General features: G+C 40.1%; 1 protein-coding gene across 2 annotated transcripts; it reads right to left on the reverse strand.

The window, feature by feature from the left end:
• Window positions 1-30,245: 30,245 nt before the first annotated feature.
• Window positions 30,246-54,370, reverse strand: SLC39A8 (solute carrier family 39 member 8). Of its 2 annotated transcripts, XR_010027753.1 has the most exons (9): window positions 54,157-54,370; window positions 47,211-47,379; window positions 43,030-43,199; window positions 42,487-42,609; window positions 41,278-41,445; window positions 34,734-34,941; window positions 34,042-34,226; window positions 32,572-32,716; window positions 31,221-31,350 (listed from the first exon to the last, which is right to left on the reverse strand). XR_010027753.1 is itself a non-coding variant. In XM_063156414.1 (8 exons), exons 1-8 carry the CDS (start codon window positions 54,340-54,342, stop codon window positions 31,204-31,206), a joined length of 1,356 nt encoding a protein of 451 aa, XP_063012484.1. In that variant the 5' UTR covers window positions 54,343-54,370; the 3' UTR covers window positions 30,246-31,203. The 2 variants fall into 2 exon arrangements, 1 of the variants encoding a protein (XP_063012484.1); XM_063156414.1 differs by lacking the exon at window positions 32,572-32,716 and having other exon boundaries at window positions 30,246-31,350.
• Window positions 54,371-62,536: the final 8,166 nt, after the last annotated feature.

Genomic DNA, 62,536 nt, shown 5'->3' on the forward strand with positions numbered 1-62,536 from the left:
CCCTGCTCTAGGCATCCCAAGTAGGGCAGCACCAGCATTACAGTTCTGGGCAGCCCTGTTTTACAAAAAGCAAGAGTATTTTCAGCTCTATACAGAGTGCAGTGCAGTCTCACAAGGATGCAAGACAGCAACAGGGAAGACTTGCAGTTGTCACTTTAATGAAGAACTACTTCTGCTACACCACACATTTGCTTGGTTCATCACTCTGTCTCCTCTGACTCCTGATATTATAATGTAGAACATCAAAAACCCAAACCAAACAAAATACACCCCACGAAAACGCAGATCAACTCTTGCCAGTCTACAAAATCTTCCTGAAAAACTGTGTGTCATCCATAAAAATGCAATTTCTATGGTATTAAATTCTACAATGGCTAAGCAACAAGTTGAAAACAGGGCTTTTGTTCATTTGGGTTTTGTTTATACACACAGAATTCCCACCCACCCATACTTTGAGGCAGCCAGCCAAGACCCAGAGGAGGAATGAAGGGATGGATTCCTTTTTTTTCCTTCCCAAAGGGAATTTCTTCATCTCAGCGTAGTTAATGATGTTCAAGCTACAAAATCATTATACTTCTGCAAAAAGAACAGCATCTGTTCCTCACCCCTCTCCTATTCAGTATTCACAGTCTGTTTGCTGCTGCAGGATTTCCATATCTTTCCTCAGGGTGTGCCACTGAGCTTCACACTCGTTTCTAAACAGACATTCCAACACAAAGGAAGTCCTGAAGTTTTCTAACCCATGTGCTTCACTAACAGGGAACATCAGCAACTGCCTGTTAATCAAGTAAACCACAGGAGCCTGAGAGCCTAAGTGGGGCAAGATCCCCGTGGTGGGTGCTCTAAAATATTAGCTAAAACAGCTAAAATATTAGTTTCATTTATAAAATATTAATTTCATTTCATTAGTAAGCTAGGGCCAAGCTTCAGTAAGCCAACCCATCAGCAATAACTCCACTCCACACTTCCAGCTGGCAACATGTATCCTATTAAACTTGAACCAATAACTCAGTGAAAAATAAATACTTTTAACACAGTGACATCCAAGAGAAAGGAAAACAATGCAGAGAGATCCACAGTGACTGCAGTTATCAGCAAGTCTGATCTGCCAGGAGCCCATTAGAGGAGAGGTTTCAGTGAGGCAGCAGTGCTCAGGGATTGCCCACTTTTGCTGGGGTAACTCACCATCTGGATGTGGCCTGTCATCCATCAAGGGGAGGCATGGCCTTGCTGGATGTTCACCCTATAAAAAAAAAAACCCATAGCATTTCAACACCAGTGTAACATGCAGCAGACTGAGAACAAATATCAAGTCCTACCTTCATTTTACTAAAGAAGCTGCAGTCCGAGCAGGAATGTAAATGGTGCTGAAGATTGAAATCTATCTTCACAGGAAACATCTACTGTGAGAAGGGCAAGAGCAAAATGACAAGAGTTGTCCTGACAGTGCTCCAGGGGGTGTGAATAACAAAGAGGAGGCAGAGCCATGCAGACAGACTGACTGCTCATCCCCTTCATTTACTGTAACCAGCTTTCTTCCTGACAAACTTCAGAGTCACAATTCAGTAATGCTGGAGTGAGTCATTGCAGAAATAGGCCCCAAGACAAGCCATCAACAAGCGAGGTGGAGGGGCATACTCAGCCACACTCTAGGCACACTGGGATGCAGGAGCTGAAATTAAGAATTGCATCAAGAGAGCAGGAGGGAGTTTAATGGAGGCAGAAAGTGGTCCCAGGGAAGCAGCAGTCAGTTTGTGCCAGCTCCTAGTACAAGAAATCAGAATACCTATACCAGCAGCACTGTCAATTCTCAACAGTAATTTCAAAGGCTTGGATCAGCCTCTTCTTACAGGAAAAAAATAAAAACAAACCAGGAATAAAGCATTCAGGTCTCAAGTCACTTCTGCAAGGACCTTCCATACACACAAAGAGCAGGGGTCCCCCAGAGGTGAAGAATCCATTGGGACTGCCCAACACTTCAAAAAATACACATAAGTTGCAATTGTTTGCAGATGCAAGTGACATACCATAATAATATGTTCACCAGAAAAAGCTTACTGTTACCATCTATACACCTCGAGAATGCACGAGGTGCATTCGAATTACACGAGAATGCACCTCGTCTGGTTTAAAACAAAAATACAAAAAGCAGCATTTCTGATCAGTCAGCATTAAAGTTCATCAGTTGTAAAGCTAAAATACCTCATTATGAATCAGTGTTTTCAGTCTTGGCAGAGGACAGGCCAAAAGATTTCACCCCAGGGCACTAACCTGTGAGGCTTGGTTGGGTTACAGCAACTCTTCAGAAAGTAACTCTGGATCCAGTGTGCTTCAAGGCAAGACACACAGGTCTAACAATTATCTGAAGGACTTTTTCCTAGCATGGATTTGGTTAATTCAGTCACCTTCTCTGGAGCTTGCAATAGATTCCTTTGCTAGATTAAGTGCTGTTATCAGAAGTCTTTTCGTACAAAGATATTTATAGATAAAGAAAAAAACCCCAAACTTAAATGGAGATCACAAAGCAGACTTGTTAAACTTTGCTGTAGTTTTTGAGGTTATCATAAGCAGCTCTACCTGCAAGGTATGGGCTGGCACAGGCCTTTGCTGTTTATTACACCACAGGAACACCCACGTGGCCTCAGGCTGGAGAAGAGAATCCCACAGACATAATATAAATTATATACAGCTTAGGTTTCAGTCACACTCAGAAAATGAGTCAGGCACCACAAGGTAGCAGTAACTAACTGAACATACAGCTTATGGCAAATGACCTCAAACTTCTCATTTTTCCATATTAGTAGGTTCATCTGTGCTTTTCCACCCAAATCTGATTCTGACTAGGCATCAAAATCTAGACAAAAACCTAGACATCAAATCCTAGACAAGCAAATGGCAGCAGCTGCCAGCCACCAAACAGAGCCCCCATCAGCTGCCATTCTCCCAAGTCATAGTTCTGGCTCACAGCACACAAGCGTGGAGAGACACAAAGGAGATGGAGAGTGGGAAAGGATTAGGCAAGGGGTAAATTGCACCATTACCACAAGAGGGAAGCTTTCATTTAAGTTAAAAACTCCATCATAGACAATACACTCAAGTACTTACATTAGTTTTCTATTTTAGGGTGGGTTCAGTGAATCTGTGACCACAGGAAGCAACAAACAAACTTCCTGATGCTGTCTCTACTGATCAATTACCTTTGGTGCCAAGCAAGCTTCCTCTCTAAAAAAAAAAAAAAAGAGTATAAAATATTCTAAAAATCACTTTTTCCAGCCCTAACACTAAAAACCTTGGGATTGATGTTACTACACAATGGCACACAGGTACCAAAAATTGCAGTGCATATTTTATCTTGCACAATTGCCACTGCCTTCCTGTACAGGAGTTTCAGTCTCACTTAATGGATCAGGCCCAACAGAATACAAGTGCTCTGGTAAGGAAGAGTGACCAAAAAGTGATGAGACCAAAACAAGTGAGAAAATTCTACTCAGCTCTACAGAGGATTCTTCTCCCATTAATCCATTTAATGAGTTTTAAGTTGCCTTTATGCCATACCTGACTCCCCTTAGTTTGTTGAGAAGAGGCTAAAATCTGCCAAACTCCTGTTGGAAAACCCTGAAGTATTTTTATCTTTCAGTATCAGACACCTGTGGTCATTCCAGAAACAAGAGAAAGAATGATAATTTCATTGCCTTTTGAGCATTGTCACATCATTTCTTATTTTCTCCTGCCCACCTAAAACAGAGCTTTACAAGATGTGAGCACACTGTAAAAGGAGTCTCAGGAAAAGACACATTACAACAGGATTATTTATTTTATTATTATTTATTATATAGGATTATTTATTTTCTGGATACTTATTGACAATATTTCCTGCTACGTGAGCTTGAGCACTGAACTCAATTGCCATCATTCAGTTATGTGTTTCCTCAATTTTTATGGGTTTGTTTGTTTGTTTTGCTCAAGTGTCATTAACTAGATCTTGCATTCTATTTCTGACTGGTGATCTGAACACAGTTCTTATTTATTTCACTAGCTTTATATATTAGATGTCAGATTTGTGCCTAATTGTATGCCTTGCAAAATAAACAGAATTGCACACTGGAGGCATTTCAGAATAAAAACGCTAACTGCTTTCAAAATTAAGCTGAGATCAGGATACTAACAAAATCAGCTCCCCAGAGCATGGCTCAGCTTCCCAAAAGAGTCTTTGAGAAAGTTACACTTCTGCTGGTGCTTGAAACAGAATTACTTCCTACAGTCCAGTGCTGTAAAACACAATTTTGCCTTGGAAAACTCATAATTTAGATTTTTTTATTATTATTATGCTGCTGAATAAAAGCAGAAAATTAACCTGCACAGCCTCTCTGATCACTGTTCAACTGAAGCCAAAGCAAAGTTCTAACAAATTCTACATTATTACAGCAAGTTCCACTTCTCCAAGCTAATTTCAACAGCCCCTTTATGTTACAGCAAAATACTGGAAAAAAATGGTAGTGGAGTTGCTGAGGAAGCACATGGCTTGAATTGTGAGAATGTGGGCATATTCTGGGACACCAACAACAGGGTGAAAATAAACTGTTTTGCCTCGGGGCAGACTGGTTTAGTTCATTTACAGAGTAACCCCAATGAAGAGCTCAAGACACCTGTATTAAAAGGCAGCTGACAGAAGGTATTTGAAATATCACTCCATTTTCCACAGAATACCAAATTAACCTAAACCAAAATCAAAGTGAACGAGATTAGATAGGGCTGGAACAAGTTATGCACTACAGGAAGGCATCTAAGTCCCCTAGTTCAAAGGAAGTCACACAACAATAATGTTTGTTTCTCTCCTGCCCAACCTTGCTGGAGCACTCACTGTGTCTGTGGGAGCAGCTGAGCCCCTTCCTCCATCCCCTCCTCCCTCCGTCCCCTCCCATCTCAGCCTGCTACAAGTCCTGAGGGAGAAAAGCGGAGATATCCACCCACACTCTTCTTACGTCTCCCTTCTGCTTGGTTTCCTTCCCAGGAGGCCAAAAAGGACATGCTTTTTCCCCATGGCATGCCAGCCAACCCTTCTGCAACCACACAGAAATTTCCTTTTTTGTTCTTCCTTAAACTTCTGCAAGCCAGCTACGGCCAAACAACAACATAGCCCAGAGAGAAACCTGCTCAATGGTGGGAAACACACTTTTTTTTCCCTCCCCATGAATAAGTCACAGATAGCACCAAACTGAAGAGACTAATGAAACATCCTCATGTCTGTTTTGCTTCACTGACCTAATCTATTTGCTAAACACTTTGAGTTTTAGGATATCAGAAAATCCCATAGTCAGTTGCTTGCCCAGTCTCACACAGCCAAGCTCTCCTTATCTAACAGCTTTCCATGGAGCATTAAGTTAAGCAAGACTCCCTGCACTCACCACAGAAGCTGCAGTTTATTTATTCAGAAAATTTAAGTACATTTTTAAGAACACTGGCACCCAGGGCATTTTTCCAATTCCTAAAGGGAGCATAGAAGCAAAAATTTGTCCAAGACAAAACCACATTGTAATCCAACAGCTGGGGGAGTAAAGACCCCTCCATTCTCTTTTCACTTGTATACCTCATTGTAAAGAACACATTAAAGTGGTGGGTGAGCTGATTCCAAGCCTTCTCTTTCCACCCACAGCTTTTATTGCATTTGCCTCTGCTCAATCATTCATTCATGCTCCCTCAGCCACTTGCCCACATCTATTCCTTGCTGACAGCCCAGCTGCACACACACATTCCCAATTACAGGAATGGCTTCTGTGTTCCAGTGCTGACAGAACAAGAGGAGCAGTGGGGAGAGAAGGCTCTGAAAGGCCTCAGGATGGACCGTGCCAGGTCTGCAGCACACACAGAAGCAATGTGCCAGTGCTCAAGCTCACTCTTGCACAGCCACTGAAGCAGCCCCCAGGGGACTTTTGCAAGATCAAATTGTTGCTGATTTTAGATGCAGAGGCAGCACTATTAACCATCAATCATGGAAAGGGGAAAAGGAAAGTTTTCAAAGGAACTGAAGGCAGGCGAGATTGAAGAGCTTGAACTTGAAGAGCTCATCCTTAACAGCCACAGAAAAGGCAGAAAATCTCCCTGTTACAGTCCCTTCACTCAGCCTTTCCTCATAAGAGATGCTCCAGTCATGTGATGCTTCAAATTCTTATCAGTCATGTGAGGCCTCACCTCCTAACAAAGAGTCATTACTGAAGAAATTCAATACAACAAAAATTTAGGAGAGAAAGCATTCATTTTCTACAGACACCATTAGAACTATGACACCCAGGCACATCAGGCCCACTCTTTTCTGTCTCATTTTTTTTAGCAACCTTTTTCCCCTTTTCCTTCAGGGTTCAAGACAAGCCTCAAGACAGTACAGCTGTGCCTCACACAGCAAAGAATCCAGCCCACCCAGCAGAGAGCCACACAAACAGGCCTGCTAGGAGTATTTCAGGTTCTCAGAGACCCTCCTGGTGAACCTGAGCATTACCAGCACAACATGATGGATGCAACAGCAAAGGAAAGACACGATGGGGCACAGACAAGGAGCATAATAGCAGGAATGGCATAATTCCCATACTTTATCTTCATTATTTGACAGTTCACAACCTCTTCAGGATGAAACCCACAATCTTATCAGCTGATGTGCTCAGCTGATTGCAGTGACACACACTACATTAAATTCTCCAGCAACCAGAGTGTAATAGCCTTCACTTCTGCGACAGATTGAAAGTGCCATTTTAAATCTATTTGATTTTCTCAGTAGATATGGGTTTCTGATTAATCATCATGGCTCAGTGTAGCAGAGGGGATGGGTTCCAACCCAGCTAGATAACCAGCAGTGAAAACAAAAGATTGTGTAGCAATATGATGTGCAAAGCATGGAAGAAAAATGATCAAATGAAGGCTTTCAACCCTGAATGAATGAAATCAAGTTCTAAATTGTACAGAGCATTAAATAAGTATGCCAATTTCAAATGTGGTGACTACCTGCTAGGACTATATAGCAACACTTACTCTCACTTTTAAAGAAATGAGGAGGAAATTGAAGGATGCTACTGCAGCTGTTCAAGCCCCAGCTGAGATTTGGGCAGCAAGGTGTGCTATCTGAGCACAGCAGCTACTGCATGGAGCTTAAGTCTATTCTGGGATTGCAAGATGCCACCTGGATGTTTTTCAGGGGGGCCACAGCCAGTATGTGGTGGCTGTCACCACCCTGCCACAGGTGCTTTGTCCCTGGGAGTGGCCCTCTCACAAGGACTGGGGCTCAGAGACTCACCCCAAATCCCAGCACTGCACATGGAGCCACCTCTACCCTCCAACTTGAGTGCTTTGGCATCACAGCAGCAATTCCAGCCCTCTGAGGCATTGAACTCCAGCTGTATTGCTGGGAGGAAGGACTAAACACCCACTTGTATGGAATTAGGGTTGCAACACCCACAAGCTCACATCTCAGAAGCTGACCATCATCAGGCCTACAGTCATTTGGAAATTTGGCCCTCCCAGGTCTCTTCAGTAAGCAGCTGTTTCAAACTTCTAAAAAGCATAAAGCTGCTCAGATAGAGAGCCTGTATCTGCAAGGTTACAGCATATGCTAGATGTCTTGCCAAGGACAGAGAACACCAGGAAGCTTGAAACAAAAGTTAAAAGCTTCATTTTAGGATTATTCTACCTTTAATTGTTTACTAGTTGCTGAAATGTGTGGCACCTTTTCAGCTCAACAGCTGGCTGTGTTGCAAGGATCACAGAATAAGCTGACTTGGAAGGGACCCACAAGGATCAAGTCCAGCTCCTGGCCCAGCACAGCACCATCCCCAAGAATCACACCCTGTGCCTGAGAGCATTGTCCAAACACTTCTTGAACTCTGTCAGGTTGGTGTTGTGACCATTTCCTTGGGGAGCTGTTCCAGTGCCCAAACACCATCTGGGTGAAGAACCTTTTCCTGATACCCAACCTAAACCTCCCCTGACAGAACTCTCATGTGTCCTGTCACTGAGGACCACAGAGAACAGATCAGTGTCTGCCTCTCCATTTCCCCTCATGAGGATGTTGAAGACCACAAGCAAGTCTCCCCTCAGTCTTCTGCAGGCTGAGGAGACCAAATGACCTCAGCCACTCCTCATATGGCTTCCCCTCCAGAAGCTGCACCGTGCCCACGGCCCTTCTTTGGATGCTCTCTAATAGTTTAATATCTTTTTTATATTGTGACACCCAAAACTGCCCTCAATATTTGAACTGAGGCTGCTCCAGTGCAGAGCAGGGTGGGACAATCCCATCTCTCACCCGGCTGGTGATGCTGTGCCTGATCCCACCCAGGACAATGGTGGTCTCCTGGCTGGATGGCTGAATGAATTCATACTACCCACATCCACTGCAAGCCTCCTGGAGTTTAATTTCTCACTGTGAAAGGCATCTAGCAAATATAAGGTATTTCTGAGAAGCAGCAGGGGAAGCTAGTCATGGGGAGAGCACTCTTCAGATGGTTTAAGATATTTAAATAAATGAGGCTTAAAAGCTATTCATTTTGAAACTACCCTTGCCAGTGATTAACATGTTGTAACAACTCAGCCTGGTGTTAATCTCTATGGGCAGACAAAAAAACATTGGCTTAGACTGTTTGTTCATCATTTTTAAACTGAAATTTCATAAGATACTTTGGGATGCAGTAACCTCTAGAGGACCCCTGTAAATTAATTTTTTTCCAAATATCCACAACCTAAGGAGAGAGGGCTTTAAATTAGTACCTTGCATTAGATGAAACAGCTTCTCATTGTGTTCACTGCAAAATGTGAATTAACAGAGAAACATCAGCAGCTGTGCTGGGAAATTATTTTATAAAAAAATAATTTTGTTAGAGGCACCCTTTGCTTTCTCTTTCCTACATTCACACAACTGGATTTTAGTAAAACCAGCAGAGCCTTGCCCCACCTGAGGAGCCTGAGCTTTTGAAGGCCATGCTGTATCAGGATAACTCAGACATATGCAAGATTCAGGAAGGAGCTTGGGAGAGGAGGGAGGAAGGAGTTTGAAAGTTTGGGGGTTTTAAAGCACCAACTTTTCCAAGCATGAGGAAGTGGAGCACTTCAGCAGTGGGAGCAAGCAATGGATGACTCAAGAAGTTCTCCCTGTCTTAAGGGCAGTAAACTAAATCTCCAAAAATACTTAAATTATAGAGAAATGGAGAGGGCTTAACTCAGCAGATATAACTGCACTTGTCAGTCCCAACACTAGATGTGAAAGCATAATTTATGATTAACATTTCAGCTGATACATTCCTTGTTAGTCCCAGTATTCATCCAGATAATATATCTGCTCAACATTCTTTAGTAATTTTGGCAAATTGGTTCTGATCAATGGCATTCTTGCTGACAGCCCACTTCTTAATTGACATTGCAGCATAGCTTCAGCTTCCTGTCAGGCTGGGGATGGAGAGCCCCCTCAGCTGCAGCTCCTGTGCAGAGTGCTCACAAAGGCTGCCTCCAATGCTAAATGAAGAATCACCTGCTTGTCCAGGTCCCACCTGCAGAGTGTGGCTGACACACATTGAACTCACCACCCCATAAACAGGGGCAGAGCTTCTAGGCTGTGTGGGGCAGCCTGGGAGTGCTGATTCCAGAGACCCAACAAGTTCATCTAACTCCTGACCAGCACTGGGCTGTGGTGTGTTGCTAAACCAAGTCACACAGATCCTGACAAGCCCCAGGGCTGAAGTGACAAGGCAACAAAATGCCAGGCTGAATTCACATTCTGAAATCAGGTGCATTTTTGTTTCTATTATGAGTGAACCATACATTCTCCAGGAGCTAGGATGAGTAACCTGAAGAAATACTTTGCAATCACGTTAAGTAGATCAATTAAGAGACAGTCTGCTGAATCTGCAATTCTTGCCAAAACACCAACAAAAACCTTACACTGAAGTAAGAAAATGATGGAGGATAAAGATAAAAACACATTGTTATTAATAGGAAAAAAACTTTGCTTCCTCTTTGGACAACATGGTTGAAAATCCACATACAGAGTCTTAAAAATCTGTTGTTCTTTTCCATGTCTTTCATGTGCAAGTGACTTCCATGATGGGCAGTTGGGAAAGACTGGGAAGGGTTTGCTACTCTTAAAATCAGAAAGTCAAGTAAGAAAGAATAACACCAGAATAAATCTAAAGATACAGAAAGTATTAACTTGACATGCCTATCACCTATAACTTCAAAATACAGAAGAGTGAACCCAAAAGGCAGGCTTGATGGAAAGCAAATACATATAAATTAGTCACTGCAAGTGTTGCTAAAAATACAGCTGATTCCAGGAATCCATCAATTTGAAAGCATATTTGACATGCAAACATAGTAGGAATTACACATTCATAAACATACCTCAGGACATGCCTCAGCCACTGGACTTGGGGAAAAAGAAATTCATCTCTAATGAATGTTTATACCTATCTGCATCACAGTTCTTATGTTCCTGTCTGTCCTTCAGAGTGAGCATGGGATCAGCCTATGGTTATTCACCCCACCTCACAGAATGCTCATCCCCAGCTATCAGAAGGAAAAAGAGGAAAAAGCCACTTATCTCAGTAACGGGGGCTGCTCTGCTCTGCTCTCATTTTAGTCTGGACGCAGATGTACACAAAAACAACCATAAGGAAGGAATTCCAAATCTTGTTTAAATTCAACCACAGGATTATTTATGATGTACATGATTTTTCAGCCTGATTTCTCGAAGAGAGGGGAAACAGCATTTGTAGACTAAAATAAAATTAGAAAGAAAGGAAGAAAGAATGAAAGAAGAAAGGAACAAATGAATGCTAAAGCCCTGGTACCAAATGCAAACATCCAGGTGCTGTTTTGAAACTCACTGGAAGGTCAGGAGTAGCAAGTGGCTTTGTTACCAGGTGTCAGTGCTGGGAGAGGCACCTTGAAAAGAGCAGGAGCTTGAGCTCTGCTCCTGCCCCTGCTGAATCAGCCAAAGGAAACCAGCACGGCCTGGCAGTGATTCACAGAGGGAGCCAGGATGCCCTGCTCCACCCTTGGGAAAGAATGGATCAGCTACTCATGTCCCAACAATAATCAAAGCAGCTCCAGGGAAGGCAAAGGAAAGGCTTAGCACAACAGCACCAGCAGATCCCATTGAAATTAAGTGCAGATTTGCAATGCTACCTCCCATTGCACTGGATGCTTTATTGGTCAGAATATGCCTACGTTGGAATTCCTTTGCCATTTAATTTTATGGGTCATGGCCCAGAAGAAAACAGAATCAGAAAATTATTGCAGTGAAGTAAATTAATTAATTACAAGTTACAAGGAGTACCAGTTAAGCATTAAGGCTTTTGTTTCTTCTGACTTCATGCATTTGTTGAGCAATGCACTCACACTCAGCCCTTCCTACCTGTTCCTCAGCATTATAGGACCTCATGAGGCTGTACTCATGCCACCTCTCCCTTAGAGCTACACAAGTTTGGAAAAGGAATATTTACTGTAGGGTAAAAAACCCGTAGCTGTGGTTGACAGATGTTCTTTTTGTTTTGATGTACTTCATCTAAATCCCTCTTCCTCCACTGAAAAAAAATGAAACATTGTATTGTTTTCACCTCAAGAATAAAAGACAGCTCCAAATATTTGTCCTTTATGAAAAAAAACCCTGTCATTTTCCTCCCTTACCACTGCTATTAGAGTTTTACTATCATTTGGGGTATTTCATGATCATGCTTAAAGATAACATACCCAAGAAGTTGACTCACCTTCCAAATAATCCATTTTGCATTTGGTTTGTGTAATTTGTTGCAATAGGGAGGCATTGAAGAAATCCACTGCCTTTGTCTACATCTCTAAATCGTGCCTGCTTTGCCAAGAGGCCAACAAAATCCCCAGTAGGACTTTGGACAGATTAGTAAAACTTACCCTCTTTACAACAGAGAATCTGGGTGCCTGTGCACAAAAATGCTGCACAGCTTGTGTAAAAGTGCTTTCAGTAAGAGTTGATGTGATTCATACCCATATTAGCACCCTTTGACAAAAGGGGTTTTTTTTAATTATGCAATATGTATTTGCACAAAAGTACCTTTTTTCATGTACAAATATTGAACTATCTCATCCCAAAACTCTTAATTTTTTTTGTTTTTTATTGAGCTTTTCCAGCTAGATTAGTCTTGGCATACCTGCAAGCTCTGCTTTTTCATTTCAAACCTGATGATACATTTGTCATTCCTGTGTTACAGCAATGGAGTATTGCAAACATGCTTTTTCTTTTGAAAGAGTCTGCCAAGCACCAGCCAGTGCACACATGGAAGTGTTTACCTGGAGCCTTAATACCAATTGTTCCCATCTTACACCTGGAATATTCATTTGTAGTTGTGCAGACAGGCATAAAAATGTGGCTATTTAATTGTACTGCTGTATACAAACAGGAAGGTATTGCTCTCTTTTATTTTTTTAAATGAAGATGACATGTTAGAGGCATCTGCCTAATTACACTGGCAATTATGCATTTCAGCATAGGGACAAGCTCATAAGGGCATGGTCCTACCTGATTTTATCTGGTTTAGAGGTGCCTTTTTTACCTAAGCAAGTGACAGAAGTCTCAGCGTCATCCTGCAAGTGACGTAGTGCTGGATAAACGCAGTCATTTACAGCAGGCAAGGGTTACTGCTGGGATCAGCTCCACTGGACAGAGCTGTGCTTCCAGATGGAGACTGCCAGTGCCCAAAGCAGTGTACAAGGGAGGAGGGAGGGGTTATCTCTGTATTCACACAGCTGCCTTCAGGAAAAGGCAACATGAGAGCACTGCATTTATTTACATTAACCAGAACACTGGCTATGTCTGCAAACATAGGTGCAAACTCTCAAAATATATTACAAGTTTCATTAGTTAGAGGCTTAAGTCCATTTTCAATATGTGTTTAGTTTTACTAGTAGTTGTCTTATTTTCTTTCACCTCATAGCAAGAAGTAAGATCACAGCAGGTTTAAAATCAAGCATACCTTATGTCCCATTAGGAGCAATGTCAAACTCTCCATGTTGGAAAAATAACTGATTACAAATTTTATTCAAAATTTGTCTGGAAAACAGAAAAATGCCTGTATTGCATGAATATGCTTGAATATTGTTCGAGATTACAGCCTGCAGACCAGAGTGCAAGCTCTCTCTCTTTTAGATTCACAGCCCCTCAGCCAAAACCATGGCACTTGATCTGTGCCAGCTCTTACCCAGCAGCAGCTGAGGAACAAGTGATCTTTCATTTGCCAAGCAGTAAAACCCACACAGAATAATTACTGAGCAACAGCCAACGTGCTGTAAATCAAAAGTTGTTGCAGAGCCACCCTCTCAGAGTCAGGGAATTTTCTGGTTGTGTTTCAGAGGTCTAGACTAGTCTGAATTTGGAGGAGACCACATGATGGTACAAGCACAGGTCTCACAGACTGTGTCTTCTGCCCTCTTGGTGGGCACATTGGATTGAATGGCCTTTAATCATGTTAAATTCCACTGCTCTTAGTAGCTCCCAGGTATTAAGAACAATGTTGAGTTCTCGAGCAAACAAATTTTCCCCTCTCCCCTTATGGTTTTCAAAGCTTGTGCTAGTGACAGCAGAAGCTACTGGAAAAGAATAGGAAACAGCTGGGAGAAATGATAGTAGGCACAGTGGGAAGGGGATGGGACAAGGCAGCTCCCAGGCAATTTTCTTTTCCAGGATCTGCACTTCCATGTGAACTTATTGCACTAAGGCCACAGAAAAGAGAACTATTCCACTAGACTGCAGACCAGGACCCTGCTATCTGCACAGCTCTGCTGCAAGATTGTCACAGAATAAGCCTTATTCCACAATCTACTCCAAGCAACATGAGCCACAGCATTTAGTATCCTCTCAAAAAGTATGGCCATCCAGTAGAAGACAGTGCTTCTTTTGAAACAACAGTTTGTAACTAAACTCCCATGGGCGGCCCCAGGACTGTGAGAAAATAGCTAATTCCCCAATGGCACGTCACCTGGAAGGGGTTCAGCAGGTTTGCTCATTGCTGTCCACATCCATCCCAGGGCCTGTCTGGGGTGACCCTCCTCCCCAGCCCTCCCCACACAGCCAAGCACAAGTTATGGGATGCCTCAAGTTATATCTGGCTTTTAACAAGGACTTGTTAAGACAGAGTCCCCACGCCAAACTTTCTTATCAAGAAAGATGCTCTACCTGATAAATTATTGTGCTCAGACCACTTAGAAATTGGAGAGGTGGATTGAGAGGTACTTCATAGTTACAGTTTAAAGAGATTCTGTCACCACAGGGTCTAAGTCATGCCAGGCCGAGGCAGGCATAGCGAGGCAGCCACTGAATCCATTCCTGTGGTGGTCAAAAGGTCTAAATGTCTCTGACAGGAGCCACACAGAGGCCACTGCTGCCATAAAAAACATATTAGTTTGTTCAACAGCCTTCTTGTAAAGCTTCCATAAAAGATGGAAGACAATTGCCTGCCAGAAGTTGTCCATCACCTCTTCACTCTGATCTGTACAACAGAACTTCTCCATCTAATAGCTGTAAAGGAAGTAAATCCATAGCTGGTAGTGAACTAGTCTTCAACAACTCAAAATATTTTTCCAGAGGATGGCTTCACTTTGGTGTTTAAAAACTACCTGTGACTGAAAATGCCACTAATGAAGCTGAATTCACTGACACTGCTCTTCAGTGAGCCAAATTATTCCAAAAATTCATCTGTCTGTAACAAGCACTGACTGACGCCCTCTCAGTACAAAACACAAGCTAACTTGCAACAGATGATACCTTAAAATCTCTTCTAATTGTGACCAGCTCAAGAATATTGAGATCAATGCACAGCATGTGCAGGCTCAGAGTGCTGATACTCTCAGCCCTTTCTCCAGTTTCAGCTTGGTACTGCACACACACACGGCACACATTCATCCTGGAGTTTTTATCCACTAAAATCATAAAGAGCGTTCCTCCTTGCATTTATTATTTAGTTGGCCAAATTTCTGCAAGCATATGAAAAAAGCTTGTATACCACACCAGATTTAAATGCAATTAATTAAGATGGTTTGGGGTCACTTAATCAGGACATGCAACTATTTGCACAGTTAGCATTGCTTTTAAGAGCAATTGTTCCATATTTCTCTTAAGAGTAATAAATTACAAGGTTCTTTCCTTGCCTTTGTAATCCAATTTCTTATTTTATCTCTTGACTTTTATTCTCTCTCCCACATGTTCCTCCCCTAATTACAACTTCAAACATTAGAGAAAAATACTGTCACAATGAATCAGATGGTTAGTCCATGATGTGTGATATTCTATTTAATTCTGATGTCAGACTGGCAGATCCCTTGGAAACAACACTGCACTGCAAGTCAGCTGAAGAGAAATTCTCATAAGCTTTTTCAATAGTCAGTTCCTTTAGTTGATTCCATAGTGGATTTCACCAATGCAAACCACAGGAAAGCCAAAGAGACAGCCTGCAGCTGTTGCAACACTTGGGTTTAAAATAGGTGTCATTTCCTATAGAAAAGGCACAGCAACTGGGTCTGTATGTTTATACACAAAATTTGGCTTTCTACCAAGGCAAGGTACTTCCCCTATAGCATACTATTCTGTATGCTCAGGAAGACATGAGAAATCCAATTAAATTTATGCACTGTCCTACCAGAAAGGTGTTAATCCCCTGAGAATCACATTTACACTATCTTTTCAACTATCTGCTTTTCAAGCAACAATGTCTCCTAACATTTCAGGGGTGTGAGAAGCTAAGCAGCAACGACTTGAGGTAACCTAAAGGTCAGCAAGTTCTGCCTGAAGTCACAAATAGTGCCAGGTTGGATTTAGTCCAAGGCTGACAAAGCTTCCCAATTCCAAGTTTGCGAGCTTCAAGTTGGAGTAACTGGCCAGAAATTTCAGTTTAAATCTATTTGAGTGTTATGCAGTTTCAATAGCTTCCCCAAAAGATTCCCAGAGCTGGAGTTTTCAGCTTGCTCCCTGGTGTGTTCCAGGGAGGAGTAAGGGTAATGGAACCACAGCCTGTAAAATTGGTTCTGCAGTAACTCTCCCTTCAGTTTCTGACTTCGTGCAAACTGGGTATTCCACATGGTTTCTTGGAAGGTAAATGCACATGTGAGAAACCTGAAGTGAATAAGAGAACAAAGACAGAGATAAGAACTCCCATGGAGATGCAGTAAAGACAAATATTGGGTCCCACAGTTCATAATTTGGCAGTCTCTTCTCAATATCCTGTTGGGTATTCAGTGTGATCTCTCGAGAAGGTTTTAGATAAATTAGGCTTAGTGCAGCATCAGGGAAAGCACCTGCAATCAGCAAGGTGTTTCCACTCACCTCCATGAGTGCAAAACTAATTTTGAATAAGCTTTCTTGTTTTTCATACAGATACAGGCTGTTTACTTATTTAAAAGGCAGTTCTCTCCTTCCTGCCTCGGTGGGTGCTCAGCAATTGCTGCACTCCTTTAATACAGCTGGAATATTTGAAGCATGAATCAGAAGGTAATACTGCATATAGTGTTTTGCTAGGTATTTTATGATAGATTACACTCATTAAACCTGTGATTACTGTTTGTATTTATTGTGTTCCAAGGAAGGATTACAAAACCAGTCCTACAGATCTGCTAGAAGGCTTAATTGCACATTTGCTGTATTTGCACCAGAAATTAAAAAGCAGAAAGTTATATTTTTTAGACAAAATTAAAGTTTGCCCACACATACATAATTTCTTTTTTCTAGTTGCTGGATTTCCCCATACTTTATTGTAGAGCCCTGACATATAAAAGCCTCTATTTCTAACTGTACATGATGCAGGGATTAGAAAAGGAGAAATAAATGCAGTTGCACAAAAACTTAAAATTATTCACAGCAGTAATAATCACTGCTAGTAAGATCTTTACATTTTTGAGCTGGCTTTTTTCATTTATTGATAGACTTGAGCTCAAAGTCCAATTCGGTATTTCTCCTAAATTTTCAAAGTGTTGCACGAAATTATTTGGCTGCAATTAAGCACAAAAAATAAAAACTGCTTGTTATCATGAAAAACAGCTCGTGGCAGGATGGGGGTTGGAGAAAAGGATGAGAGAAGAAATACATTATAAAAAAATCCCACCAAACCCAACCTTTTCTCCAGTAGCTAAAAATGTGTCTTTTACAGGTCAGTAAGATTCAGGCATTGTCAGATTTCATCATTTGCTGCTGTTTATTCATCACTTCAAAGGGATGTGACTTTGTTTCAGCCTCCAACTGTGACCTCTCATTTAACTGTAAGAAAACCACTTCAGATTTGCAACAGATTTTAAGCTTTTCTCCCCAGCACAGAGATATTTTTATGTCATATGACAAGAATGGAATTAACTGACACAAGACAGGTAGGGACCTATAAGACTCCACTGAAGGTAGTTCTTTAGCAAAAACACTTTTAACACCATCATTTTTCCCTCATCAACTAATACAGCCCTAAAGCCAAGCTCCAAGGAAGTGACACAGTGGGGTTTCCAGGGAACATGAGCAACACCAGACTCAGGTCTTCATAACAAACTGTGCAGTATGCATGCAACTAAACATCTGCAGTCTACCAAATACAAAAGTATTTTCCATAAAACATGTCTAGCCATGGTTTGAATTGCTGGCAAATTCCCTGTCAAAACTCTGTAAGGCGGGTGCAAATTTTAACAGCTAATCCATTTTCAGTGATTTCCAAAGGGTATTTTTCAAGAAGGTATTAACAGGAACTCATCACACATGGGAAGATAATGAATGTCTTTTTCTGTTTGTGACTTCACCAAGAATTGGGGTGATGCAATTGAGAGTGTTAGTCTTCTGCAACACAGGTAGTATTTATAGGAGGGATCCTGCACAAAACCTCAGAGCTGCTTTGAACTCAAGGTGGATTTAAGCCAGGTGAGGACCTCTCTCTCCCCTCAGCCCATATTATGCAGTTTCATAACCAATGTTACTTTTCTGTGAGAAAAAACACCTCATACAGAATCCAAGATGCACAAACATTACAGATGTGAACCAGGTATTTCATGGCAATTCTCCCACGGAATCATTAACTGAGTTGCCAGCAGCACTAAAGGCAATAAAAACACTACAGCTATTACAAAAGCAGCAACTGATCTGTAACAGAGACAAGCATTATTCTTTGTTCTCAACAAAGATGAGAAAATTGCAAAGAAAATGGAATTTGAGGCTAGGAAACAAGTTTCTCCAGCTGCTGTATCAGTCACCCAGATCAGAAAGGCTTCACTCACAGTTGATAATAGCTCTTTTCCTCTTGACATTCCTTGGAAACTACAACTTAATGGCCAACTGTGGGAGGAAAAATAAATTCCCTATATTGTTCATTATTTCCTACATTACTGAGCTAAAGGATCTCTCATGAGCAAGGAATTTTTGCCTGTATAGAATCCATCCAAGTTTTTCAAAACCATACTGAAAGTCCTATTTCTGAGTTTGCCATTATAAATAAAATTTACATTTCCTTTCTTTTCTTCTTATTACTAGGTCAAAGGGAACAATAAGTCAGGACTTGTCTTAAAAAAAAAAAAACCTTGATTTTTCTGAAGAATGTGTGTGTGATCCTGTCCAGAAGCAGCTTTAGGAAAGACACCTCAAATAGAAGAAATCTTCAAGATGTTCCAGTAGTTTCTCTTCCCATACTACAAACAAGAACTTTGACAGCTTCGGATGGCACAAAGAACTCACAGTACTTGCAGTACTATTTCCTGACACAAATGTTCCTATGATGGATGAAGTTTTTTTATCTTAATTTCAGGCTAAAATATGTCATCCAATTTTAAGAGTAAACAGGGTAAGAATGGTGATTTAACCAAACTTTGGCACTGGTGATTTAACCAAAACTTTTTTCACCAACACTGAGATCAAGCAGTTCCCTCTAAGGGAACAGGCTAATAAATAGTCAAAACCCCCAATTTGTTTTACCAAAGGGGCAAGTGACATCAGACACACAAGGATATCTACATGTAAAGTTACAGTATATATGTCTTCAACAAGAGACTTGCCATTCCATTTTCCTTTTCTCCTATTTATTTTGCAAATGTTCAGTACAGCTCTGGAAGACTTTTGTAATACAAAAAAGAAAGGGAGGTTGCAGTATTTATTTTTTCAGACTTAAGTACAACATTTATGTAATAGTGCTGAGTTTGAACATATCCTCAGCCCCTTCTGTAGGAAATCACAGTTGCACCCTGTAGCTAAGACAGGGCAGAGGAGTTTTGTCATTTCTTACCCAGAAAACAACCTAAGCAAGCACCAGCAAACTGGTAATCAAATCCAGCTCTGCTTTAAGCTTCCAGACTCCAAACTCCAGCTTGCTGTCCCCAAAATCACCTGCTGTAGGCTTTAAACAGCTCAGAGCTCTCAGCTGGGAGCAGTATGGTACAATGACATCTGCTTTATTTCAGTCCAGACTGCCTGTTCACGTCCTTCATCACAAATATCCCAGTGCACACATCTTTGCTGGGATCTGAACTTTCTGGTTTATTCCACAGCTCAGCCATTCCTGCCTGTCCACTGCTGAGTGACTCAGCACTCGTTTCCCCACACCTGCAATCCCCCTCTAGCCCTTGGAAGCTGCTCTGACCCGCAGCCCACGCAGGCAGGTTGTGCTGCCAGGGCCTGGCCAGTCTCGTTATCCCAGCCTGCAGGCACCAAGAGCTGCTCTTGGAGTGCCTTCCAACCTTCTTAACTAGAGGTCTCATCTACTCAATGGAAAGTGTTCAAGGAAGCAAACAAAGTGCCATAAAGGATATACCCTATGTAATCTTAAAAGTCTTATAGGAATGATATTGATCCCAGCCTTCAAGTTAAGTCTGTGTATTTTTGATGAAAGGACATTTTTACTTGGCTGTATTCAGCTGTGAAAGATATGGTCTTGCTAAAAAGGAACATTAGCTCATTTACCTTGACCATGATATGAACCAAATCATCAATCTGCACTTGGACCAGATATACAGGACATCCTTCCAGATTTGCAAAGCCAGTTAGGACTCCTGCATTTGTCTATCCAGGTTAAGAGAGGTTCCGTTATCTCTTCTTTGAAAGAATAAAAAGAGTTTAAAAATTCAGCCTACACTACCCCTAAGCAGTTTACTTTCATGACTAGATAGATGCCACCTTGTCATCTTGGATCTCAGTGTCTGGAATAGAGAAGACCCTTTCATGAGTTTGCCAGACAAATAAATGTTAATAGCAGCAGTTGGCCATGCTAAATCCTACTCCTGGGTAAAAGACCCAGGATCTTGCTGAAGAAACAAACATGAGGTTCTGACTTTCAGAACTCTGCTGTATCTGTGGGGGGCAATTCCTGGCTGAGGGAGAGCCATAAGAGGTCAGGTTTAAGACAGGGTTTTGATACCAACCTGTAGAAACACAGAAGGGCAGAACTATGAGAGTACTCCATATCCTTTATATTACCTCTTCTTCCTGTTGGCTTCCAGCATAACACACATTGTTTTGCCATTCTCATGTCTGTACACAGAGGGCTAAAAATTTTGTCTCTTTTTTAATAACCGTAGCAGCTTCCCTGAAACTTGCCTGCCAAGGAGACAGAAGCAAAGCAGTGTTTGCCTCCAAGGTTTGAAGCACTTTGGCCTGATTTGTGTGTTTTTTGGAGAACAGATAGCAAGTAGGTCTCCTGCCACTCTTATGACTGTGAAATTGCCATCCCAGGAACTGACCTCAGCATTGTCAAAAGGGTCAAAAGCAGCTCTGAGGCAAGTTGACACTGACATGCTTTTATTTCTGTGGCAATAGCAGAGTGGCAGCTTGATCTCACCCAAGACGACTATCCATTTTCTAAGTGTTTTATAAATATTAACAGTTTGCAATGCTCTAAACTGATACACAGGATGGACCATTATTCCATCATTCCCATTTCAGGGAGGCAGAGAAAATTAAGGGAGACAACAGACTTAAGTGTTCTACACAAAACCACAGCAGTGCCTAAACTCAGACCCAACTTGTAAACCTTTGTCTGAAAGTCAGCAAATGTGCAGTGGGATCACGTGCCAAGGAGTCACCAGTGTGATTTGGGGACTATTGTAGCCAAGTTTTTATTGACTTATACCCCATTTAACCACATAGTGGTTGCATTACCATATGAATACAGTCAGCCTTGTTATAGGCACATGCTGCTGCAGACCCAGGAAACTTGGGCACCTCTGTACCATGTTCCCCAGGCTTTCACTAAAGAATCACTGCAAACCAAGCTGAATGCTTCTTTATCCACAGTGTCAGCAAGTCTCAGTCTTACTTCTCTTTGATGTCTTGTTTTCCAGAAGTGAAAACAGAAAACATTTGAAATCACTAAGTTTAAACATTACATGTTATTTTCTGCATTATAGCCACCATAACATACCTATTTAGGAATTTTGCTCATACCATTCCTTAAGTGGCAGGAGATTTTCAGCTAACAGACCAAAAACACAAGCAGAGAGCTATCAAGAGTCCTTGCTTCTCCTGTCTTAAATACAGTATCTTCTTTGCTATTCATTCTTTTTGTTAATTGCTTTTCAGTGATTTCCTGCTTCCCCCCTCCCAGCCAACAGTGAGGAAGTGATAAAAGTTTTTCCCTAAACCTTTCTCCAGGAAATTACATTCATATCCATTAAAGTTAAGCAAACACACTAACCTTTAAAAGGGTTTCAACTGTTTAAGCTAGCAGGCACCCTTGAATGTCCCTAGACTCCAGTGGTTTCATTCCCCATAGTAAAATCTCAGCAACTCTAAGGTTATCACCCTCATGAGAGAACCACAGAAACCTTCAGGTGGAAAAGACCTCCTAGATCAAGTCCAACTCTTGACCAATCACCACCGTGTCACCTACACCATAGCAGTAAGTGCCACATCCAGTCATTTCATCAACATCTCCAGGGATGGTGACTCCCCCATCTTCCTGGCAGTCCATTCCAATGTTTCACAATCCTTTCTGTAAAGGAATTCCTTCTGATGTCCAGCCTGAGCCTCCTCTAGCATAGCTTGAGACTATGTCCTTTCTGTCACTGGCAGCTGATCAGCCTGTCTAGATCCCTCTGCAGCATTGGAAAAAAAAATAAAATTAAAAAAAACCCCCACACCCACAAAAAAAACCCCACACCAAAAACTCATTAACTGTTCTCAGAAATCACAGTTCACACACTCTTAAAAATAACAAGCCCCAAAAAAGAACAAAGATAGCAAATTACAAGCTGTAAAACACACTGCTTTTAATTAGCCCAGACAGAGGAGCATATCAAGCTCACTATTTCACTTACCCCATTCCTGATGCAGCTGCAGTGGCAGGCATGTTGTGTTACACCCTGCCTACCCTGCTGAGCAACCCTCTGCCATCAGCACAACCGTGCCAAGCAGGGCAAGACGTTTGGATTCAGGTACCCAGCCTCATCTTGGACTCAGCTGGACACTGATACTCAGCTGAACATGTGGACATGGAGAAACACAGATGACCTGCAGCTACTTTCTCAGTCATCATTTTTATGGTGTTCACAAATTATACCCCACAGAAATCATGTAACTTCCAGCTCTTTGTGCAACAGCTCAGAGCAATGTTGTATAAGGCTTTGTTTCAGGATTCCCTTGGAAGCACTACGTGCAGCAGCTACTACTCTAATTTACTTGCTCCTGGAGAAACTTGCCACTAGTCCCTTTGCCTTGTGCTTCCCTTGGGTTTTCCACATGCTGGGCTGGAGCACAGCTCTCCAGCCAGCATTCTCAGCATTTCAGAAAAGCAGCAGCACCCAATACAGGTTCAAAAAGGCAAACAAGAACAACACAGCTCCACACCAACCACAGTGGCAGAGGCTCTCCGTGTTTCCTACCTCATGATTTCCAGCAATACTATCTTCTTATCTCCTCCTCAGCTCAAATCTACACAGAAGTCCAAGGCAGTTCAACCTCCTCTCCAAGGTCTTCTATTGTGATGCAGATTCCAGTCACTTGCTTTTCAAAGCCAGGTCTTCTGCTTTCTCAAAAGCCTTCAGGTAGCAAAGTCTCTCTTTGGCTCAAATTTAATCCCAACAGAAGCATGAGCAGCAGTAAGATGCCAGTAAAACCCAGGAGGAACCATCTGTTCTATTTCAAACATCCTTAAGAGTCCTTCTTTAATCCATTTGTGGTGCATCTTCATCAACCTTTTTTAAGTTTTACAGCAGGTTGTTTCCTGGCCCTGCAAAAAGCCTCACTCAACCCTGCTGGAGAAGTTGTGAAGTCAATTACCACAGCTAATGGCTTCATGCACCACCTGGGCTGGGGCATGGCCTGGCCTGTGCTGCCTTCCACAGCACTGGGAGCCTCCTCTGTCAGCGTGCTGGCCCCATCTGCAGCCCACACCACAGCACAGATGCAGGGACTCTCCTCACCTTGCTGATAATATATTACCACCTGGTAAGTCTTTCATGTGCCCAACCCAAGTATTTCCCACACAATAGGGGATCTTTTATGCTACTGTCTTTCAATTCTGTATAGCATGTGCTTCATATGCACGTGGGGCTACCAGAAATCAGAGGGTAGGCATGACAAGCTGTAGTCACCTACATATTCTGCTTGCCCTTTTCCAGTTTATATAAAGCACCAGCAGTTTTCCCATGACATAATTCCCAAGCCCTGCCTTCTCAGTATTCCTGCCCCCAAATCCTCCAGCTGACTCTTCTTAAGGAGTACTTCCCTCCTCTCAGAAGCGCACTGCCAGACCCAAGCTTTTCCTTCTCTTCATTATTTGGTTTCTCAAGAGCTGGCAGCCTCGTTTTCAGACATAGGATCATTTAGCATGGAAAAGACCTCTAAGGTTTTCAAGTCCAACCATTCACCTCACACTGCCAGGTCCACCATTGAACCATGTCCCTAAGTACCTCCTCCTCAACTCCCCTCACAGCAGCAGCAGTAGTAGGTGCTGTGCCATTCCCTTCCCATATTGACATTTCATCTTCTTCCCACCCTTGCACCCAGCGCTGGGGACTTCACCTTTCAGACTCTGGCTTGAGCCTGTTATTGCCAGGAGCCACATTATAATTCCTGTATATACAGGGATTCTCAGATGATCAGCTGAGCAGACTTCTCCCTCCTTTGCCCTCAGTGAAGACTGAACAGTGCACAGAGGAGCTAGTGCCTTCCATATGTTCCCATCCTTTACAGAGTTTTTTTAAAAAACCTGATTATTCTTGTTTAAAGTATAAAACTACAACATTTTATAACTTTAAAAAGGAAGTTACTGTTCACCACACAAGGGGAAAGCTCTCTTTGAACCATCTTTCACTTCACAAGCTGGAAATCACAGTGTGTCCATGACACTAATTGCAGCATTAAGTGTAGAATTCAATTAATGTAAATAAAAGTAATTACAATAATTATTGCTACTGTGGTGCAATTATACTACTAATTGTGTCCTCTCAAATTATGATCACCCTGACTTGCATTTCTGGTATCAGCTATGTCATTATATACTCCCTGCCTCCCTTCTCCTTCAAAGGGAGAAAGACCAAGAAATTTCCTTCCTCACACACACCATTCCATCCCTTACCAGCAATCTAACCAAGCTCTCCTGCTCTCACCTGCTGGTACAGATATACTAATCTTAGGTTTAGTTGTTCAGGAGACCAATAGAGTAGATACAGCTGGGGACAAAGCAGAAATTGTGGCTCACAGAGTGCCTTCTACCATGTAGTTATGGATCAATTTTTTCTACCAATACCAGTATTTTCAAGTTTCTTGTAAACCACAAACTGGGATGTAGTTTCACTTTGAAAATACAGAAGAATAATGTTTCCTGAGCCCTCTAGGCTGGAACTCTGCAGGTATTTCACACCCACACAGCACAAGTAATTACCAGTCAAATGTGGTTACAGCTCCAATTATTGCTCTATAACTATGTTTGTACCTATGTTTGTGCCTAAATCACAAGGCAAATACACTCTGGAGAGGAAATCACAGCCCCTGGTACACCAGTTGCCTGAAGCAAGCAGTTACACATCTACCCTTGCTAGGAAGCCACTTTCTTTCCAGAGGAAATAAGAGTGGAGACACAGAAGATGGGAGGGTGGAGAAAGGATGTTACTGACGAGGGTGACATCCCAACACAGCATCATGACGTATCTGGACACCCACTGAGTTGACAGCTAAGAAGTTCTCTGAAGGTGCACTGCTGAGATCTGCCTTATAAACAGACTGAACCTCTCTGTTGTGTCCTACTCTATGGGCTTTCTCCCCAGCATGGCTAATTAGACAAGGAAACAGGATGTTAGTCAAGAAGGGAGGCTGCAACCCAGCAGCAAGTGATCAACAAGTCTTAAAGAACTGATGACATGTAAAGTGTTGCAGAGAGCACATGGAACCAGAATAACATTATGGTGTTCCAAGTGACAATGATGCCTAGAGAGGCTACCTGGAGCCCAGGCTAGACAGAGTGAAAGAAAAAAAGTAGGTGCTTATTAAAAGGCCTTTAAATTATCCACCTCAGGCAGTACAAGAGCCCGGCCATGGCTCTACCCAAGATGGACACAAGATGGATGACCAGTCATGATTTTCACACTTTTATACATTTTGGGCCATTTACATATAGGGGTTAATTGTCCAATTACAGGTCATGAAGTCCCATCCTCCCAGATTGTTCTCCTAACTTGCCCTTGCGTACACTTCTGGGCCCAAAGCTGCAACAGTGTCCTTGGTTCTCAGGCTGGAAAAGGATTGTTTTGTCTAACTAAACTTGAAAAGAACTCACTAACCCTTTATATGAAAGTTCAGAGTTACACACCAAGGCAGAATCTGAAAAATATGAAAGCTAAAACTTAAGGCATCACCAAGGGTTATCATTTTTCACATGAAATGCAAAATGCAAGTTCTGCTTGCTGTGACCATTGTTAGCTTTTCAAAAGTCAAAAGCTTTACTTTCAGTGCAGCAAAAGATCCTTATATCATCTATTTTTACTCTTTTGTGGAATTGTTTTATGTGGCATTCACATTTTCTGGAAAAATCCCTTTGCCCAGGATTTTTCTCCTAGGAAACTGAGAAGCCTCAGAGAAAAAGGAAAACAATAATTATCTGATTTGCTTCTCCTCTGTTTTGCTCCTTTGGAATGTGTTTGGAAATTGTTTACCAACAAGTGGTTGTTTCATTGGTTTCTGCTGTGAGTTGTTTTGAGTCAATGGCCAATTGGGGCCAAGCTGTGTTGGGACTCTGAAGAGAGTTTCCATGATTATCTTTTTAACCTTCTGTAAGTATCCTTCCTGTGTTCTTTGGTATATATAGTTTAGTATTCTTTAATATAATATAATATCATAAAATAATAAATTAGCCTTCTGAGAACATGGAGTCAGAGTCATCATTCCTTCCTGTCATGGGGCACCCTGCAAAGACAATAGTTTCATACTACCTTGTAGCTGCATTCTATGATTAGAAATAAAAAAAAGATGAACATGCAAAACTGAAGAGTGAGGATGTTGGTCTATGGCAGTTTTTATCCCAAAGGTGTTAGAACATAGTCATAAGAGAACAAGTTTTTAGTTGTAAATATACATTTAAGACAGAAAATCCTGTGCCTAGAATTCACCATGCAAATATATACTTTTACCACTTCATGGAAATACACCATCACTGTGTCACCAGCAGCTACTGTAATTTCATGACAGAGCAGAGCTTTCTTATTAGAACTGACTGCCTTATCAGCATGGCTGTCCTTCTTCCTGCACACACTGTGAAAATGAGCACACACTGCTGGGTTTACCCAAGCTTGTACAGGTCTCTCCCAACACAGCCCTTCATGCTGTGGCATGGACAGCCCATTCCGCCCCTCAAGGAAGAAGTCACACACTGCAAGCCCAACTGCGCCATGTAGGTTCCTAAGCTCACAAAAACATCTTGGCAGAAGGCAGTTCAAACATAAAATATTGTGTGTGTGATCATATAGAGGAATCACTCTATGCTGCCTCCATACCCAAATTTCTCCCTGAAGTATAGAAGAAATCTTTTACAAATACTTCAGTGAACAAGGTCCTTTGTTGTTATCAAAGGAAGTCATTCATTTAAGCTGCCATGTGATTTTTCTTTATGGTAATACAAGGAATCATAGGATTTGCTATGACTGGAAGAGCAATAAAAATAATAATTAGAAAAGGAGTAATTTCTATGGATTTATTTTTTGAAAAATAAAAAAAAAGGTCAGGGAACCTCGTCTATTTCCTTGCCAATTCATAAAAGCTGTATCTTTGATTTCTCTAATATACCTAAAGTTAATAAAACTCTACTGAAAGAAGACAATTCCTCTGCTGCCACAGAGAAATATGTTCTTTAATACATCACCATTCATCATGACTGAAGAGTTTTTTTGCACTTGGGTCTGCTGTTTGTAAAAGGAGTTTTAAAATCACATCATAACTTACTTCTAATGAACACATACCTCTTTGAAATCATTACTAAGATTTTCTCGAGCAAAAGGGCATCTACATTATTTTACTAATAGCTTATTAAAATGGTCAAGAGCTTCCTGTAGAATAGAAGTTATTAAAAATAAGTGAGGTAAAGAGAGACTGTGATAAACCTTACTAGACCTAACCAATTTCAGTACATGAAAACCTGAGAAATAATTTCAAATTCTTCTTAACATCACATACAAATAGGAGTCTCTCAAACAAAAATGTTCTAAAATAAGTTTTCATTTGCAAGTCATTGCAAGAACATAAAAAATTACAAATCAGTGACACAGCAATAGTTTTTTTTTTGTCTTGTAGAAACAGCTTGGAAATTATTTACCTTTCTCCAGTCAGATTTTTATTGTTGTATTTACTGTTAGACAAGCACTTTATTAGCTTTTACCCATGAACTGGAAAAGTGCATTTTAGTGCAGTTTATATGTCCTTTAGGCCAATGCCATCAAAGCCATTTTGTGTTCTCTAGCTAACTAAATCTGCTTGACTCATATAATCTTGTTTCATGTTTCTTCTAATTAGATTGTTTTTTTCACTCTTCAGCACTAGAGGAATGCCTGCTGCACATCATCTTCTCAAGAACCAGCCCAGCCAGAGACAACTGCTGCTGTTTCTCCAAATGACTAAGGCTAGCTGGATATAGTTGGACTCGATGATCTTAAAGGTCTCTTCCAACCTAGAATTTCTGTGATTCTGTGATAAATACATTTTCTTCTTGTCTTTGATTGTCTATATCACTACTGTTCTACATAAGAAAATATCTGGTATAATAGCTAATAAATGCTTTTATTGAACAGGATTACTACTTATTATTTTTTTCATCTTAATAACTCAGGGATTTCCAAGAAAAACTCCACAAAACACCACGAGGCTAATTTTGGCAACTTTGTGGGTCTGATTGTGATTTAAAGGACCAAAGAAAGCCAGAAAGCCAGTAGGAAATGAACAACTATCCATGGAGGTGGTCAAGGGAGAATGTTTACAGTTTTTGTCCTCAGACTCAGGAACTATTACTTCTCTAAAGGAAATCAAATTTGAATCCTATGAATCCTTTACAGTGCTTTCACCCAGAGCAGCTGTATTATGGAGAATTGCATTACTGCATAAATTCAAGCTACATCTTCCTTGCAGTTCACTTCCTGTGACATTCTGTATCTCCTATTTGTACTTCAATCCTTACTGTAGAACTTAACTTTTAAATGGAAGAAGATGCAGGAACTGTGGAGGGTATTTAAATTAGAACAAAGCATTATGATCATAATATCAATCACAACACATGTAATTACATTATCTTCTTCAAAAGTACTGTAATAAGGGGAAAAAAAAAAAAGGAAACCATATATTGGGTACAAAACAAGTATAGTATGGATTAAACCCCCAAAATAGAATGCAACCTTGCCTTTGACAGGTACATTACATCTACTGCCGGTAGATTTATGGGTTTCTCTCTAGTCTTCATTCCAGCAACCTCTGTCAGCTTGACACACCTGTATATTTTGAGTTGAACTGCAAAATAAGGAGATGAGTCTCTTCTCAGATTGTAGAGAGATAACTTGTGCACCAAGTGTAAGAGCTGTTAAGGTACCTACAGCATTCCTGCAAAGGATGGCGTAATACAGTAAAATAAAAGTCAAGAACTACAATAGGCATTTGGTATGTATGCATATATGAAATTATTTGCTGGCACCTACCAATCCATAGAGTAACAGCCTGCAGAAGGAAATCCAAGCCAGTGTCCTGCTCTGCAAATCCTGGAAAGCATTGGGAGTCCTAGAATTGGAATAGATGTGTTTTATATGTACTGGACGAGGATCATAGTAAAAATGTACAGACAAACAGGTAGATACAGAAATCAAAAAGCTTTCTTATGTGCTGAATATCCCACTAGCAGAAAAGGCAATTTGGTTTGTGACTAAAGCATTATGCTCAAAATCAGACTTTGCTCCATCTCTAGTCTGCTCTGTGATCTAAAAATAGGTTATTCCAATGATTTGCTTGTCTCAGTTTTTCCTCCTTAGGGAATAAGCAAAAATCAAGTCTCCTTTGCAAATATTTGGATATAAAGGTGAAAAGTACAATTCAGGCATATTATTTAAATAATCTGATGAACTAGGAATGGTCACATTATTTTAGGAAGTCTATGAACATTCATAGTTACTATAACACATCATTGTCACACACAAGAAATGTCATTTGTCATTTACAAACAGCTTATATCCAAGAAATCAACAAAGAAAGAATTAAAGGAAAGACACGGTGGACTCTTCTTCACAAAAACTTAGCACAAAATCAATAATGAATGTTTTTTCCATACAGCAAGTATCATTGGCTACTATATTTACATTTTAATACTTACAAGATATTTTAAAGTAAAGTATTATTTACAACTCCTGTGCAGTTTGCCTTAAAGCCTTTATTAACCAGACACTTAGAGAAGTTATTTTTTCCTAAGGCAATTACAGATGAGATTCAAATAAAGTACTAAAGTAAATACTCTGCCTGGTAGAAAAAAAGTATGCTAATAAAGGATTAAAAATAAAATAGTTGTACCTTCCTACAGCAAGGAAATACATCAAAAACAGTATGTCCTTTGAAGCTGTAAAACTTGCTTAAAAATCGATGAAAAAAGTAACTTACTGGAGAATAACAACAATTCCTTCAAAGCAAAGTGGTGATTGAAATGAAATGTATTTTTAAATGAATTTCCTTCTGCTCATCTTACAACAGATTAGTAATGAGTAGATGAAGTGTTTATTTCAGAAGAACACATATATATATGTATATATGTAAGCATGATTTTAGAAAATCCACACGCAACAGATTGTGGTAAGAATTTGTATATTTTATTATCATTTCATTCCATCCAACTGCACACAAAGAAATCATTCAAATTATGAAGAAAGCATACTGGAATGTTGATTTTAGCAGGTTTTTTTTCCTAAATTCTCCTTTGTAAGACTAAAGAACTGATTTTAAAGGGGTTATATGGGAAACTTAAGTATAAAAATTTATTATTTTCATAGAATACACAAAACTTGAACATTTTTAAAGTACTCAATGTTTCTAAAATATTATGGAGTTGATAAACAGTCATAAATTTAACACATGTTCCCTCTAATTAAAAAAAAAGTGGTTCTCAAAATAAATCAACAATTCCCTAGTGCATTTATAAAGAGAAAAGATCAAAAGCAGGAACTGGTATCTCTCCTTCCAGTGTTAATTAGTAATTAAAAATCTTAGCTTCATTAGTACCTACTCAGAAATGGTTTGATTTTTTTTTTCTTTTTTTTTGGTGGGGAATGAAGATGTTACACAGACAAATCCTGCAACAAAAGTCATAAAAATTAACCAGTTTTGAAACTGCTTGCCTTCATCACAGTTAAAAAACTATATGAAACTGTATTATTTTCTTTTAAATATACATCTTCCTTGTAGACCTCAGCTTTCAGTTGGTCTGGAGTTGCATGTAGCAGCATGTATTGCATAATTCTACTGGCCAAGTAACACCCTTCCTCTATGACAGTTCAGATATGTCTGATAATTTTAAGTAGAAATAAAAATATTAGCATAATTTTTTTGGCATCACACAGAAGCTGACAGCTCCTACTATTTGGTTCAACTGCAAGTCCTAAAGAAGCATTTCCTGTATTTGGGGCAAGAGGGACAGGATGGGCCTTGCCACTGTTTCAAAACCAAGTAGATGAAATGAATGTCCCTGTATGGATTTCAAGTGTCTTCCGTTTGCAATTTGCTTGATGTCTCCACTCCTGATGCCGTCCTCACAGCTCGATATTTTCTGCATACAAGGTGATCAGCAGGATAGCAGTAAACCCGGTGAGCAAACCAGCATTCTGAATGAGGAAGAACGTCAGATCCGTCTTTCGTCCCGTCACTTTCTCCCGCAGCATATCGTTCATCTCTGGGAACTGAAAAAATAGGATATTTTTAGCTAAGTATTGCCATCTCGTGGTAGCATGCTTAATTTAAGGCATTAAGAGGTGAACCACATTGCTACTTTAGACTGAATATTAGAACTAAGAGGGGGTGAAGGCACTCACAGGAAAACATCACCCTCATTACCCTGAAAAACCACTCCACCAAGGATGGTAAGATGAAACGGTGTTTTGTTCCTCTCTACTGTGGCTTCATCTGGCTGTGTCTCATGCAAATTTTCCCTTTTTGATTCTAGCAGCCTCCTAGGTTCCAATTGCTGGTCTCCATGTGTTGCTAAGAGCAGCTGCCCTTGTATTGCTAAATGTTTTGTTTCTTCCTTCACTGCTATAAAGAGAAATCCTTGTTTGGGAAACAGAAGATTAGGATCCTTCTGCTTCATCTAAAGGAAAATGAAGTGAAGATGAAAACACAGGCAACCCCTCAGAAATCAGAAACCTCTCACATGTGGAAGGTCTGATGGGCTTGCCAGGTCAAGCAAGGAAGAAGAGGAAGACTGCTGGTGTGAAACTGGTGGTAACAGATGCAATAAGACATTACAGTGCCATGAAGGGATTCTTCATTCCATAATATACTTCTTAATGCTTAACACAAGAGCAAAGGGTGACTGATCCGCTGCTAACTGCAGAAACAAAGATACTGCCTCTGGAGCCAGTGGAGGTGTTGGCAGAAGAGCGCCGGTATGAAGTTCCCTGCATGGGATAACTCAGGATATGTGTTAGCTGCAGGTAAAGTCAGCTACAGTGGCTTTGAAAAATAAGCCTAAAGTATTGTCCTGTTCTGCTGAGAATAGTATAACCAGAATACAATGAAGAGAGTTTATTTCAGCCCTAGTCAGGAAGCCTTCAGGCTGGGTAACTTCAAAAGTGTATCTTTATTTGATGTCACAATACAAAAACAGCCATTGAAGGTACTGCAATTCTTGAAGAACAGACTAAGGTTAGTGGGAAGAGCCCAAAGTTTCCCAGAAATGGCTCCAGAGCTGCGTCACACTCTTGCACAACAGAGCAAAACCAGACTAACTTCATGCCATGCAGCAAGGCTCATTTGTGCACACACCTCAGCATACATTCCCACCTGCCCACAGCCTCCCCACTCAGAGATCCTATTGGCAGAGGTTGGACTATGCCAATACTGGCAGAAAAAAGAACAGCAAAAAGAAAAGGAGGAAGGCATGACATTTCAGTTAATCCTACCTGCTTCTGGACAAGCAAACCAGAAGGGTGTGAAAATCGTAAGAAAGTAGAAAGCCAGATCTCTGTACAGAGCACTTCAATACCCTATTTCAGACTTTTCAGGGGGAAGAAAAATTCAGATAGGTAACTGATACAATCCAAAAACCTATAAAAAGAAAGAGAGGAGGGTACAGGAGAGAGACAGAAAGAGAGGAACAGAAAGAACAGAACAACAGATACAAAGAAAAGAATGTTACCTACTTTGATGGATTTAATGACAAACTTGAATCACTATAAATTTATGCCACAAATTTTACACATCAGAGTTCAGTGCATTACTATTCATGATATGAGTGAAGCTAAACAAAAAGCATTAGCAATTAAGGTACTGCAAGCTTATGAAATAAACTACTTACATTGTTTATAACTCTAACAACATATTAAATCCTATACTATTACCTAAACTATAAGAGTATTTAATAAAATAGTCACTATAAATATATGACAGTTCCTAAATGCACATGGAACCAAACTGGGGTCTCAAATCTTTTCAGATTTGGGCCTCACTCTTCCAGTTCTGCACTCAAATGGATTCTCAAGTGGCAGATGTAAACACCTTTGCATCCGTTGCATCTGTTCTTACAACACTGATTTAAACATAATAAAACTTAAAACTCTTTAAAGATCTCTCTCATTTTGAGACAAAACATCATTGTAAGAGTAAATTATGGAATATTGCTAAGTGCCTGTGAATCCAATGTCTAAATATGATCTGGATTTTAGCACAATTTCTTTTCCTTAAATCTTCTAGCACACTCTGAAAAATAAATGGTAGACAGACTATTTGAATAGAGCTCAGCAAAATTTTTTGTCTGAACCAGGAAAATGAGGCTGGCACTCTTCAGTTTAAATCAGGACAGAATTTAAATCAAGTTTTTCATTATCACTGTGGTTACACAACACCTTTCATTCAACTCAAAACTTAATATTTAACTTTATTCTGTTTACTTTTCTTGCTTTTCCTTCACAACATGGTTTAAATAGATAAACAAACCTTTTAAAATAATGAGGTGAAATAATGTGACACTTTAAAATGCTGAAACAAAGTCTTTATACCCTTTTCACTCTGATTAAATCAGGCCAAATTCATGAAAGGCTTGTCTCTGTCTAAAACCCCTTTTCAATAATCATTTGATGAAGTGAAAGGCTTTAGTGTTTCATGAATAAACATAACTTGTTACGGATAGGCGAGGCTTTATGAAGCCTTACCTATCAGTAACAATAATTATCTATGCACCTCCATTAAGGGTTTAAGTGATTTTATTCTATTATTATTATTATTTATTATTATTATAATTATTATTATTATTATTACTATTATTAGTCACTGGCATGAGAAGGAGAAAATACTGAATTCTGCTGGGGAGACTTAGTGGACTACATGGTTTTTTTGCAGAGAAATAAATAACTGAAAATGAAATTATATCTCACCATATCTGCCAGAGAGATGTACAGGAACATTCCACCAGCTATAGCAAAGATGATGTTAGGAGCAAAGTTGTTTCCTACTAATATTCCAAAGGCCAACCCAATGTAACAAGAACATGCAGATAGGAAATTGAAAAACAGAGCCTGCCGAGTACTCATTCCTGCATTAAGCAAGATGACAAAATCCCCTAAAAGAATAAAAAAAGAGAAAATCATATTCAGAAAATGACATTGTGGTTATTCTGATGTCAAAAGAAGTCTGAAGACATTATTTGTATACACATTATAACCCTTGTTGTTTTTCTCCATTCAAATAGGTGATGAGTATTTCCCTTCAATACTAAGAAAATTGAAATATTCTAAATAAATAGTGATGCAAGACTGAGCTAAGAGCATAGGAACACACCACTACCTATGATGACTTTTGGGTTTTAAATTAATTAACACAACACTGTATGCACCATATATAAACAGGATAATTAGTACCTGTCCAATATATGCTCCCAGCTTCCACCCACCTGCACTTGGGATCTTCCTGTGCCAGATGTGTGTTTTGGTGCTTGGTAACTTTTTGATGAATATTTTTTCTATTAATTTGTCTAAACTTTCTTTCAACCACTGCCAACTTTACGCCAACACAACCACCTACAACAGGGATTTCCACAGCAAACACCATGTGCAATGAAGTTTCTTACCCAGTTCATGAGGAAACTCTTCACACAAGATGGCTATGGAGGTACTGAGCCCCTGAAGCAGAGACAAAGTGAAAGAAGCCCCAATAGCCAAGCCATCTATGAAATTATGTACAGCATCACTCAGTGTCACCATCCAAGCAATGGTCCCAATCTTTGACAGTGGACGCCCCTTGAGACACTTGCATAAGCTGCTTTGGGTGGCTCCTTCCTGAAAAAAAAATAGAATAAAACAATTACACAAAGCACTGAATAAAGAAGTCAATGAATCACACTTCTCTCTTTAAAGGAATGCCAAGTATAAACTCAAGCACTGCTGCATATAGAGACCAAACTGCTTTGTCCAAGAAGCAAATGGCACAGCAGAAGCACCAAATGTTTTCTGTTTCAACAAGGTGATGTACAGGACTCAATCTCCCTTCTGACTGTGAAGTGTCACCTGGATGCCCTTCAGCTGAGACAGGTCACAGTGGTCTGAATGTCCCTCTGGAGTCTCTGTCAGATAAAGATGGCCCCAAGCCTCCTCTGCCACCTCTACATAAGTGTGTACAGTCAGAAGGATCTGATCTCAGTGGCTGGTAACATCTGTATTTAAAACAACTGGCACCACATCATGGTCTCAGAGACATACTCAGCTACCACAATAACAGGATTCTATCTACATGATATATATGAGGTGTCTATACTGTAGAATGTGTCTACAGTATAGACATATTCAGACATTACATAAAGTTTATTTCTAATTTTGGGCAATGATAGTCAAGTCCAGCTACTCAAATTAATTTCTACAAAGTGAATGTTTAATAAAAACAGTGGTGGCTAATTTTGACTGCACAATTAAAGGCTCAGAGCATGAAATCAACAGGCTAATATAAAACTGCAGTGCACATACCCTCCAGGGATCTCACTAATTCTCCCCAGAAGTGGAAGTAATTTATACATGTGGTGCCATGAAATAATGAAAAACTTGAACACACATAGAAGGAACTGCCATTTTAACTGCAAGCACAAACTAAGCTCCCCTAAAAATTCTTGGTCACCCATTTGATGAATTTCTATACACACAGAGAATATTTGAAAGCATTATAGTATTTCCCCCATTAAAAAAAATTTGCTTATATAGCATTAACTAGTGCTTACTTACTGGAATATAACAGCAGTAATATATACGTATGTGTGCTTACAGACACACAGAGGACAGAATCACAGATTAGTTAAGGTTGCAAGAGACCACTGTGGCTCATCTGGTCCAACAACCCTCCTCAAGCACACGGCACAGGATTGCAACCAAGCAGTTCTTGGATATCTCTAATGAGAAGGACTCCACAGCCTCTCTGAGCAATCTGTTCCAGTGCTCAGTCACCTGCACAGTAAAGAAGTTCTTCCTCATGTTCAGTGGAACTTTCTGTGCATCAGTTTCTGCCTGGTGTCTCTTGTCCTGTTGCTGGGCATCACTGAGCAGAGCCTGGCTGCACCCCCTTCACACCCTCCCTTCAGATACTCACAGACATTGATGGGTTGCCTTCTCTGTCATCTCTTCTCAAGGCTGAACAGCCCCAGCTCCCTCAGCCTTTCCTTCTGAGAGATGCTCCAGCCCCCTCATTGCCCTTGTGGCCTCAGCTGGACCCACTCCAGGAGCTCCATGTCCCTCTTGTGCTGAAGAGCCCAGAACTGGACACAGCACTGCAGATGTGCCTCACCAGGGCTGGGCAGAGGGGCAGGATCACATCCCTCAACCAGCTGGCAATGCTCTTCCCAATGCACCCCAGGATGCCATTGGCCTTTTTGGCCACAAGGACACCACCAGGCTCATGGACACACCAGGACACCCAGGTCTTTCTCTGCAGAGCTGCTTCCAGCAGGTCAGCCCCCAGCCTGTGCTGGTACCTGGGGTTATTCCTTCCCAGGTGCAGGACCCTGCATTTGCATTTTGCTGGATTTCAGGAGGTTCTGCTCTGCCCATCTCTCCAACCTGTTGAGGCCCTTCTGAAGGGGTATTGACCAGTCCTCACAGATTTGTGTCATCAGTGAACTGCTCAGGAGGCAAGTTCACCGAGTACATGATGAACAGGTTAAACAATAAAGGGCTCAGTACTGAGCCCTGGGGGACACCACCAGTGACAGGCCTCCAATGACACCCTGACCCACTGAGATCTGCCAGTTCTCAATGAACCCCATTGTTCACTCATCCATTCCACACTTCCTGAATTTGCCTGTGAGGATGTTGTGAGAGACACTGTCTAAAGCATTGTTTAAGTTAAGGCAGGCAATTTCTACTGCTCTCCCCTGAACCATACACATCTCTATTTCTTGAAGTAGAAGGATAGAGAGGACCATCTCCTTCTCCTTAGGAAAAGACCAAAGAGTATTCCAATAAATTTTCTTCAGTTATTAAAAACAACATTGCAAACTGGTTTAGTTTTGCCATATGCAAATGCTACCAGGCAAACTGATTTTTTAACTCCAAGGAAATAAAATGATCAATAATTCCTTGCAAAATCAGGTCCACCGCTTGATTTGCTCACAGGCCTCTTATCGGATTACATTCTTGTATTTAAGAGCTGCCCTGGGACAGGACAAAAGTTCAGGTCAGGAATTTCTGAGTCAGGTGCCTATTGCACTGCTTGGAACTCATAGATAATAAAGCCTTGGTTGAGTAGTGCCAAAACAACCACAAAGCAGCCCCTATTCAGTCTACAGGAAGTTCTGAAATTACACTTTTATGATGCAAAAATGAGCAATGGTATCAGAAAGTCTGGAGTTTCCCTGCTATTCCAACACATAGGGTTTAGATTTGTATTACACACTTACCTTTAGTTTTTTCCTCTCAACATTTCCTCTAACACAAGCAGAGCCAATCATTTTTTTGAGATTATTAATTTGTACTTGTACTATTTCTGTTTGAGATAGGATCACTTACAAGTAATAGATCTCTCTCAATCCATGAAGACAAGCTGAACATCACTTTAAGTAAGAAGTATAACAAAGCAAGCCACCCAAAATACATGAGTATAAGAAAACCCAAATACAATTAGCAAAGCTCTTCCACCAATTCATCCAACTTCCTGAGGCAAAGATCTGTTCTCTAATTTTTTCTGTTCCCTGGTGACCATCCTTCAAGTAGACTACAAACTGGAGGAAGCATTGTTTTGTAGATCATCCTGATTTCTGCCTAAAGCACATCATCTTTCTTGCACATGTTTCTAGCTTCACTGAAGAAAGGGAGTTTGAACTAATGCACAAATTTTCTTTTTAAATAATTCACCCATTTTTTCCACCAAAAAGAAAATTTAAAGTAATTGCAATTAATGTAGGGTACCAGTATTGATTTACTTCTAAAAATTACTTTATTGATTCAAACTTCCAAAATGCAGATACAACTGTAGTTTATAAACAAGGATTCGGTTTCTGAGGCACCTTTGTTATATATATATATATATATATATATATATATATATATATATATATATATGGCTATCTGGCTATCTGCCATTTATATTATTTACATTTACTGTGCTACTCTGAAGTATTGTAATTACTTCATGTAATCCATTTCAAATAATGTCTTGACAACTTCTCTAATTTATATAAAGTACAGTGAAATTGTCTTTCTGGAATTACATTCTGAAGTCTACTGGATCATGTATCCAGCAGAAGCAGATGAACAAGTAATACATATTCTTCATGTTTTAAGATAAAGCAGGCTACCAACAAAATACCCTAAAAACACAGAGGAGTCCAAAGCAAAAAATTAGCAATGTCTGTCTCCTCTGGACTATTTCCATTTTGTCATGGTAGTTCAGCATACATTAAAAGAGATGCCAGCTAAGGACCTCTGTAATACCCAGCTGGACTATCAATCAGGTTTAAATTTTATTAATTACTAGTGCAGTTCTACATCATTCATATCTCCACAGTTTATGGTAAACCAAAGACATTCTTGGTATTTATAGTCTTCTAAACACAGGGGGCTTTTTAAAAAGTAATGGCCTCTCCTTCATTCCCAAACTTAAGAAATTATACAGAGACATTCTTATTTCATCTTACGATATCTCAGATTACTATTTTACGATATCTCAGATCACTATTGCTATTTCCAATGCATGTCTGAGTCCCTCAGACAGGAACCAGACAGGTCCTCTGGAAGAGCCCACAGGACCAAGAAGGAATCCTGCCACCAGGCAATAAATAAAGGCACTGTAAAGTTTTGTTACACAACTTTAACCATGTGCACTCAGAACACAGATGTTTCAGCAATTTGTCTCTGAAAGTTTCTGTTGTCAAGCCATATTTCAACGCATAGTAGATACAAACTTTGAGTAGAGCACAAAGGTTTCCAAGGTTGTACTTACTGCTGCAAGTGAAAACAGAAAGTAGGTGACTAATTAAACATTTACTCTGACAGTCAATTTCTTCTGGCATCAAAGGAGAGAATATAGCTGGATCCCCATGGCCGAAAACAGTTACCACACCTTAGCACAATCAGGCTTCAAATTCCCTCTTTAAAGCCTTCATTTTTATTTCTGACTACTCTGTATTTGCCCTCTTTAACAAGCTGTTGATTATGAGGACATATTAAAATTCTCTTGGGTCCACATTAGCTTATGCCAAATGGTTTTGCCTTAAATAGTACATTCTTGTAAAACTGAATGCATCCCTACCATCCTGTCATTACCCTAACTGCCCTAAAGCACCTTGGCCACATTGGCCCTCCCCTGACCTGGCCCTTTGAACCTCACTGGAGGACAGCAGCAATGACGGCTTTTTTGTTGCTACACAATATCACAGAACCAGAGGTTGTATCTCTAAGGCCATCAGTCCAACCATTACCCTAATTAACCAAGTCCACCACTAATCCATATCCCTAAGGAACACCTCTAAGCACCTTTTAAGCACCTCCAGAGATGCCAATTCCACCACTTCCCCGGGCAACGGCAATCTGTTCCTGGGCTTCACAATCTTTTCCATGAAGAACATTTTCCTAATATCCACTCTAAACCTCCCCTGGCACAACCTGAGGCTGTTTCCTCTTGTTCTGTCACTTAATATTGGAAAGAAGACACCAACCCCCAAGTGGCACAATCTCCTTTCAGACAATTGTAGAGAATGATAAGGTCTCCCCCAAGCCCCTTTACTCCAGGCTAAACAATCCCAGCTCCCTCAGCTGCTCCTCTTAGGGCTCATGCTCCAACTCTTTCACCAGCTTTGTTGCTCTACTTTGGAGACACTCCTGCACCTCAAGGTCTTTCTTGTAGTGAGAGATTTGAAACTGAACACAGGATTCAAGGTGCAGCCTCAGCAGTGCCACCGGGGAATCATCACTTCCCCAGTCCTGCTGGCTGCACTGTTTCTGTCTCTGCAGAGAGTGGAGGCTTCTTTTACTTGTTTTATAAATCTACGAAATAAAACTTAGGGACACTCATAATACTAATTCCCTCATGGTGTCCATGTAATTTTAATAATTAAGCATGTTTCTTCTAGTTTTTAAGATGCTCAGAATCCACCACACTTTACGACATTTCTAGGGTAAGGACAAGTATAATTTTGGTGTTTTAAACCATGTGCATCAAATGCTCTGTGAGCCTGCAGTGTCAATGCAGAACTCCCTGATTTTCTCCTGGTTGTTAAGACTGCTTCTGGCTTACTCTCCTGCTTGCTCCTCTCTGTTCTTCACAACTTACTTAACTGGCTAATAAAAATACTTATTAAAAATGCTTAACTTGCAAACCAAAAATCTCTTCTGTGGAAAAAGTCTGCCTTAAGACATCTAAAATTTTTTTACTATGTTTTTTTCTTTGCCTTTTTTTAAATAAGGCACAGTACTGGTCCTCCTTGCACAATACTGCTCCTCTCTACACATGGAAAAAGACTAAAGAAGCACAAAACTTCTGCTTCCTACTTCCATATTCTTCTCAGACAGAAGGAAGTTGCCTTTGCAGTATGAAAACAAACACAAAGAAACACAGAGAACAAATCTGAAAGACAATAATACTTAAACCAGGAGGAGTGGCTTCTCTCTCAACATATCACCTCTGTGATTCCCACAGTATCCAAATACACTGTGTTACCACAAGCAGTGCTCACAATATACAGCCTGAAAGTTACTGTACTAGTTTTTCTCTATAATCATTGATTGGTAGAGCCAGGCTCTCACACTTAATAGCTTTATGTATTCAGGAACAAAATACAGATCATTTTGTATGATCAACGTTATCACAACAGTAAAACACACCACTGTTCTTTAAGCAAAACAGTAACAACAAAACCAAAATTAGCCAGATTAAATACAAGTTCAAATCTGATTAGATACATCTCTCTGTCCAGCCCATTGCAGCACTGATATAACATAGCCCTTTCTGTTGGATACAAATTGAGTGTGTCATTCAGCTTTTTTAATCTTGCCCCAAAGCTTGCCCTTGTATTTTTTTCCATATTATAGGCTTGACAAAACTTGACAAAAGTAAAAAAAAATCTTATTAACTCTTCCCTTAGACATGCTTATATAATTGGCAGGGAAAAAATAAATAAATAGACACAATTTTCATACCTGTGCTGATATCACACTGATGCTGTCAAAACCAAGATTTCCATTGCTCTCTATGACAGCTGAATTTGCATAACATGTGCCCCCATTGCTAGATGATGGTGGTTTGGGTGAGTTAGGCTTATCCTGAGAATGATTCTCTTCTCCATTTTCAAAGTAGTTGTGGCCAGTCTAGGTGAAAAATAAACAAGTAGGTAGCTAATTAAAACAAAAGTAAAATAGCAATGTAAGAAAACAAAGACAAAAAGGAAAAGGTGGGAGATCAGGGGATATTCATGCTGTCTTGCTTTCCACACCAAGTGTTTGCTGAAATGTGCAGCAGTGAACGTTTAATTTTTTTAATTAACTCCAAACATATCTAAGTTCCTAACTTATCTCTTACTGTTAGCTAATCAGACAACATGGGAGACTCTTCATTTCTATTCCTTTATGTAGAACCTCCCAAGCCAACCTGACCAAAAGTGATCACCTTTTGCTGGTTATTCATGGTTGCTTGTCAAATAGAGCTCATTAGCCTTTGTCTGTTTACATAATTAAAGAAAAACAAATTCATTTCTTCTATTTCTAGCTATTGCAAACAAGGGACAGTTGATCATCATAATTTTCAGTATCAGCAACACTTTTCAGTACCAGCACCACTAAAGTGAGCACACAGAAGACAAGTACTGTGACACAGGGGTAGAAAGCAGAGCCCTGGGCAAGAGGAGACAACTGCACTGCTCACTGAGCCGGTCTGTGTACCAGGGCTTGGGGAAACACAGAGCTGAGGTTACTGAACACCAGAGTCAGGCCCTATCAGTGCAGATGACCAAAAAGGTGTATTTGTCACACTGATTTCCCCTGCCCAAGGAGGAGATCCATGGGCAGACTTCATTCTCTCCACCTCTTATATATTTCCATGTTTTTCTGATGCATTCAGCTACCACAGCACCAACCTGGCTGCGGAGAGCAACTGGAGTATATACCAAAGAGAGCAGACCACACTCACATCTGGATGCCATTCCCAGAGCTGCCTGTAACTCCCTCAAAAAAGTGAGATTTCTTGCCCTATTCATATGGGTTTTAAATAGATATATCAGAACACACAGTAAGGCTGAATTCCTCAGATAAAATAGGAAAAAAACCCACATTTTATCCATCTAGCAAGTATCTCACAAAGCATGACAGGTACTTTAAGGCAAGGCTCATTCACTTAGTGATAGGTTTCATTACCTTGTTATAGAGCTTTAGTATCACTTTAAGAATTCTTTCCACAAAGAAGAGAATGTAGAATCCACCAAACACAGCAACAGCTTTCTCAACATAGTTATCTACTTTTGGGTCAAACCCAAATGCCTAATAGGGAATAAAAAAGCAACGCAAATTAGTCTGTAATCTTAGTCTTTTTCCAGAAAAACAAACAAACATCACACTACACAGATACCCCTCTATTACAAAAACTGTCTCTACACCAACCATCGGTTTCCATGAGCAGAAATTGTAAAAGATTCTGATATAATTACATTTTTAAAATTTGGACAATATGTTAACAGTGTAGCCTATTAAAGTTCACTACAAGTTTATCCAGTGTATTTCTCTTTTTGTTTAGAGGCAGAATAGCCCTTGGTCCTTCCCAATGAACAACAAGACAAAGATCTTTAGAAACTAGTATGCAAACCTGTAATGATTTGTATCATTATATTATCAAATAATATAATAATATATAATAATTATATATATCATTATTATTATCAAATAATTATTCCCCTTGCTTACCTCTGGAATGAGCTGGAAAATTGCATTAGAAAAGAGAGTACCAATGGCCAAGCCCACAAAGTAAGTTAAAACCTTGGGAAAATATGACTTCTTTAAGAAAGGAGTTAAAATCAATCCCAGAAGTGATGCCAAGTTAATGATAGACACAGCCAGGAGCCCAAATCCCCAAACTGTGGATAAAAAAAGAGAAATACAAAATATTTTAGTATAACACCCACTTCAGTCTGCTTGTGATTTCTCTAATTGCTAAATTGGCACAGAACTAGTAAAAGAGTCATTCCTTAGTTGAAATTAAAACTCACAAATATGAAATTCTTAAAATGCATAGGTAGTTAAGATGCATACCTGCAGATAGGAAATATCTGAAAACATTTTCTGGGACAACCATATTAAAATGGAAACCATGCTAGTAGAATATATGGGCTGGCCTAACTGCTGGTACTGTAAATGAGGTCTCTCTACAGTCAATGAAGAATACAAGTTAAGGTTTAGGCCAATAGTTGAAGCAGCTATATCACAGAGAAAGGACAAAACTTCTTACTAGTCCCTGAGTCAGATCCAATTGACATTTACTTCTAAGAAACTCCATGACAACTCCAGTTGTCTTGGCTGTACCAGATATAAAAATCCTTCCTGATAAAGGATGACTCCTTCAAATCACCCTGAGGTGATATCTCAGTTCATAACCCTCCTCCCTCCTCCTGTCATTCAAAGAAATTTTGCTGGCTGAAAATGCTGCCCATCACTGTTTTTCAACAGGTGAGGTGAGAGATATCTGATAGTTCAGATAATTATAACAGAGAAATGAAAGTAAATAAAAAAAGAGGTTCTATGTTTAAAAACAAGCATATGCGATTTAGGTATGCAATGGCAAAAACCTTTCCTAAGAATCAGTAAATGCAGCAGGGTTCAGCATAATTTTGTTTCCCTCAACATAAGCATAATCTCAGATATTTAGTGTTCAGGCGCCAGGACTTGCACAAATCCACACCATAATTATTCTGGAGCCTGAATTATAGGTTGGAGAGGTGTGGTGGGGTTGTTGCTGCCCGTAGGCACTCACAAAGTTGTGCCTCTATAAGGAACTTTTTTTCCCTAGTGACATCTCAAACCCCTATGAGCAAAGAGAAAAACTTTAAAAGTTGTGCTGAAGAGGTCTACAAGGTTGGCCCAAGTAATGCCACAGAATTACGAAGTAATCCAAACAGACAGAGAATTTGTCTTTAAAAATTAACCACAAAAAATAATCAATGCCAACACAATGTTGCGTAGATGAGAACAGTTTCATATAATCCAGAAATTTGCATCATTATAAACTTGTATGTATGTAGGAAAGTCACCACAAATTCCTCTCTGCATAGCAGAAACCAACAGATCAGACTATGGTCTGATATTATTTCCTGGAACACAACTGGCAAACACTAAGCTAAATTCCTCACCTGCAACTGGGATGCTCTACTCCGTACAGTGTCACAATGCTTTTATAAAATGAATTTCAGATCATGTCAAGAACAGAAAGCATTACAAACATTCAAAGCATTTGCAGATGTATCAATGCCAATTACAACATTCATTTGCCAATTTTAAGAGAGCCACACAGAGAGAGGGAAAAACAACTAGATATGGGTAGATTCATAAGCTACATAGATTAATTTTTATTAAACTAACTTACAATTAAGGTTGTAACTATATTTTTGAAATCAAATTTATAATAAATGGGTTTCCAGTGTTATCATGAGTCAGAAAACACTGTATAAATTTGGGATTACTACAGATGTACAAGAGTATTTTAGTTTTGTGCATGCACATCTACCCATATTCTGTGCAAAAATGTACATTTTTAACTGAGCTGAAGAAATTCCAAGACAACCACTGTTGGCAAAGTTCCTGCATTAAGGACTGTATTTCACAATATTATGTGCCTTAAAATGGTTTTATTCACTAGGACTCCATCCACACTAGTCTTTTCATGAGTCCACACATCTCAGAAAGCTGGGTAGTCTGACTTTATGTACCAGAGCAGGGCACTCAGATGCAGTGCTAATTCTTTCCCTGAGATGGATGGCTCAGCCAGTTTTTGCTAACTGCTATTATTCTTTCTGTCTTTAAACTGTAGCCCCAATAAAGAGACAACCAAGATACCCAAAGGCACAAGAAATCCAAAAAATAAAACTGCAGGAGTGCAAGTACGATCCCCTCCTTAGAACACTGCTGCCCAGCACTGTTCCTTGGAAGAACAGGCAGCTCAGGCTCTTCATTAACCTTGTCTGGGGATGAAGAGGAAGTAAGTGCATGAATACCTTTCTGAAGAAGTCAGGCAGAGGACACAGAGGGTGTTTGTCTTGGACATGAGGAATGCCACGGGGCAGTTTCAGCTGTTTGATACTTCTCTATACACCTCCCTATTATCTTTCAAAGAAGCAAGCAAGGGGAGGAGCTGAGTGTGCCCAAAGATCAGATAGTTTTACAAATCCTAGGACAAAAGACATTAAAATCTGTTGCCTTCCAACTTCTACTCTGCTTTGACATCACTTATTTTTTATTCAGAGTAGCTGCTCCTAAAGCTCATTGGACTGGTTTCTTCTGCATGTCTTGTCCATTAGTATTTTGGAATACACTTTATTATCAAGAGAGTGGTGGTCCCTGGGGGGAAAATTCACATAGGCACAGGTGGAAGCGGGCATGAAGGATTTTGTTCCATGGGCAGTAGTTGAAATCATCTGGGCTCAATGCTACTGACAGATTCACTTTGTGATGGGGTGGGGGTGTATAAATCAACAGCTGCATTGGGCACTGGGCCTTTCTAGGAATCTCTGTTCAAACAGGGACCACCACGTGTCACAGTGGTTTAAAATGCCCTAACCATGGGCCTGCAGATTTCTTGTGCTGCAGCCAAGGGAGGGGCAGGGAGAAGGCTGCCTTGCTTATCTGGCTATTGGACATTGCTTCTGAGTTGGCCAGATAAAAGAAAAGCAAGTGGGATGGTTTAAGTAGCTTAGGAGGTTAACTGTCGGTCAAGGATTCCATGTTCAACCAATTTAACCAGCAGCCCCTCCCAAACAAAAAGAAAAAGAGAAAAGAGAACAGATCCTACTCTCCAATACAGATCTAATGGTCTTCTTGGTAATACGTGTCTGCATATGATACAAGCAATCTAGAGCAGTCATGCTAAACTGGTGCCATGGTTTCAGTGATTGCTCAATCAGAATTCCAATCTTTCATTGACACAACAAAGCACAGCTATGTTTTATAATCACCTATATTAATCAGAATGTTATTAATACTAGTACTTCAAAAGTTACAAAAAGCACTTCTGTATCTCTTCTTATGAATAATGACATTAGGCACTATTAATCCAACATCCTAACTTTTTACATTAATTCAGTTGATTCCCTTGGAACAGTAAGTTCATTTGGAATACTGACTCAAATTATATCTGATCCTTTTAAATGCAATAAGTGATTTCTTTAATCAGATAAATATTCCCTGTCCAATGCTTTTTACTGCACTGTACAGTTCTGTGCACAATAAATACAGAAATAAGAGTGAGAAAAAGAGGAAGGGAGAAGATTAGGGCTACTTAACCATGTAACAATCTTCCTCCTGAGGGGTCATCACAGAAGATGACATGAAAGCAGGAGTCAGAATTTGGAAAGAATATGAGTATTTTCCCTCAGTAAACCAGTGACTGGCTTACCTGACAGTCCCCCTGCAAATAACTCCACTCAAATGTAGCACAAGTAATTCTAATTCTACCTGTCTCCATACAGGCAAATTCCACCAAGTTCAATTTCCCATTGCAAACCACCTGCACAAACTTCCCTTCTGTACACTCATCTTTTCTTCTATTAAGCAGCTATAAGCACAAGTCCTTATGTTTCAAGGCACAAACCATTATCCAAACAAAACAAGTCAGAAAGACTCTTCCTTATGTGGGCAAAATATTCCATAACTTTCTAGTCAGTTCTTTCACCTTTCTTACAGCATTTCAAATAGATCACTGTCAACAGATACCAATTTTGTTTGGATAGTCTACTGACCTAAACCAGCAGTTTACGTTCCCACTTTGGAACCATATCTTCCCAAACAAGACACTCCTGTTATTTATAGATAAATGCTTACTGTTCCTCTAAGAAAACCCCATTCCAGTCCCAGCATTAATGCAAGTAATAGTAACCAACCTTGCAAAGAATGTGGTTTAGATGTGTCCACAAAGCTTTCCTGATGGTCACATGGGTGAAAAATTAGCTGTTGCAAAACTGCAGGACATATTGTAGAGAAGCTGGAATTTGATATGTAACTGTTGTTCGGTATCCCATGCAAAGAAAAGATTTCTTCACTAGTCAAGCACTGAAATTAAAAGGGATTTTGACAACTTAACACATTAATACAAACCAAAAAAAAAGACATACAGTGAGAAATCCAAGAATTACAACATGGAAGTACTGTAATGCATTTTCAGGAAAGTCTACACAATGTACATTGTGCATGAAAATACTGTGATTGCTTGATGTGAAGCAGAAATGATTCAAAGTACTTTAAGTTAGATAAATCACAAATCAATAAACCCCTTATTTAGGAGACAATTGGAGATCTCTGCTCTGAGAACTCAGACAGTTAAACCTCATAATATATTTGGAAAAAAGCTTCAAAGTACTTAAAAGCCAATGTAATTACAAAACAATTAAATTTAAGAGCAGACTAGATACAGTTAAAATCTCAGTAACAGAGTATGCCAGAAAAGGACTGGTAATTCAGCGACAGCTTATTCATGTAAGTGACCACTTGTACTTTACAACAACACTTATCTCCCTAAATTAACTCCTTAAAAATGGGCTAAAGCCAAACATTTTTCATTCCTCTTACAGCAGTAACTCTTGAGGGCAAACATTGTCTTGTAAAACCACGAGATGAACTCCTGCTTGGGATCTTCACTTTGCCTTTAGCAGAAGACGTAACAGTGTCTGATGGGTCAACAATAAATGTACTCGGCAGTGCTAAACCAGGCCAGGGGCAAGGCAAGGCTGGTTCCTCTGTTTGTCATTTTCAACCAAAAAGATAAAATACAAACCACAAAGTATCATAAAAGATACATCTATAGAAAAAAATTGGTTTTATGTGAAATGTTCCAAACTGCTGAAATCTTTCATCTAACGCCTTCTGTTCATTTACATTCTTTACTTCCTACAATGATAAGGGAAAGCATTCTTTTTCTGGGTGTATACAATAGTTTTGTGCAGTTATTGCTGCACAACAAACACATAACAGGGTTGTCCCAAGACCAAAGAAATCAAATGTTTTCTTCTATTTGAGACATGAATTCCAGCATAACTCTCCCTGTAGCAAATCTCAGTATGATTGCAAGCAGAGAGCACTGGAAGCCTTAGCAAAATAAACACAAATGGTCACTCCCTGCTCTTCTCAGTTTTTGCAACCTTCAGATTACACAGTACGTCTCCAATACTTCAACATTATTATTTATAAGGCAATTAACTCCTAGAGATAAGCCAGAGAGATTGCAAGTCATTTATTTCATCAGAACTGCTTCCGCTCCTGTTAATAAATATTTTTGTCACTTTTGTCCAAAAGGTGAAAGGCATGCACTCATCACCAGAATGTGACTCTCTTTGATTTGCTTGGATGAAGAGAACATGCAGACCAATTCAAATGATTTCAGCTGAATTACATCCAGGATATTTCTGTCCTTCCTCTGCCAGTCTAGCAGAGTACTCAGGCACATGCTTGAACTTAAACCTAAGTGCAAATTTTGTTAAGGCCATGAGACCCTAAAGACTCAAATATACAGAAGCAAAGTGCATATAATTTCATCTTTCAATGTCAATGCTAATGTCAAAGAAATATCACACAAAAAATAAATACAGCTTATAAAAGAAGATGGATTTTTGCTTTAAAATCTGTTGCTCCTTTTAAGTTACATGAAAGTGAATAAAGCGAATAAAGAAATGATCACTGAAGATACAGTCTTTAACAGGCCAATGCACAAACCACTGGAGCTTTCTAAACTGGCTATGTGTCTAATCATTTTACTGGTAACTCTGCATTTTGGAATAATACAAAATATATGGCTAATATGCCCACAGCAAAACAAAGGGAGGGTAGTTGTGGTCTATAGAATAGTTCCTGTATGGTGCTTATTTAACAGCTCACGGAGCCATTTCTGGACATCTGTGGTTAGAAAACTGAGCCAGTAAGAGCTGAGAATTTGCACTATAACTATCTCTGAAAGAAATCACCTTTAACTATGTCATTCCTAAGATACAGAATAGACTATTAGCATTTTAAAATACCAATACATTGGTATTAACATTAATTCACAAAAATCCAAACGTTGTTGTGGGTAGGAAAACAGATAATGGAGAGAAACTAAATGAGACACAGCATAAATTAATACATCTGACAATTGTAACCTTGCCTACACACAAACATGGAGGTGAGAAATACCATCATAGAAGAGCTCTTCCATGTGAAATTGAGAAACAGCATTGTATTTAATTACTATTATTATTTTGATCAGGGACAAACCCAGAGGATAATGATTCCTATAAATGATTCATTGTTATAAGTCACCTCATACTCTCGGTAAACTCCTACATACATCCAAGAGCTAAAAAGCAAGCTTGCATGAGTTCACCAACACAATTAAAGAATTAATTAAAAGAATGAATCTTTTGGAAGCCTTGGACTGGAGCAAGGCATGTTTTGCACTCTGCAAAACTCTGCATTTATCTTTTCAGGATAAGTAAACATATTACCACAGCCACCTTGCTGTAAAAACATAAGATATTTACTTTGTAAGACTGATGGACCATCTCATCAGAGAGAAAATTTAGCCTCATGGACCAGGGGACTGAAAATGATGTCCTGACTCACCAAACCTGCTGTTGTGTCTGTCCCCTGCTGTGCAGCAAGACCTTATCACGGTGATAAGGTGAGAGGATTTCCTGTAATGCGACTGTCACCGAGTGTTTAGTAAACAATTGCAAAAAATACATAACAAAACTGATCATCCCTGAACTGTTAAAAAGTAACTTTAAAAATGCTTTCATGAAAACTGGGGAGGAGCTTAATCATAGATTTCACACAGTTACAGAATACTGAGACTTAGAAAAAATTAATCAACTAGGTTGTTCAAACAGATGTTTACTTTTACCCTAGTAAGCCTCTCCCAAAAAATGATCAAACAATATGGGATTCCTCTAACTGGAGAAATTAACAAAAAAATGCTACAGTAGTAACTACCTTTTAAAGGCATCAGTCTCTTGTGTGATCTTCTGCTGTGTTCTTATCATTGCTCTACCTCTTTTATCTGTAGCATTCCACATGTGAAGCACTAAAATACTGAGCAGCATCCTACACTGCAATTTCTAGATGTTGCCAGATTAAATGGCAGCCCAGCCCACCCTAGGGCTTAGCAGTGGGTCCCACAGTAGGAAAGCAAAAAATAAATGCAGTGAATGCCTATTTAACAGGCTTATTTTCCCTGCCTATTTTTTTTAACTTAGTCTGAGCATGCGTAAGGCAAAATAGGTACATACAGCTCTGCCTTCCTCAACTTACTTGCAAGAAATGAAAGTGTCTACTGCTGATGTGGTAACACCTTTGTGTCACTTACAACAGCTAAAAACTGGATGATGGCCACGATCATCCCTTCAATAAGCAGCACTCCATGAGACAGAGTCAGATGGAGCTGCTCAAATGCACTCGTGAGCTTTAGGGATTTCACCCACCCTACAACATGGGCAAGGCTGGGAGCTGAGAACTGAAATTTACTGAAAGTATTGTAGAAATACTGAGTACTGAAATGTACCGAAAATATTGTAGAAATAAGAGACTTAATGGGTACAATAGCTAAGCCTATTTAGCATCTCACTGGCCAGGCAACATCAGGTCATGGTGTTTGATGAAGACCCTAACTCTGTCACTCTTGTCTCCATTCTTTCAAAAGGACAAGTTGTAACTAGTGAAAAACTATCCCAAAAAATCCTCAAATCAAAGAACATACTAGCCTGGTTCTAGTCTAGCTACAAAACTTACTTGATTTTAACTCATCCTGAGATAAAAGTAATTATATCTGATTACAAATATTAATTTTAAAAATAAATTAAATTTTGTCAAAATGTTTTGTTTAAAAAATAAAATGCACTACATTAAAACACAGTGCTCAGGTATACCATCTAGACTGGCATAAATACAGATTTATGAAAGGCAAAGAAGGAAATAGGAGCATGATTTTAGTACCTACCAATTACATCAAAACATTAAAAAAGCTGACATTAACAAGCCTTCTTTCCAATATACCCATTTACCTTTCAGGCATTTTTTGACCAAAAATTTTGAGCATGTCATTTAGTCCTTTGGCACACATGTGTATGGCTGCCATACTACAATGAATTCAGTGATAGAAGATCAAGTATGGTTTAATGGTTTTTACATCTTGCTAATAATGTAAAATACAGAGCAAATAACAAACCATCTATGAGAGTGCAATTGCTAATTTAACCCCTATTAGTATGACTAAAATGTGTGGCAATTCCACAGTAAAAAGTGAAAAAAAACCAGCACTGCTCAGTATTTGTGCTTGCTCAATTACCACTTATTTGTCTGACAAGGAGTCTTAGCTTACATATTAAGAAAAGGTGATAACAGAAAAATTGAAGAGCAAAGAAAATATTAACACAAAATAAAAATAATTATAAAAGTGCATGATGAGACCAAAAGCAGAAGAAATTGGTGACAGTTAAATCCAAAATTCAAAAAGGATGCTCAAAAAATCCAGATTTTTTTCTTCTACATTAAAAAATTAGCATCTTTACAGACATCATAGGACACAAGTTACCACAAACACCTACACAAGTATGCACACAAACACTATCACCAAGAAATCAAATAATTTTTTTAATTTTCCCTTTTCTTTTCAAGTCAACCTGGTATCAAAAGAAAACAGAAATCAATCAAGCAAGCAAGCAATCTTCTTTTGGCTTACACACCCAGACTTTCAATCTTTAAGAAAATGGATGAGCTTCTTGTGGATCTTTTCATGAGATTAACAGGCTTACCAAGACAGTTGTGAATGAGACATTAAAACTAAACACTAATACTGGGATAAAATTACAGAGACTGCTCCTTCCTGCCAAGTGCTGTATCACCTGTCCCTTACAAACCAGCTCTCCACCAAAAATTCCTTTAGGCTTGGGATGAGGGACTCTCTGAAGAGCAGGGGTATGTTATCTTGATTCGAAGAAAAGCCTGGGAGTCATCCCACTAGGTCTGGACACAGAAGTTAAGAACTGGAAGCCTAAGATAAACCTTCTGCCCTCCTACAGTCAGGCACTTATGCAGCCTGAATGGATTCAGATGCCTCGAGGAAGACCAGGATCACTCTCCAGAGGTATTCACTTTCCTCTGTTGAGAATCAGTAGAGCTTAGGCCTCTGATGCCTTCCAACACCCAAACTTGTATTAGGCCACTTCATGTCTTCTGTCATAACCAGCAGATCCTGAATTATCAACTTGTAAGCACAAAGACTCATGGTGTCTAAAAACAGGATTTAAGTGGTGGGAGTCTGCATTTGCATATGCCACCTGCCCAAAGTCATGGACATACCTGACATCCGTGAGGAATCAAAATGCATTTGCTTTATGGCTCAAGCGGATGGAGCAGCCATAAGGCTGATTTTAAGAAAGAATGCAAGGAACTCAGCAAAAAAGTGGTTTTTATTTCAAAAATCATTTCACTATGATACCCTAGATATAATTCAACATGAACATAATTAGAACACGCCTGTAAAAAGAATTGTTTCAGTTAAACTTCAAGTTACTTATGAGGGACATGCATTCATAGCAATAAGAAAGAGCATTACTTTTTTTTCCCTTCTGTAGCCTGTGTACGAGAGCTACGTGCTTTTGCAGACAGAAAACCTGAAGGACTGAAGAATCTACTCATTTCTATGGACTTTTAAAGAAAGCTGCTTTTCATAGCCATACTCAACACTGCTAACTTGTACTTAGCATGTGTGGCTGAGAATGTTTATATTTGTAACACACTGAGTTGGAACAGTGACCAGGTTGTGAGATTTGAAAGCAGCGACTCCTGCGAACATTGCTATGCTTATACTGAATACTACACTGACTTCAGGGCAATTAAGTCCCAATTAAACCTTTCTAAAACAAAGAGAGCTTATTCGAGGTTTGTCTCCTTCACAGAAAAAGCAGAAGAGCTTTTAACTCCACGTTAAAAAACAATTCTCAAGGTCTCTAGAGCCATCCCTCATCTGTTTCTTAAGGAATGGAATCAAACCAGAGAAAACAGTCATTTGGCTTTCCTTTCATTTTTGTGACTTTGTGCCTCTGATTTCTGAGCATATGGAAAACTCAAAAATTCCTTTCAAGGAAACAAATTCAGTCCAGGATGGTCCAAGTAAGTGAAATTACACAGATTTTAAAGTACCAGACAGATCTGAGTTTCTGATGGTGACATTAAACAGAGCACAAATATTTTAAAGAGAAGTAATATTCCAGTGATATCCAGACAGTAAATTAAATATCTGTTTAAAAAGCTTTTGGTAGATTAATCGACAGGTACACTTGGCACTCAACTTAGATAAAAGATGCGAAAATGTCTGAAAAAGTTTCTTTACACAAGCAGACCTGTTTGTATAATCGAGTTTTTGCTGCCTCATGACAACCGTATTTCAACAGCTCCTGAAGATTTGCTTATTCAGCTCTCGGAAGGAAACACTAGCTGTTCTCACACACTCCGTGCTGTTGGACAGATGCTATTTAACCGCGAAAAGAGAAAGTCTGAGAGCCCAGCTACGAGGAGGGAGCGCCAGTCCCGGGGCAGCCCGAGCGGCAGCAGCTCCCTGAGGCACGGCAGCTTCTCCCGCTACCCTCGCCGGCGCGCCGGCACCTCTGCCCGCAACCGAGCCCAGAACCCAGCAGACATCTCTGCTCCTTCCCGCCTTCCCTCCCTCCTTCCCTCCCGGCTTCACCGTGAGGAAACACGAGGGCGGCGAGACTTAGACACTACGGAGCTGCCCAGCCGGCCCGGCGCGCTGGCTCCGGGACGTTTCCAGCCCGGCCGCGGCCGCGGTGGCGGTGCCGGTACCTGGTTGTGGTGCAGGTGGGCGAGCGGCAGCGCCGAGCCCAGGGAGGGCGCGGCGCCCAGGCGCTGCAGCAGCGCCGAGAGCTGCCCCGCCGACAGGCTGTGGTTGGCCCCGAAGACGCGCAGCACATCGTCGGCGAAGCTCGTCGAGCTGTCCGGCCCCGGGCCAATTCCGGGCTGCCCGTCCATCCCGGCGGGACGCGGCGACTGTGGCGGATGGCGCAGCCCCGCCGCGCCGCCCTGGCCCCTGCCCACGGGCTCGGCGGGGCGGGAGCGGGGCCCGCCCGCTCGGCCCCTCCCCGGGGGGCGTACTGGGGACGCGGGGCGGGCGGCGGCGCCGCGGAGCTCCCGGCCGGGCGCGGGGCCGTCGCTCGGTGCTCGCCGCGCCGTCGGGCCAGGCCGCTGACCGAGCGCTCGCTGAGCCCCGCCGCCCGGGGGCTGAGGGCAGCCGCGGGCCCCCCGCCACCCTGTGTCACCACAGAAGGTGGCGCGGGGCCCTCCGAGATCGGCCCACGCGCGGGCAGCTGCGGAGGATGCAAAACACCCGGTTGCCAGCGGCCTCGGCCCAGGGGCCAAGAGTCACGCAAGCAGCAGGGTCATGCCCCCCGCTGCCGTTCCCAGCCCCAGCCCCAGCTTGCCCGTCTGCCCCTCACCCAGCCGCACTGACCCTGCATGGCAGAAGGGATAACGCAGGCCAAGGTCCAGGCCCAGGCAGGCACACAGGTGCTGGACACACCTCACCGGCACTATCTCCTGAGCCCAGGCTCCTGGACCTTGGAATGAGTCCTTCGGCTGGCAGCCAGTTAGGAAACCTGCTTCTCACAGGCCCCCTCCCTCACACAGGCTGAGACATAGATTTGTGTCTAGTCTACTTTTCTAGGTGGGATTAATGCACAAAAAAGCATGTGATTTCATGCACGCCTTTTGACAAACAGAGTAAATTGTGACTGGTCACAGGTGTATTCCTGGGGGCTGTTGCTCAAGGGGTTTAGTTAAAAATGCTAATGCTACCGGACAGCAGCCCCAGCTCAGCAAAGATATGTTCTGTTAATTTATCCTGTAACTGCATTTTACAAAATTTCTTACATATCCACGTAGTGGACAGAGACAGCCTGTTTTCAAAGAGTTTGGGGTTTGTTTTTTTTAATATTCTCCTTTAGATCACTGTAGAACTATGCTGAATTACATGAGCTGATGCACAGTTGCAGATTCCAAATTTTCTGAAACCAGAATTTTGTACTGTGTGTGCCAAGTAGTCCAGGTAACAGCACCATGAAGGAGGCATGGTTAAAAAAGATACTTCATGAGCAGCAGAACTGATTTAGATAAATCCTTCATTAAAAACTGCCATGTCACAATGCACAAAGCATCTAGCTGGGAAAAAAAATGCCAGCAGCATTTTCCTCCCTACAACTGAGCAGGGGGGAAGAAAATCTAGAGAGCTACAATAATATTAATTCTAATACTGAAAAACATGTCACTGTTTCTGAATTTAGGCCTGAATCACTGATATACTTTCCCACTTCCATCTCACTTGGTTGGTGGCAGCTGAAACAGCCCTGGCACAACTCAGCTAGGTGTTGTTCCAAATGTCCCTATCTGTACTGGTTCTACCACCAGCCGAGGCTGAAGATGCTCCACCCTACCCACTTCTCTATTTGTATGTGCATTTTGGCTCTCTTCCAGAGAAATCAACACAGCATTCTCCTGCTGCTAAGGGAAGTACATTCATTGGGCAGCAGCTATGTTATTAGCAAAACTGGCACTTCCTATAGTTTCTTCTTCAGTGTCTCCCTAAACAGCTGTTACAGTTCTAGTAACAGTTGATTATTGCATTCATTCCGAAATTTTAAAATTCTAGATTTCAAAAGTGACTTATGACCAGCAGATAAAATGGAAGTAACTGCAACCTGGCTGTAAGAGGTAAATCAAAACAGGTTGCATCAAGATTTTTCAGTGCTCTGTTGTGCAAAGCCAAAGAGTTTATTTCAAAATTTATTGTTTTAGGACTTTTTCAGCAGAAATATAAAAGATCATTTAAATTAGTATAATTAAACTCATATTAGCATTCATTCTAAGGCCTATATTGGCATAATGCTGAAAAGTTCAAGGAATTCCTGGATAATTCCATTAAGATTTCTTCTCTGTTGGCAATCCGTGTCAGAATGAAAATTCTGCTTTATTTCTGAGACACAGCCAATTTTTTTCCTCGAGGAGTGATGCATTCATACAGCTCTAGTTTAAAATAAATATGAAGTTTCTAAACTGTCTGTCACTGAGAAAGTCTGCAAGAACTAGAAGGGCACACTAACAGTAAGACAAGAGGTCATGTACCTTTCAAACTGTATGCACAGCACTTGAAGAATAACTCCAGCTTTTGTGTACATTTTTGTGATGTACAGACCTAATCAGAGAGTCAGATCTTTGTTGTGTCAAGTCTGATAAATCTTAGGTAAACACTACCAGAGCCAAATTCTCCTTCTAAAACTGAAGGAACAATGTGTTTGTACAACTGCAAGCCAGGTATTGCCCAGCAGTACTTCACGGTCCTGATTCACAATTGTTTGGTTCCTGCTTTTCTTTGCACCTGTGGGCTGTTGCTGTTTCATTTAAACCACCACAAAGTGCCAGTGCAACAGATGGTGACTGGCAGTAGCAAGATGACAAATTAATCAGCTTCCCCAATCTTATACAGGGCCAAAACCTCTCTGAGGTGGGTTTCTTGTAAGAAATTCACTGAAGCTGTAGCTAATTACATCAAAGCTAGCATGATTTGTAATCATACTTGTTATTTACTTACCACAAAGTTAGAAAAACCCTGTTTGTTGTCATTCAAACTACTGAAACAATCTGTTTGAAAATAGAAATCATATTATTTACCTGCTGTCAGTTGGCAGGTAAAATAGACACACCCATCCTTTGTACATTTTCACCTTTTTTCATTCAACTCTTATTTGAATTAAATATTTAAATAGGATTTAAAACTTACATCCTGTAACTAAATACTCTTGAATGAAATGGCATATAGCAATGGATATTTTGGGGGAAGTACCCAGGCAGATAAGACTGAAATCCTTTTTCACATATTTTCTCAAAATAATTCTCTTCACTGGGGTGAGTAAATTCCCAGAAGTTCAATTTGTTCATTTTTAACTTGATCAGAGAGACTCAAGCTCTCACAGCCACTAAACCTTAACTTTCAAACACTCCCAGTCATGAATTACAGATGAACAGTATGCTAAGATAGATATTCCAATATTGCCAGCTCAGGAATTTTGCACTTCTCCTCAGTTATTTGCTCTTCTAAACTCCAGAAGGGAATTCGGAGATCAGAGCTCTAGAAACAGTCTAAGTGTACTGTGAATACTCAAAACCACCAAAGCCAAATGCAAAACACTATTTGGCTTAAAATTCTTAACCTATAAAAGCCTGAATCTCATTGATCTGCAGGTCTTGACTCATTTTTGAAAGCTTGGGTACATGGACTGGCACTAGAAAGGCATTCTTGTAGATCATAGTAGAAAAGTTTCTGAAGCTAGAGAATTAGAAGGGATCTTCACTTTGAGGCACAAAATACCTCGTACTGTACCACTTTCAAAGGAAAAAGTGGGATCTCAACTTCCACAAAATAGTTTGACTCTGTAATTCAAATCATTAATTAGTCAATTACAAGTGTGTGAGGCACTATATGGACCTTGAGGTATGAGAGGTCATGTACCTTGGCATTGCTTTGGTAAATCAGTCATAACCTGCTTCCTTTCTTAGGCTGCACTATGGGTATCATTTTGGTGCTGTTCACTACCATGGCAAGCTTGGCTCCCACAAGAGGTTAACATTATGCAAGATTTCAGCTAGCAAGAGGTGTTACTTGTTCTACAACCTACACTAGCCAGTTCATTAGCTCTCTCTGTAAAACTGTAAAATACACTGTTTCTGATAAGAAATATGATACATTTGCTCCTTAAGACTAATTATTGTTTTTTTAAAAATCTTTAAAAACAAAACCTCTGTAATAACTACCTTAAATTCTTCACTGTTTATATTTTCACTTTTAGAGATATTTAAGGATCTTCAACCACAAGGATAAGAATTGTCTTTAATAGAGATATGCAGATGAAACTATCTTCAGTTCATAGCTGCTCATTAGAAAACTAAGCTTGTAAAATTCCACTGACACTTTGCAAATATTATCTGTACTCATCTTGTTAGCATAGGGTCAAGATTGTTTAGACCCTGTTGCTACAGTCAAAGCCTTAAAGATGTTTGGAGTCTGAAGTTTTAGCCTAGGGCCATCTCTAATTTTCAGCTGGTAAACAGGCATCTCACTCCCAAAGCCAGAAGCTGTTGGGCTACAGCTTTGGATGGTATGAAGTGAGATAGTGCCTGGAGAGCTGAACCAGCCTATAGCAGCTGTGGGTCATGACTCAAAGCCCCCTAGATAGGTGTGCAGAGAGCTAGGAAGTAATAAACTGTCTTTAAAATATAGCAGTATTCACCATGAAGATGAATACTGCTCATTTTGCCTCGCATTGCTCAGATAATCTTTACCAAAGAGTCATCTTTTGGAAAAAAATACAGATCTTCTGAGATTATGGGAGTGAAAAAAAGCAAAAAGACACTACACATTTTTATCAGTTAAACTTCATCTTGGAGGAAAAGGGAAGTTCAACAGCTTGGAGTTCTTTTTCAAACCTTATTTTAACCCATACCATAATAGAAAAGAATTTTTACATTTACTAATTCAAAGTGAAACCTTTCAGCCTAGTGTCCCCAAGTCTTGCAAACAATACTTTTAAATGTAAATTTTCTATTGTTCTAAAATTAGCTTTAACAACTTGAAAGCCTCAAAACCACTGATGAAACAATACATGTTTTGTAGGAACATGCCTAGCAGTGACCTCTTACCTGCTGATGACCTTTAAATCCACCAGAGGACCCCAGGGGACGGTCGGTACATGACAGGAAGCTACAAGCTCAGGTTCTTTTGACATATCTGCACTGAATTGTATGTATCTGAAGAGCAAGGGTTGCCCCAGAATAAAGGAGAAGCAGCCATTTGTCAATATTAGTTGGATGAGATAAGCACAGTGGTGGCAGCAGGACGCCTGAGACACAACATGCCAGCGTTGGCTTTCACAGGCTGCGCTCTACAGGGATCAAGGTGACCCCTGTGAGACAGCAAAGCAGCTGCAGGACTCCTCTAGGCTTTTCCCTCATAATCCAGTAGGATGAAAGAGTAAGTAGAATTTCTGGGGAGGGGCCAGAGCAGCCTTTCCAGCTCCCATCACAGGATCCAGGCAGAAAACAATTGTTCGAGACACTTTCCTAGATAAGTGGCCTTCAATACCTCAGTCCCTCCTTTTGTTTCTTGGAAATACAGCTGCTAAACATGCTTGGGATAGCAAATTCTTACTGAAAACATGAACACAGAGCTCTGAGTTCATGTCTGTACGCTTAGCACATTTACAAAATAGGTGCTATACCAGTCCCTGGAATTGGCAACTGTGCATTGAACCCAACTTAAGTTTTCAATAAACACTAAAAGGAGAGGGCAGAAAAGGGGCTACAAGGTACAAGATATTTTACTTCAGAGGAAAACCACAATTGCAGCTCAAACCTTCCTATTTTGGGATGCAGTGGTTAGCATAGAGCATCAGGCTCTTCAGTCACTTCTCTTCTACACAATTAACACTGACATTTTAAAAGTTGTAATTAGCAGATACTGCTCCAAGCCTGCATGAATTCTTAAGTACTGTCACCATGCCAACTTTCAATTCAGGATATACCTAAACTGTTGTGCTTTAACCTATACAAATAATAGCCCACAAATGGCAAAGTACCTAAATTTGAGACAGGGCTTTTAATCAAGTATTAGTTCAGTCATTTTGGAGCTATTACTTGGACACAGAAACATTTCCATTTTAACTCCATCCTGAGTGTACTTTTTTAGCTAACTGCAGGTATCTACAAATAATCAAAGTTAACTTGACTTCAAAGATATATAATTCTGCTGCAAGACCAGCAACATCATCACAATGGAGCACCATTTCACAAAACATGACCGTGCATAAATAAACACAACTAAGAGAGGTGTTTAGCATATTCTACTACTAAGCAATTTATAGGAAATTCTTTAACATATGCAGACAGAGGTACAAGGACACATGTAGGCTACACTCAGCACTTGAACCCTAGGTTCTGATGGGTCTAGTAAAGAAAGAAGAAAATAAGATTATATTCAGTATTATCATCTGCAAATGCATCTGCAAATGTTCCAGAAGTTATCTTAGGAATATGAAAGCTATTAATAACTTATGTATGTCAAGGATTTTCAGAATGCTTGTCCCTTAAAGTAAAATATACACAATTCAGTAAAACAGAAAGCTGTTATTGTTTTGATGTTCTGTACGCTTTCACAAAGGTCATGGATACATCCAACTTCAGGAATTTATTTGAGACAATGCTTATGTGCTAAAAATCATGGAGTGAAACAAGCCCTGCCAGAAGGGTAACCCTGACACTAGGTCTTCCTTCAGCAATTAGAGCTGAAGTACCAGAAAAATACTTATTTTGGTTACATTGTAAATCAATAAATAAATTCTACTTAGGTAGCAGCATATTCTACAGGTCAATAGAATTTATGGGGACAAGAGCCCCTCTGTGAGGCTTCCTCACCTGCAGAAGGAAGCAATACTTCTAGCAATCAGCTGTTCATCAGTGCTCATTCTCTGGTTTTTCCTTTCTGTCCCCAACAAATTCCATAGCAAGTAGAATATTTCAGCCATTTCATCTTCCCACAGTGCCCTGTTTTCCAAGATATGTCACACTGTTGAGCAAAGTATGAGAGGATATGCAAAATTCATATATTCCCTGGGCATTCTCACTTAGCAGTAAAGTTGTGTATATGCACAGTGGCATTTCAGTGTTATTCAACTGATTTGTCTGCAACAGCATGAGCAAAATGAAGTATAAATGCCTGAACCTTCTCTCACTGGTACACAAAGGTACAAAATGTTAATGGAATAGTTATGCCTGAGAAGCAGGTGTTTAATGAATATCTTGCTAGACAATTTTCAGATTTGAGTTCTTGCTGTTTATGTAAATTTCTAATGCCATTCGTAATTGGCATGGCACTCACATTTCAGTTTTATTTAGTGATGGAATTGTATTTTACAGTGTGAGTGTGTGTATGCTTTCAGGTATTTTTGGGAGTGGGATTTGTTGAGGAAAACCATTTGTAAGTGACAGCAGATTATCATATTCAACTGTTTTGGCTTTAAAAGCTTGTATTCTCTTTTAGGCCTAACATGATTAAAACCTGCTGAGGCAGGAGTACAGCCAGCTCTGCTGAGTAGTCTTTTTACACAATGTGTACAGAAGGCCAAGGTTGGAGTCATGAATACAGCAGAGCACTGATATTAGAGGAGTTGTGAGTTTACAGAAACAAAAAGGTTCTATGGTTAAAAAGATATGCTAAAAAAAAAAGTTTTGGAAGTGGTACCTTAACATGTCATCAGGTCAGCGTACTAAAAGCAACCTCTAAACCATCTTTGTTTACCACAACTCAAACATAGAAGTATGTGACTGAAACCTCAAAAAGTAATTTAAAAAGTGAGGAAGAAACTCTAAATAAACAAAAGACCACCCCAACCTTCCAATGTTTATTTACTACCAATTGTGGAAAGGTGTGGAAAGTGTTAAATTGTCTAAAGGATAACACAGTACAAACATTTGACAAAGAATACCCCCTGAATAAGTTACAGATTTAAAAAGTTACAGATTCACAACTGCAGATCCCATGAAAAAGATCACCAAAACAAAAAAAATCAGAGTACTAGTTCAATACCATAAAGTAAGGAAGCTGCTTGTAGAAGTGTTCAATTACTTTACAGCTCAATTCTCACACTGGATTCTAAACATCCTAACCTTTTAATGCTGTAGAGGATTTATACAATTAACACTTTATAAGGTCTTTCAAGAGTAAATACGCTACAATTAAGTCATTTGTGTCCATTTGTGCTCTTCGAGTATAAATCAGAGTAGAATCTCTCTGGCAAAGGACAACAGAGGATGAAGTAGAATCACAATTTATGTCAAAAATTAAGACTCTCAGTCTCTATTTGCTTGGCCAACAAAAGGAGTTCCCTCAAGCAAACCTTCAAAGGAGAAAAGAAACATAAAAGAGTTCAGGTCACCTCATTCCCGTTTTTTTTGTGAGCTTGTGAAGCTATTCTGTGGACACTATTTTCTAACCTCAGCTGTAGAAACAGATAATATAAAACAATTAAAATAATTATAAAATATTAAAATAATATTAAATAATTGCTACAGATGAAGAAGTGACCTGTCTATATCCATTTGTATAGCTGTCAGAGTATACCAA

This window comes from Melospiza melodia, chromosome 5 (genome assembly GCF_035770615.1).
Source record: "Melospiza melodia melodia isolate bMelMel2 chromosome 5, bMelMel2.pri, whole genome shotgun sequence".
In the NCBI taxonomy this organism is placed as follows: domain Eukaryota; kingdom Metazoa; phylum Chordata; class Aves; order Passeriformes; family Passerellidae; genus Melospiza; species Melospiza melodia.

Bases quoted from the DNA above. Each gene is read 5' to 3' on its own strand.
- SLC39A8 (XM_063156414.1), bottom strand. From the start codon at position 54,342: ATGGACGGGCAGCCCGGAATTGGCCCGGGGCCGGACAGCTCGACGAGC. The intron at 47,380-54,156 runs GTACCGGCACCG...TTTTAATTTCAG, and splicing joins CCCACCTGCACCACAACCAG to TGCTTGACTAGTGAAGAAAT. The intron at 41,446-42,486 runs GTAATGAAACCT...TTTTTCACCTAG, and splicing joins TACTAAAGCTCTATAACAAG to ACTGGCCACAACTACTTTGA.